Genomic DNA, 72,089 nt, shown 5'->3' on the forward strand with positions numbered 1-72,089 from the left:
GTACCGCTTTCACGACACACGGAAGTTCTATCAGAAACTCAACGGATCTCGCAAAGGCTTCGTGCCGCGGGCCGAAATGTGCAGAGATAAAGATGGAGGTATCTTGACTGATGACCGTGCGGTGATTGAAAGGTGGAAGCAGCACTACGATGAACACCTGAATGGCGTGCAGGCGGAAGACCATGATAGCGGAGGAAGTGACCACATTGGTGCAGCAAGCGACGAAGATGTGCCACCCCCATCGATAAGGGAAGTTAAAGAAGCCATCCAGCGGCTGAAGAACAGCAAAGCAGCGGGAAAGGATGGCATTGGAGCGGAACTTATTAAAATGGGCCCGGACAAGTTGGCCGGCTGTCTGCATCAATTGATTGTCAAGATTTGGGATACGGAACGACTACCGGAGGAGTGGAAAGACGGGGTTATCTGCCCTATCTACAAGAAAGGTGATAAGCTGGATTGTGAGAACTACCGAGCCATCACTATCCTGAATGCCGCCTACAAAGTGCTGTCCCAAGTCCTCTTTCATCGACTATCGCCAATAGCCAATAGATTTGTGGGAAGTTACCAGGCCGGCTTCATGGAGGGTCGGTCTACAACAGACCAAATCTTCACCCTGCGGCAGATCCTCCAGAAGTGCCGCGAATTCCGAGTCCCCACGCACCACCTGTTCATCGATTTCAAAGCCGCATATGATAGCGTAAACCGACAAGAGCTATGGAAAATTTTGGACGAAAACGGCTTTCCGGGTAAGCTTACTAGACTTATCATGGCTACGATGGATGGGATCCAGTGCTGTGTGAGAATCTCGGGTGGATTGTCGGACCCATTCGAATCTCGCAGGGGACTTCGACAAGGAGATGGTCTTTCCTGCCTGCTATTCAACATTGCGCTTGAAGGTGTTATAAGGCGAGCGGCGATCGAAATGCGGGGCACGATTTTCAATAAATCCAGTCAATTTATCTGCTTTGCTGACGACGTGGATGCTGTCGGCAGAACATTTGAGGCGGTGGAAGATCAGTACACCAGACTGAAACGCGAAGCAGAGAAGATTGGATTGCAGATAAATACGTCTAAAACGAAGTATATGCTGGCGGGCGGGACCGAGCGCGACAGGGCTCGCTTGGGCAGCACCGTGGTAATCGACGGGGATGAGTTCGAGGTAGTCGACGAGTTCGTATACCTTGGCTCGCTGGCAACAGAGGACAACAATACCAGCCGTGAGATTAAAAGACGTATTATCAGCGGAAGTCGGGCCTACTACGGACTCCACAAACACTTGCGGTCGAACAATCTGAGCCCCCGTACAAAGTGCACATTGTACAAAACGCTAATTAGACCGGTTGTCCTCTACGGGCACGAAACGTGGACATTGCTAGAAGAGGACCTACGAGCACTCGGAGTTTTCGAACGGCGGGTGCTAAGAACCATCTTTGGCGGAGTGCAAGAGAACGGTGTATGGAGGCGAAGAATGAACCACGAGCTCGCGCGTCTCTACGGCGAACCAAGTATTCAGAAAGTGGTTAAAGCTGGACGGATACGTTGGGCAGGACATGTTGCTAGAATGCCGGACAACTATCCTGCAAAAATGGTCTTCGCATCAAATCCGGTAGGAACAAGACGAAGAGGGGCACAGCGAGCGAGGTGGCAAGACCAGGTGGAGCGAGATCTGGCGAGCACTGGGTGCCCGCGGAACTGGAGATCAGTTGCCATGGACCGAAACAGATGGAGAAATTATACTGCGAAGGCCTTGTCATAAGACGTTAGGCCAATTAAGTAAGTAAGTAAGAACTCATACATCACGCATAGCACACTAGATTATCGCATGTGACGAACACAATCTGACACGTATGAAAAACAACAACAGCAACAACAATGTTTCTCATAAATTGGAAGTTCGCCTCCACTTTCGCTTGCATAGTCTTGTAAACTCAAGTCACTTATGTTAATCCGTAGGCAGCAGCTATTGAACCTGTAAAATGTGGAAAAGATGAATTTTTAGCCCGTTCAACACGCTCCATACCTCCAGGGTGACATGAGACTGCGTCGCAAGTTGCCTTGTGCTTGTCTTGAGATCATTTCCCGAAATCCAAAAACGTTTATGGTGAATCGCTGACGCCACTGCTTCGTTGAAAACAACGTTCCTTTTCGGCAGTGCCGGTGCGTTGTCGTAAACGTCCCTGAATTAAAATCATTGTGTAACAACACGAACACTTCTCGATTTGGTCGGAATCGTGAACTTTTTTAGTAACTCTTTTCATAGTGTTTTTTTCAATATGGCGTCTTCAGAAGAATTTCTGTATATCAATAGACGCAACAACTGGTGGTTATTATTAGTTCGGAACTCAAACACAGGTGGCGCTGCAAAATTTAACTTTCTAATTTGATTATATAGAGCTATAGTATATTCTAGAAAGTTTTAGATAATCTTATTATGAAGCTTTTTGGTGAAAGAATTATTACTCTAAGTATCACAGTTTTTGAGATATTAGGCGTCTTTCATAACGGACTCCCAGAAATCGGAGTTTTCACTGTAGCTTCAAAGCTATGTGATTTAGGGAAAAATAATGTTCTGTAAACATTTGTATCTATTAAAATCACACACTTTTGCAGAAGAAGGTGAACACGTATCTTCTATACAGAGTGAGTTAATGAACGACTTAGGTAAAAATTAGCCATATTTCGTACTGCTATACAATAAAAAGAAGGAAAAACTGGCGACCGAGGTATAGGTATAATTAAAGTGAAAGTACATTCAAAACTGATCTTAAAACATGCTAAGTCATTTGTCTCTTTAATTATCTTCATTTTTAATTTGCATTTCCAAAAAGTGTTACTCAGTCTTTTAGAGACATATATATCATACTATTTACTATATTCCATCGCCCTGTTAACAGCAAGGTACGAAGCTAATCTAACAAACCAGTCGTCGTATGTACTAATCTCGGCTGTGTGGTACTGCTAGAGTTTAATAGGATCCTTACACTAGCCCTATAATTGTCCTGTACTCTAATAACCGGTAATGTCTTAAAGACTGTCGATATTTAATTTTCTATTTATTAGTTTGCTTTTCTTACTAGTCTCTTGCGATACAAGTAGAGCATAGCTTTGGGTATAACCGTCAAATGGGACTGTTGGGGCCGGAATTTTAAGCCAAAATTTCTATTTCAATTAAACTCTTTTTACGAATCACGAATGTTTAACTGCTAGGCCCCATGATTCATGAAATCATACGATTTGAGGAGAAACCGAAAGTGGTTAACATTATTGTGTTAGAGCGACAAACACTGTACTGAACATCTCATGTGTTCGTTAAAAACCTAAACGCTTATTTGAATGTTGCATTAGTATTGGTAATATATGTCAAATAGCAGAGCTTGCAAACATAAATACAGTTGATCCGCAGCCAACCACACCGACATCCCGAAATATGATTTGTTTTCATTATCAAGATATTCCGATTTGCAGGTTGCAGCTGAATAATGCATAGGATCAATAGGACGGTGAATTAATCCGTTTGCATTGAAGCGCCAGTTTTTGATTCCTGATCAGCTATTTGTTTGTGTACTTCACTCTAAGCTTATCGATTCCGTAAAATCTGAAAGCTCTTTGATGTGGCGAAACTTTGAGACCGTGGTACTGTTTCTTCGGAAATTGCTAGTGCAACGAAATATGTGCGCAACCAACTATCTATTAACTAATTCCAGGATACACGTTTTATGAACACGTAATGATCTATATGATCAGTGACATATATTTTCCATTGGGAAGTATGTTTTGCTGAGCGTTTGTTAATATATAGCGGATCGATAAATGGACTGACAAGCTTTAGGAAATTATAACAGCACTGGAAGCACTGATTACGTGGCGAAAGCGTGCTCTTCCACTACAGATGCATTTTTAAGGTACAAAACAATGCATGCATCGAACGCAGCCATTTATCCAGCCATCTTTGAGCCATTTTCGGTTTCTCCTTAAGGTCCATACTTAGTTTGCTTCAGTGGCGACGGTCCGTTATCGGTCCTGCGTTGAATGAATTATGGTCCTCCAGTACTCAATCCTGGGCTACCATTCTCTAAGCCCGTCATCCTCGATAGCGCACATCTATCAGTTGTAAAGTCTGCTTCGAAAACTACGGCGTCTCCTTGGTTCACTGCTTAAAATAATTTTGACTACTCTTTCATCAGGCATTCTAGCCACGTGACCAGCCCACCGTAGACTGCCACACTGTAGGGGAGTGTCGTCGTGGTTGGGCCACGTTTTGGCGTTCGCCCATAACTTTCGTTTCAAAAGGAATTTTGGAAATCTAAATACATCGTTGCAAAGGTCTAAGAATAAGGTATATTTCCGGAAAGTTTTGAGCTGATTGCTTGAAAAATAAAAAAGTTATAGGAATTTACGTGGAGACAAAAAATGTTGTCATGGTCGGGCCATGTTGTACAGGTTGGGCCACCGCAGAAAATCTAAGACATACGTATTGAAATTCTATATAGAGACATGAAAAGAATGGGAACAACGACTCATATAGGCTCATATAACCTATTTTTAATTGCATTTTTGCGAATTTTTGGCGATCTTGTAAAATCAATATTAATACAATTGCCTTTTCCGAAGTATACAACTACAATAAAAAAAAACAATAAAAATCTAGGTTTTTATCGTACTAATTTTGCTTTATTTCATCACACTTTACGTGACTGACATTCTCTAGCGATTATTGCGCTTCTGCGCTTAAAATTATGGTGGCCCAACCATGACTACTCAAGTGGCCCGACCTTTACAAATAGCACTTTTCTAGTATTTCCCCTTAGCCTTCCCAAACATCTTACTGGAGGGGATTTTTCTATAGTCTTCGTGTGCAGCACAACACACTTTATACATTTTCAAAATTTATCTCGATAATTACATTTCATGAATCATTTCTAGAAGAAAAGTTCATTGCGCCTGGAAAACTTTTTTTGTAAGATTTAGTCACTGAATTCAGTACGAGTGTTTTGAACACACGATTGAAACTCACAATATTGTGAAAAGTTAGCTATCACAGTAAGAAGTTTTACAATGGTTGTAGCATAGATATCATGAGTTACTAAAACTGTTAAATCGTGATGGCCCGACCATAACAGTGGCCCGACGATAACGACAATACCCTACTACCTTCATTATAACAGCATATTTGTATACTTGATACAACTCCTGGTTCATGCATCTACGCTGCACTCCATTTTCCATTTTGCAAAATTTTACGCAAAAAAAACCCCAAGCACTCGTCGATCAGCTTCCTTTAACGTCCATGATTCATGTCCGTAAAGGGCCACTGAGAGGATTAGTGTTCTCTAGAGCGCCATTTTTATGCGAATTTGCAAGCAACGGGACTTCAGCCACACGCCAAACGTAATACGTAGAAAGTCCAACTCGCAGCTGCAATTAGTCGTTTTATTTTGCGACTTACATCGATGTCACATGTCACGAGCATACCAAGATATATGAATTCATCTACTACTTCATACCGTTCCCCATTCAGTTCCTCTACGGCACCAACACCATTTGGACTTTCACGTTCCCTGCTAGCCATGTACTTCATTTTGGCGGTGTTAATGGTAAGTTCTAATTTCCCAATTAAGTGGCTTAAATGCTTCTTTCCCTGCTCTACTGTTGATTTCGGTGATATCGACGTCATCAGCAAAATCAAGAAGCATGTGAGGTCTCATTCGCTATTCTGACTCATAATTTTTGCTCATCCAGCGTCACACAAATCAACGTAACTAGTTCTGTAGGAAAACCATGTCCTAGCGTTAAGTGCTACTGCTCATTTCGTTTGACTGAATCGTATGCCGCCTTAAAATCCACAAAAAGATGATGAGTCTGCAAGTTGTACTCCCGGAAGTCGTTAGTTACTAGACGCAGGGTAAATATCTGATACATCGTAGAGCGATCCTCGCCGACGCAAAACTCCGCTAACGATCTCAGTCTGCCACACAGGATAGGAAGAGTACCTTATAGGCAAAATTGAGCAACGTAATGCCTCGACCTCGATAGTTTTTACTATCGAGTCGATATCCGTTCTTAAAATTATGAGAAATTAGGCCAATCAACCACTCCTCTGATATTTATTTTCCACCCATATCCTGACAATGAGGCGGCGAATGGTTTCGCACTGCTGCTCGCTCCCCGCTTTTAGAAGTTCAGCCAGAATACCATCCTTTACAGCAACTTTACCGTTTTTCAGCTCACTGATTGCCTTCTTAACCTTCTCCTGTATTGGTGGCTCCACAGCTTGGCCGTCGCTCACAATTCTTATCCTGTATCTGCTGATCTTCGTGTTTACTTATCTATTCAACAGCGTCTTGAAATACTCTTCCACAAGGCTGCTACCGACGTTTTGTCAGTAAGCAGGTTGCCAGCACTATCAATGCACATCGCAGGCATGGCAATATTCTTGCACCTGACCGTTTTGTAGAAACTCCGTGTGTCGTTGCTAGCGAACCTCTCCTCTGGACCGGCGGCACGTGCTCTTGGTACTGACGTTTTTTAGACGGTGGGTTCTGTTTTCCGCAGCTCCACCAAGACGAACCAAAAAGATTCGCATAGAGTCTCTGGGATTCCTCGCATTGGAACCGGGTGAAGGAATTCTGCTGAGGATTCGCACAGAATGCCTTTTTTATAGAAGTAGGATTCTTATAGGAGAATCTAAGAATTTAATCCCAGGGATAGCGATAACTCGGTACGGGAATCGCCTGCACTATGAAATAAGAATCCTCTGGATTCTAAAAGCAGGAATGCTGGTCGTTCGATTCTTTTCTCTGTTCTGACGTGTAGACGCAGTAAGCTACTCATATATATTGAACAGTTGAGATCCTATCCTATATAAAGTCAGCTTATTTGATACTTGAAATTTGGAATGTAATTAACCCTATAACGTAAAATCTGCAGAAATATAAATGGGTGATAGATGAGGAAAATACTGCATTGGTGCACTCATTAGAATGTGGAAAGTGCTCTTCCGGGTTCGCTGAAGGACGGTCAGTTATGAATCAAATATTCACGCTGCACTAGATCCTCCAAAAAGTCACATGAATACAGAATTCAACGCACAATTATTTCATTGATTTCAAAGTTGCGTATGATACCATCGACCGTAAAATCATGGCCTTTCTAACCTCGCAGGGGACTTTATCAACGTGATGGTCCCTCATGTGGGCTGTTCAACGCTCAAAGTAGCGAAGCAATCTTCGTTCGGTCGAAAAAAATGCGTGCAAACTAAAGTACCGTGAACCGCTAATATGACACACATGACAAGTGAGTTTGTTTTGTTTCGATCGTGCATCGGGCCGCTATACCGCCCGTTTTCCCCGTACTCGACACTCGACAGTGACTGAGTCGAATCGAGTTGCACGACATGACTTACAAGATAGAGCCCATAATTATTCGATTTACTGTCCTTGTAACGCTGAAGTCTTTTGAGTAGATGCCGTTTTTGACGTAGGACTACGTCTTTGTTTAGTATACTGGATGGGGGAAGCACTTTGTGAAAACGAAAATAGAAGTGTAACGTTGGAATGAAAGATTTCAAATGCTAATTACTACTAAACTACTAAACGAAACTGAACAATTCATATATCATTAGAAAGATAAAACGATCAGCAGTTTTACGGAGGGGGCGAGAGAGCAATTTTATGGACGGCGTAAGAGGGGGGGCTTCTATACAAATGAAACACTAATTTCCTCATAATTCGAGAACTAATCAAGCAAATGGAACCAAATTTGGCATATGGGGGTTAAGGAGGTATGAATTTATTTTATGCTGGTTTGAGACCCCCCCCCTGTGGTAGAAAGATAGGGACTCTCATATAAATAAAACATAAATTTTTGCGTGTGTTATATTTTCTGCTATGTAACAAACGGTAAGCTGTGCAAGTAAACAAGTAAAACCTTCTCGGAACAAAAGACAGTGAATCGACGCCGTTAACTCACGAGCCTGTTGCCAATCATGTTAAAAGAGAAGGAAATTCGAATGGCACGTAATATTTACGATGAACGTGCTTTGGCTTTAATGTTATTTGTAACCAATGGCCCTTTTAAAGGCCACAAGCGAGTAAAAGTAAGATTATTGAATCATGTCAAGCTACGCTTAATCATATTTAATACAATAATCTCTGGGCTGGTCATTCATTACTATTTCAACCTTTATGATGCACACAACTGATTTTTAAAAGAAATCTCTATGTTTCAATGCTTGCAGGCGTTGTACTTATGAACCCTCGTCCACGTATTTTCAAAGCCACCATTGCATTCAATGAAGAATTGAATCTGAATATTTCGCTCTTCTCTTTTAAACATTCACTTAAACAATGCCACTCACAGATTCTCATAAACATACATATGCCAGAAATGCAGTTTACATTAGTCTTTGATCTAATGATCTGATATAGTCCTGCGTCAGCCATTCGTACAACTCTTAATGCTGTATACCTTTTAGTTTTTGTGTTAATGTACTGCCATGAGAATATTGCAGATTGGGTCCCCTAATCTCAAAGGCCCGGTGGGCCCTTTGGTTTTCATCCGCCCCTGGCAGACACTGAGTATTAATTACTAATTCCGATATATTTTATCTTATTATGCGTCACTCAAACTGATAATTCTGGCTTTAGTTTGCAAAAGATTATTAACCCTTATGCATGGCTTACGCGACTATTTTAAAACTAAATTCAGAATTGTTTGACACTTTTTTGTAACTACAAGAACATTGATTCCCTGGAAAAGGTTAAAAAATGTATTAAAACGCATAATTAAATGAATATGATCGAATGAATTTCGTTAAAGTTTTTGTTGACCGTCGAGTAAAAATCGGAAATGCCTGCGGCGGCGGGAACAAGAATCATTAGTTGAGCAATTGCGACTGTGGCGTGATTTCGAGTGGGAAAATGTTAATTTGTTCCTTGTTTTTGTGTTTCCACAGCTTCCAGCATGGCGGCTCTGGTGGTCTTTAGCACGTTGGTTCTGTGCGTGGGCCTGACATTGTCCTCACCGCACTCCTCTCCCTACTCACTGCAGGTTAGTTTCCTCTACCTAGTCCGATTCATCCCCGTCGAATCGGCATTGAATTTCACCTTTGGTATTCGAATTCCACTGTTTTATTTTTACTCGTACACAGGCGGCTGTTGATGCCCTGCACCGTCGCGAAGCCCAACTGGCGCTGCAAGATGAGGCCAATGGAGAGCTGATGGACGATGAAGGTTACTGGCTGGAACGTACGTAATTTGAATAATACCTAAAGGCAAGAATGAAAATTTAATAAAGAAAATTGCTGTTACAGCATCCGACGAACAACCGGCGTACAGACCAAATCGTCAGCGGCTGAATAAAATTTTAGCCAATTATTTGCGACGGGACGATGATCTGGAGGAGGAACCGTACGACCCGTACGATCTGGAAGCCCGTAAACGGACAGTTTTCCGCGAACGGAACCGTAAGTGGCTTTCATGCTATTTGAATTCAATTATCCCGTTAAAAACGATGCTATCCACTTAAAATCTCCAATTTGCACGCACCAGCCATGAATAGAGAACCTTTTCTGACCCTTTCCACTAAAAGAGGTTATCCTCTAATGGTGAACAATGCGAACCATTTGTGAAGCCATGCGAGAATTCGCTTTCCTTCTTCAACATTCCCGTTTCATTTGCGTCATCCATCATCTACTCGTTGTCGTCGCACAATTGGAATGGAAACCAATGAACACTTCTCGTTCCAATATTGTTTTTCTTTCAGCCTATAGCCACCCGGCAACGTATCCGACCTTTTTCCGAGAGCGTGAATTAGCAAAAGCCCTCCGAACACGTCCCGATATGTCATCGGATTTCCTGAAGGAGATTGACCGTCAAGCAAATGTCGAACGCGAGGAAAAGTATCTGGATGAGCTGCGCGAGCTGTGGGACAAATATCAGCAGCAGGAAAGCGAAATCGAGCAGGAGCTGTTCGACGAGGACCGTGCGGCTGCCGCAGTCGCAGCCGCCGCCGCTGCCGCAGCCTCCGACGATGAAGGTCCATCCTACTTCGACAAGCGACAGGGCTATCCAATCGGTTCGCAATCGGATGCTGCAGCAGCCATGTATTACGGACCTCCGATGCAGGAGAAGAAGCGAACCATGCCGATGCTACCGTGGCTTCCTGCGTCACGCAGGAAGCGCTTCCCAGTAGCGAAGCGATCGCCGAAACCGGACTCCGGCATCGCCGGAACCGACGAGAAAGTAGCCAAGGATTTGCAGGCGTTGTTCGAACAGCCGGAGGAGAAGAAGAAGCGATCGAGTGAACCTGCGGTTCACGAACCGGTGAAGGCAGAGGATAAGGTGAATGATTCGAAAGCGCACGACGCGAAGCAGGAAGCTAGCAAGGAACATGATCACGATGAGCACAGTTCGGAGGAAAGTCATGAACACGAGCATGACCATGATCACGAACATGATCATGAGCATGAGCATGATCATGAGCATGAATCGAGTGAGGAGTTCGAAGGGGAGGATGATGATAAGAGAAAACGTTCCGTTAAGAAGAAGCGTTCGAATCTCGAGGTTGTGAAGGAGGACCAAATCATTCCGGGCGACATCGGTGAGTATAAGGCGAAGAAGTCGATTCAGTGGAATAAGTACTTTGGAATGGATCGAAGGAAAAAAAGTATCAGCGGAGGAGCGTATCCATTGAGTTTCTACAAGTCTTATGATGAGGATCGTAAGAAGAAAAACATTAACCAGGAGAAGTTGGATAACATGGATAGGAAGTTGAAAACGATCGAGGATTTGATTCTGGATCAGACGGTTAAATATACGGGGGATCATGAAGGTAATATGGTTTTGAGTACTACATGGGATTCGGGAATTAAAATGTGGTTATATAATTTTAGGTGGACTTACTGAGCCAGAGGACTTGCAGAAGATGAAAGACAAAGTGGTTTCACGTCTGGCTACCGCGTACAGTATTGAAAAGATGCGTCACACACTGGAGAAGTTGAAAGATTCGGTTGGTGATGAGGTAGATCCGCTGAAAGATGTCGAGATCGATGCTGACAAGCGGGACGATAAGAAGGAAAAAGCCAAGCGAGTAGCGGTAAAGAAAGAGAAGGCCGAATACGATCACAGCCAGTAAGTTGTAAATGTGGCGTGAACGTTTCGAAAACCAACGTCTGCTATGATCTTGTTTCTTTTTCTCCAGGCATTCAATGGAACCAAGTGAGAAGGTCTCTCACGATGAGGTGGAGAACGACCTGGATGAGTTGGACGATGACAAGAAGAAGAAAAAGAAGAAGCGAGTAACCAAGAGATTTCAGGAGGTATTCCGAAATGATGTGCCCGAATTCGAGGAAGAACTAGGTGCCGGACATTATGCTCCAGCAAGCGAAGGTTATGGTCGCAGTTTGGCCGTCGGTAATTTACTAAATTTCGGAGTGTTGGAATGAATAAATTAATACTGTTTTCTCTTTCAGAGTCAAATGAATGTCCACTGCTAGATGCTTTAGAACGTAGATGTAGGGGAGTTGATGTGCTGAGTGGTGATATCTATCAAGAACTTCTACCGGCTTGTGGGGCCCATCAGCTGTGTTATCTATGCGTAAGCTCGTTCAGTAAAATTAGTACGTAAATCCCATTAAAATTATTTTGTTTAATTTGTTTTCGCAGGGATCATCCCAGACGGTTTGTGACTTCCAGTATCTGGCCGAAGCGGACATGATCTGCGAAGGGCAGACCAACTGCCAGTCCACGGCCCGGTCGGCATTGATGATCCTGCGAGGATTCCCCGGTCCACAGCTGGGACCACGCGAGTGTGCCAAAAATCCTTGCCTCTACCGGGCAATGATCGAAGTAGGCGTTAGCGGTTTGTAAGCGAAGACACAAACCAACTCGCGTCTCGGCGCATGCCATGGAGTGGAAAAAATCCATTGAAAGAGTCTTTCAGTCTCTTCGCATCTAACAATTTGTTGTTATCTTTGATGATCTCACGGTTTATCAGCGTCTGTGTTGAATAATTGTAAATGAGCAACCGATAGCCGGAGTTTGGATGACGTACGTCTAGATTCATGTCGTTTTCAATACACGCATATCGAGCAAAATCTAATCCCTTACATGTATGTCTCCAATGAATCCACCTACCAGCCAAATAGTGACGACGGAATTTTAGGATCTTACGGGAATGGAATTAGCATATTAAAAGTGAAGTTTTCATACCAGGGCAAAACAATGACGTTTATGTTGAATTAGAAATTTAATTTATCATTCCAAAGGAATCACTGTTGATGTTGAGATTATTTTCCTTTTGAAAAAAAAAATCGCATAAATTTTTATATTTTAGCATGCTGTATTTTGCAATGAAATATTATTCATATATAAAAAATACATTCGATAAAATCAGTAAACCTACTGCTGCATATATTGTACAACATTTCAATCATTTAGTAAAAAAAATACGTGTAGTTAATCGCTGTGCTGAAATTATGACAGCGTCATTGCAGTATTGTGCACAAAACTAAAATTTATCGTTTTCACGATTCATCAAGCAACTATTTTAGATTGATCAAACTAATATACAAAAGAGGAAAAATCTGACAATAAATTGAACAAAAAAACCGGACAACGTCGAACAAAGCCCACAACCAGAGACGGGAGAGGGAATAAAACAACCTAAACACGAAATGAGTGCAGCTAATTTGAAATAAACAAACAAAGAATACCTGTTTTTACACTTCAGTTTCAACGAAAAGTAATTGAAAGTAAACAAAAACTTACAACTGAATATATAATGTACGTGTAGAATCCTGCAATCCGAAGCATACATAATAAAAAAAATATAAACATTGTGACAACACTTTGTGGCGCAACTTGAACAAAAGAAGTAATATATGTAAAACAAAACATACGACTAGTAAAGAATCCATCAACACTTGGGTTATTAGGTATTACCAGTACAGATAAAATGAAACGAATCTATATCTATATTATATACAAAACCAAAAAAACACAACACACAATTTAATGATACTAAAATAAATGAAACCTAACGTACTATAATACAATAAATTCAGTATTTGTTGAAACAAAACCAACCACCTCTAGCTGGAAATTGTTTCACAACGATTCATTTTATTCACGCCGAAAGTCCGCTCAACAAAACTCACGACGACTCACGACTTTGGCAACTGGCATCGAATACCTATACCATACGTATAGGTATCGGATCGGATGACGAATTACCTGCGTTCATTGGCTTTGCCGCAGCACCCGTCCTCGATCGGTATCCGATGTTCGCTTGCTCAAAACCAAACTGATAACGGGCAGTGATAAGATAAAAAAAAATTGTTGTGGATGTTTTTCGATGTGCCTGAATGACATCGGTTCGTAGTAAGAACGAAAAAAAGAGGTTCTGTTTCATTCATAGATGCTGATTCTGATGATTTCGATGACTCTGATGATGATTTTGATGAACTGGTGATTCTGAGATGATTATGGTGATGATTTGATGATCACAATGATAATTTTGATGATTCCGGTAATGATTTTGATGAGTCTAATGACGATTTGATGATTTTGATGACTCTAATGGCAATTTTGATAATGATAATTTGAATTATTCCGATAATAATTTGATGATTCTGAGACGACTTTGATAATTCTCAAGTGATTTCGATAATTTTGAAGTGATTTCGATGATTCCGATAATATTTTTGATGATGCTGGTGATGATTTTGATGACGATTTTGATTACTCTGACAATATTTTTGTTGATTCTGAAGATGATTTTGATGATTCTGACAACGATTTTGACAATTTTTATGACTTTTTGTTGATTCAGAGGATGATTTTGATGATTCCGATGGTGATTTTGATGATTCCGATAATTATTTTGATGACTCTCATGATAATTTTTGAGATTCTGATGATGATTTTGATGATAAATTTGATGCTTGGAATGATAATTTTGATATTTCTCATGAGGTTTTTGATGATTCTGATGACAATTTTGATAATTCTGAGATAATTTTGATGATTCTGAGGGGATATTGATGGTTCTGATGATGGTTTATTGATTCCGATGATGATTTTGATGACTATAAGACAATTTTGATGATTCTGAGATGTTATTGTTGATTTTGAAGCGATTTTGATGATTCTGATAATATTTTTGATGGTCATCTGATTATTTTGACTGAAGTTTTTGGAGCGTCTTAGTAGAATACGAAACCAGGAGTTAAATTATTTGGATGATTCTGAGGCGATATTGATGATTTTGATCATCAAAATGATGATTCTGATGGTGATTCTTATGACGATTTGGCGATTCAAAATCAAACTAATCATCTATTTTGATGATTTCGGTAAAGATTTTGGTGATTCTGATTTTGATGAATCTGAGGTACTTTTGATGATTCTCAGAGGATTTTGATAATTCTGAAGACGGGTCTCCTGAACATAATATTTTTGATGACTCTAATGATTCTGACAACATTTTTGATGATGATTTGACGACTCGAATGATGATTTTGATAATGATTTAGATGATTCTGCAATGATTTTGATAATTCTGAGGAGATTTTGATAATTCGTATGCTAGTTCTGATGCTAGTTTTGATGATTTTCATAATTCTGGCGATGATTTTATGATTCTGATGAAAACTATGACGACTAAGATTGGATGATTCTAACGACGATATATATGATAATTTTAATCGTTCTGATTATGATTTTGATGCTCTTGGTGGTGTTTCTAAGATGATTTTCGATGATTTTGATGATTACGATGATGGTTTTAATGATTCCGATAATGATTTTGATAATTCTGATAATGACTTGATGATTCTAAAGATGATTTAGCGATTGAAATGATGATTTCGATGATTATTTTGATGACTCTCATGATGATTGATGATTTATGATGATGATTTTGATGATTCGATGATGATTTTGATAATTCTAAGACGATTTTGATAATTCTGAGGTGCTTTTGATGATTTTGAGACAATTTTGATAATACTGATGACGATTGATTCTGAAAATATTTTTGACGATTTTGATGATTCTGACAATGATTTTAACGATTTTTATAACAATTTGTTAATTCAAATGATGATTTTGATGATTCCAATAAGGATTTTGATGATTCCGATATTGATTTTGATGAATTTTATGACAATTTGTTGATTCAGATAATGATTTTGATGATTCCGATAATGATTTTGATGATTCCCGTAATGATTTTGATGGCTCTCATGATAATTTTTGAGATTCTGATGATGATTTTGATGATACATTTGATGATTAAAATGATGATTTTGATATTTCCTTTGAGGTTTTTGATGATTCTGATGCCGATTTGGATAATTTAAAAATTTTGATGATTCTGAGGTGATATTGTTGATTTTAAAGCGATTTTGATGATTCTGATAATGATTTTGATGGTTTCGATAATTCGATTATGATTTAGAAGACTCTCATGATGATTTAGGAGATTCCGACGATGATTTTGATGTAGATTTGACGATTGAAATGATGATTTTGATAATTCCGATGAGGGTTTTGATTATTCTGATGCCGATTTTGATCATTGATATAATTTTAATGATTCTGAGGTGATATGGATGATTCTGATAATTATTTTGAAGATTCTGATAATATTTTTAATGGTCATCAGATTATTTTGATGATTCTGACAGGGCTGATGATTGGATCGTCAAAATGATGATTCTGATGGTGATTTTCATGACGATTTGGCGATACAAAATCAATTTTGATGGTAATGATTTTTATAATTCTGATGCTGATTCTAATGATTTCGATTATTATGACGATGATTTTGATGATCATTATGATAATATGATGCTTTAAATGATGAGTTTGTTGATCCCAATGATGCTTTTTCCATTGATTCTAAAACGATTTTGATTAATCTGAGGTACTTTTGATGATTTTCAAAGAATTTTGATAATTCCTAAGACGGTTTCCCTGATTCTGACAATATTTTTGATGACTAAGATGATTCTGACAACATTTTTGATGATGATTTGACGACTCGGATGATGATTTTGATAATGATTTAGATGATTCTGCGATGATTTTGATAATTCTGAGGAGTTTTTGATAATTCGTATGCTAGTTCTGATGCTAGTTTTGAATATTTTCATGATTCTGACGATGGATTTATGATTCTGATGAAGATTATGACGACTAAGTTTGGATGATTCTAACGACGATGTATATGATAATTTTTATTGTTCTGATCATGATTTTGATGTTCTTGATGGTCTTCTGATGGTGTTTCTAAGACGATTTCGATGATTGATGATTTGATGATTGCGATGTAGGTTTTAATGATTCCGATAATGATTTTGAATATTTTGATCATAACTTGATGATTCTGATGATGATTTAGCGATTGAAATGATGATTTTGATAATTCAGAGGATGATTTTGATGAGTCTGACGACGATTTTAATGATTTTAAGTCGATTTTGATTATTCTGAGGTTTTGATGATCATTTTAATGATTCTGATAACGATTTGATAATTGAAGCTCTGTTGATGAATTTGATGCTCTTGATGATGATTTTGATGATTCCGATGGTTATTTTGATGATTCAGATGACGATTTTACTGTTTCTAATATGGCTCTGGCTCTGGCTCTGGCTCTGGCACTGGCTCCGGCTCTGGCTCTGGCTCTGGCTCTGGCTCTGACTCTGGCTCTGGCTCTGGCTCTGGCTCTGGCTCTGGCTCTGGCTCTGGCTCTGGCTCTGGCTCTGTTCTGCAATCCCATATAATCCTATTTCCGATTTTCACATTTTCCACGTCAAATCTTTTTCCATCCTTTTACACATCACCCTCAATCATGCTTGCCGCAAGCACTTGACACCGCGCAGTCAGTATTGCTTTGATAACACCATTAGCCGCACAGTGGTTCGGTCGAATGGTCAATCACACGCTGATCCCACAAAATGTCCCACACTAATCCCAACCTCCACCGGCAGGAGCACGATAACCCAACGTTCGATTTGAGCTGGGATTACGGATATGACTCCGAGTTACGCATTGCACCAACAAGCAACGTTGTACCCGTAGGCACGCACTCTAAACGCTCCATCACCAGAGCCGAAGTCGCAATTATCATTACTAACAGTTCAATTGTTTCTCGATTTCAGTGCACACGGGAGAAAATCGAATCATCACAGCACAACCTCAACAACAAGATAACGGCCGTAAGTAGTACACGTAGCTTACTTCTAATCAAACCTTCATAAACTAATCAAATAGCAGTCAATTCCGACACCCCCATCAGGTCTGTCAACAGTCCCTTCCTGACACCGTTCAACCCCAGATCCGGCCTTGACTTCCTGTACGGACTCGCTTCGGTTTTCATAGAACAAACCTATGAACTCAACGAATGTAAGTACCAACCACCAATCCCTAATAAACAACTTTCTTAAGAATTTATTCCACCGTAGTCCTATCGGCGGTTTCTTCGGACAACCGCTACACCATTCGGGGTCCATCGAATGAAGCCCTGTACGGCGTGTCGGAAGCCTCCGACCCCGGCGATCGCTGTTGGGGTTCGCTGAGACCGTTTCAACTGTCGCTGGTCGACCGGAGCCATCAGGAGGTGGTACTGTTGAAGAAAAATCTTGGCTGCGGGATATTTTGCTGCTTTTGCAAGAATCAGTTTCTCGAGCTGTGGGCTACCCCGGGAATTCTGCTCGGTTGCATTCAGCAAGACTACAGTCTGACGTCGCGGGAAATCATCCTGATGAACGGGGACTTGAATACGATGTTTAGGATACCGATTTCGTTGGGCAATGCGATACATATGCCCAAGGAAGCGCACTTTCTCGTGATGGATAGGGACCTGCGTACCCAGAAGGGTACCATTACCAGGGCGTGGAATGTTGGCAGCTCGGCGTACACTAACAATGTCTATTTTGCCGAACCGGAGCTTGATGTTCGACTGAAAGTATTATTTGTGGGGGCCGCCTTTTTACTAGTAAGTAGGAATACAATTACTCTAATGGTGTATATTCTTTAAGAATTTAATTTAACTTTGTTTTAGGAATATATTTATTTCCAATCTAATTGCTGCTGATATTGAGGGACATAAACAGTGTTGTATGAAACGGACTTTACTCGGAATACGCTTTTTCAAATCAGTTATTAGTTCGGAATCTTAACTTTTTATTTAATAATCAGATCAGGTTGTCTTTAATGAAGTTCAAACAATATATATTTTATAACTTGTGCAACTAAAATTTATTTTTAAAACTGAAATTTCAGATTCTTTACATAACCTAGAGTAAAACAGAATCTTTCTATGTTGAGTATAACCATAAGCATTCGTCCGTGTGATTTCAATGAAAATTTCATAACAATTCATATCTCCGGAAATGGTTATCTCTGTCGTATCTTAGGCAACAGTAAAAATTGATGAATTGATGATTGAAGTGATGATTCAGCCAGAGGAAGTATTTCATTGACTTACCATCAGCTAGAAGCCAATTACTTGATAGTTTTCCCAAAGACGATCTTAAGAATATGTTTGTCAATCCAGGCCTGATTTTATAGGCCCTATCTACAAATGAGAGATTCACTTCGTGACTCCTCTTTTACGCTTATCACAACGATATAATTGCACTTGAATGCATCTTTTCGCACGGTATGGTTGCTAGCGTTATAAGCTAGTTAATGGTTTTCAATTGCATTGAAATGCTCTTAGGTTGCGATAACAGGCGTGAAATACGAGACCCGTTGAGAATCTCAGAAAAAGAGATAAAAAGCAAAGCCCTATATTGGGTTATTCTGATTCTGAACCAAAAATTCAGGGCAACGTAGCTGAAAGTAACACTCACTTAAAAAACTGCGTAACGATTCCCCTGCGAGGCATTGCATATTCACACAACATTCATTCATGTTAAACAAATCTGAAGTCTTGTAAGTAAATGGCGATGAAAGTAATGTTTTTTTTATCTTGTTACGTTAAAGTAAAACTTACTTAATTTTTCTGGTGCGATGTCCGCTCGGATCCAACCTACATTACAATGTTACGCCAATATACCACATACTCGGTTCATCGCTGTTCGTCTCCAGTATCTTGAATGTTCCGTTCTTCCTAAGTAGGTCTTCCTCCACTTCAGGTCTCACTATCCATAGGAGCCGAACGTTGTTTTCTCTGGAGCCTCTTCCTACCCTATATTTGGTTTTTGACGCATTGTTTTGATTTGATAGCCGCCGTTTTTAGTTTGACGTAGATTGCCTCCGCCGTCCCAAAGTTTCTAGTAAAATGATGTCGAGGTCGTTTTCGAAGGCTAGGATTTGGCTACTCTTGCTGAAGATCTCGTTCCTCTCGTCCCGATGCCCGTTCGCTGGATCACACTTTCAATAGCGATGTTGAATAACATACATGACAGTCCGTCCCCTTGCCAAAATACTTTGCGCGATTCGAAGGGACTCGGGAGTGCTCCCGAAACACGCACATAGCACCAATGTTGAAAAATTCATAGCAGCAAAAAACTCAATGAGATTTCAAGCACAAGAAATTTCAACTTTGATCAGAAGCGCCGTACTCACGTATGAATTTCCCTCGCGTGAACGAACCAGAGAGCGAAAGAGAATTAACCGCCAGACATCAGCTGCGAAAAAAGCTAGAAAAAAGCTACACATTCATGAATGAAGATGGCAAACAAATTGGCAGAATTTACATTTTTCCTTTGCGGGAATCGACATTTTCTAAACTAGAAAGTAAAAAGCCTAATAAGATTGCATCTCGGTTAGACTGACAGCATTCAGTTTGAAGCGCAGGTTAAAACTGTCTACTGTTTTACCTGACTCACTGCGAATATGCGTATTATTGAAATAAAACGTAACCATACGCTTTATTCGTTTATAACGCATATGCAGTTAATATCGATAACAAACGATTTTTTGTAAGTTGTGCTTTTGTTATTGCATTTAATTTGTAAAAAGTTGCATAAATAACAATTCAGTTTCACAATACAATTATTGCGTACTACTGACACATGAAATATAACGTTTAAGTACGTTATTTTTAGTGATCAAAATTAACGATATTTTCGATACAAGGGCGATATTTTTCGAAACCTTTCGAACCAACACGATCCCGCGAATACAACGCATTTCGCAGTGAGTCAGGTAACACAGTAGCATTACGGTTTACGGGACGATCTATCAAACTGCCCGTATCGTTCATAAATTTCGGGTTCGAGTTAGCACGAACCCAGGTTAATTTATGAATTCGCTATAACACTCCTGCTCAACGGTAGGCCCTCGGTTTCCCACGAGTCCAATCAATTCAACAAATCGGGTGTGCTTAACCGCACCAAAAGGTTTCGTAAATATATCCGCCCTCATCTTCGGTAGGGCAGTACTTAAGACACACAGCATCGCGTTCAACCAAATCACGGATAAAGCACTCTTTAGTCTCAATGTGCTTCGACCTCTTGCTCACTCTTTCGAATTACACAAAATTCAAACAGCCCTGGTTGTCTTCGTGCACCAAAGTCGCACCAGTCTGCTTCTCGCCGATGTCCTGAAGTAGACGCCTTGTCCACAGTACCTCTTGACACGCCTCGCCAAGCGCGGATATCCGGTAGTAGACTTCCTGGTTTTGGGATCACCGGCCCAATCAGAATCCGCAAACACTTCTAGCTTGCAGGTCGTCTCACCGCCAAGCTTCAACTGCCAATCAATTGTCCCTTTGAGATAACGGACCACTCATTTTGCCGCTGTCCAATCGGATTGCTTCGGGTTTTCAAAGTATCTTCCCAGGATCGAGCTACTTACCGCAATGTCGGGGCGAGCACAAGTGGCGATGTACATGAGGGCCCCACAATGCTGCGGTACTACGTATTGTCCGCAAAGGCTTCTCCTTTATCGTTTACTTTCAGATTCCCTTGATCCATTTGAGTACGCGCTACCTTTGCATTCTCCAATCCCAGAGTTTGAATCAGCTTGCGTATATACTGCTGAACATTCAGGTTAAACACTCCATTAGCTTCTCTGTGGATCTCCAAACCCAAAAAATAGTTTGGATCACCAAGCCAGTTCACCTCAAAATGCTTATTCAACTCTTCGTAAACGAGTAACCTCCTCCTCAACTGCGCATCCGACTAATAAATCGTCAACGTACGCAAGTAAGTATACCTTTCGTCCATTTCGTGTCGCAATAAACAAACAGGGGTCTGCAAAGCTTGCAGAGAATCCCATTGTTTTCAGCACGCTGGACAACTTCTTGTTCCAGCAGCGGGCGGATTGCTTGAGCCCATAGATGCTTCTTCGTAGTCGACACACTTTTTTTTCTTGTCCACGAGTCACATAGCCAAGTGGCTGCCGCATGTAGAATTCTTCTTGAATGTCGCCGTACAAATATGCTGTCTTGATGTCAAAATGTTTCAAACACAGTCTATCTCGTCCTGCAATCACCAACAGTGATCCAACTTGGGCTTCCTTCCGTGCCACTTTTCGAAAGGAGTGGTATCAACCGATCTCGACGGTAGCCGATTCTGCAGGTAGGCAGCTGTAAGCACTGCTTCACCCCAGTACCTATGGTCCAATTTCGAATCTAGAAGCATGGTTGTCGCCATCTCTTGGATATATCTATTACGCTTGGCGTCACCATTCTGCTGAGGTGTGTAAGCTGTACCCGAGCAAAGTTCCATAACATAAAAATAGCAAAATTTGTTATCCTGTGATCAAGTTTTGATAACAGGATTTAGTAAAAACTTGTATGAATTAAGTGACAACATAACAAAAATGATAACCAAAATCGTTCGGCATGGTATCAAGTTTATACTATACTCAGTTATCGGTGATAGCAAATGAAGTCCAAATTTTGTTATTGGATTTCTTCACTATTGAGAACATGTGTTGTTATCATGATGTTACCTAAATAACAAAAAAATCTTCTTTACCATAGTCTACTATATCGACATTTTGTCTCAGCTAACTGCCAAAAAACTAAAAATAATTGTTGGGAGTTGCAATGGGGGTCTAGAAAAAACTTCCCGATGCGTTTACACTTATTCTACCGGCCGGAATTGAACTCACGCCTTAGAGCACCCTATGCAACTACCTTACCTGTGCACCACAACTGCTCTTGTGTGTAACTGGGTTAAAAGCGTATGTGCTTTGGCCAATTCGCTAATATGGCAGTGACGTTATGGCACTGCACGATCACTTTTACACTCGCAGTGCTGCCCATATGGAAGTGTGAAATTGTTTAACAGTTTTCTGTCTTTTCTATTCTCTCCCTCTACCCCCTGCGTCGCAGTAAATGGCTTCGCTGTCAAAGTGTCAACCGTAGATTGAAGTCTGCTATAAATAGAAGCAAGCTTTGAGTATGTCGACGAATATTGTACAATCGTGGTGTTTTTTTTTTCGAGTTTAGTTACGCGTCAGTTTCAATTTTCATTCTAATTCGAAGCTCATTATTAGTAAACTGGATTCAAAGAATAGAAACTTTATTACAAAACAGACTGACAGAACTCTGCTGGATTCCCGGTCATGCTGTCAAGGTTATGAAACAGCTACAGCACCCGTGCGCTAATTGCACGTCCTCTACTCGCATCGTCTTTTTATTGCACGTTCGCTAGTTGCACGATAGTGCAACTAAAAAACAGTTATCTGTCAAACGGCACGTGGTTTCGTAGGTGGTTGCTATAAACAAAAATGCAGCTATGCCGAACAAAAGCTCTCTTCTGCATTACGTAGATATATTAAAAGCAAATTAATTCAAATTCTGCTAAACTTTGGAATGAATTGGACACGTTTTTAAAGATTTAACTGTTTTTCTCAAAATCTAGCGCACGTGTGAGTGCATGTGAAGAATTCTTTACGGTGATAACGTATCACGTTTTACAATAAATATTGGCAGCCATACGAGACTAACGCAAAGCTTTTTACTTAACAAAGACTCACCACCATTATGCGATTGTTGCGAAACCACAATTAACGTACGACATCTTCTCCTCGACTGCAAAAAATATATAAACGCCAAACGAAAATGTAATATTGACGAAGTAACACTACAAAGACTCCGAAACGAAAGTTATAGTGAAAAAAAGTGATAAAGTACTTAAAAGAATGTAACTTGTACAATCAATCATGAAACAGTAAGAAAATAAACGCTAAAGCCACAAACACAATGCATACGGATTTTACTACGTTGCGGCAATTTGACAGTTTTTTCATGGGTTTTCTGTCAAATTTCCGCAACGTAGTAAAATCCGTATGCATTGTGTTTGGGCCTTAACTCTGCGATTACTGCGGTTTTTTCACCAATTTTTAAATTCGAGCGGTTTTTCTACGACTTTTAGATTTTAAATAATATAAAAAAGCGAACACATTTTCATTCGAGCAAGTTTAATTAGTAATAAATTATAAAGAATTTTTTTAAAAAATTGATAACTTTGACAATTATTTAATGGCGAGCATGTTAGTATAAGCTCAAAGGAATTTTACGTTTTATTCTGCTATGCAACAAATTCATGAAAGTAAATATTTTGTATACGAATCATCGTGTAAACATTTCTGTAAATCGTGTAAACATTTCTTATTTGATCTCGCATAATAACTTTGAGCTAAAACAATCTGCCAAACTAATTGACAACGCCAAAAGGTGACGGTGGACATCAGAAGGTTAATATGTGTTTTAGTCAAATCAGTACAAGAACTTTACGACGGGAATTAGAAAAAGACCCTATATCGCCTCCACTTTGGTATATATATGTTCTTATATGGCGTGAAATATAACTTTTTCGTTCAGATATGATTTCGTATATCTCAGTTGCAATCGAGATATACAAACCAAATGGTTTACTGGGTACACAGCTGCACTACGAATACAAACGCGTACCACCGGCGAAACACGTCGAAACACGTATGAATTTCGAACCACAAATTGTAACTTGAAATAACACTTATTCCGCGAAACTTCTAACTGGACCACATAACCTGTGAGAACAGAAGTATGTTACGAAGTGGAATCACGTAATCCGGAGGAATAAGCAACGAAATTCAAAGGGATATTTGGACCGAAATATTAAACGCGCGGCGTCGTTGCGAAAACGTTTGATCAGTTTTGTTTAACTGTAATGATGACAATGTACATATATGTGATAAGGTGCAGTATTATCCACACGGTAGAATCGAGGGGTACACCGTTGTATAAACTAACAATAATCTCATAGCGAATTCCATAACCTGGCTTCAGTTTTAATCGACCTGGTGTCAAAGCGTTCATAAAAAATTATGAATTAATTGGATTGGAAAATGCGGATCCTGCTTAAACTGACAGCAATCATTTTGAATGTGTAGATTAAAACTGTCCAGCATTACGGTGTACCGTTCATGAATTTTGGGCTCGAGCTACCACGAACCTGCAGGTTAATTTATAAATTCACTATTTTAAATGGCGACAGCTTGCATCGTTTCAGGTTCCACGACGATGCTCTAACAGTTTGTTTCGAAATACAGCCTGAATTCGTTAATTGGGCCACGACTGCACTCCAGCTGATTCGCTAATTGGGCCGACAGTTGCATTTTCCGACAGTTGTTAGACATTTCTAAACTCGAAAATTCCATACAATTTTGACGTTCAAGTTGTCACATAGCCCAATTAGCGAACACCCAATTAACGAACCGCCCAATTAACGAACCACCAATTAACGCTGACAAAAGCAAGGCACTGTTAGTTACAAGCAGACGTCGAAGAACTGACAGGTCAATGTCATCGATACCCGCCATCATGATGGACGGCAAGAATATTCAGTGGTCAGAAAAGGTTAGTAATCTGGGATTTATATTCCAAAGCGATCTTCAATGGGACGGCCTAATAACACAGCAGTGCGGAAAGATCTACGCTGGTTTGCGGACGTTATATGTGTGTATGTCTGCGGCACCGGTTGAAACTAAACTAAAAATGTTTAAATCGCTAATCCTACCGCATTTTCTTTTCGGAGATGTCTTTCACGTTCGCCTCAGTACAGCATGCTTCGATCGCCTTCGAGTAGCTCTAAATTGCTGTGTGCGCTTTGTCTTTGGGCTAAGCCGGTATGATCACGTGACTCACCTCCAAAAAAACTTGTTGGGATGCCCGCTGCAAGTCTTCTACTCGTATCGTTCTTGCATTTTCCTGAGGAAGCTGACAGCAACACAAACTCCAGCCACACTGTACCGAAAATTGATACATGCCCGCGGTCGACATTTGCAAAATTTAGTTATACCGGCAAATAACACCATGAATTACGCCAACTCATTGTTCGTCCGGGGTGTAATAAATTGGAACTGTTTACCATCTATAGTAAAGCGTGCAAATTCCGAAGTAGTTTTTAAGAGAGGCTGCATCGAATTTTGGAATCGTAATTAGTGTAATAGTTTTAGTTTAAGAAATTGTGTAGAAATGTAAGACTTTATTATACTTAACGACAAATCGGAAGTAGCATTTTTAAAAGGGTAAACCTTACGCTAAACGCTACTAGACAATAAAAGACAAACAAACAAACAAACAATTAACGAAACTTTGCTGTACCTAGTGGCTAAAAGAAGGTCGAATTTTTTACTGGGTAACGACCGTAGCGACTGACAGCATTGAGTTCGGTTTCGAAAGGGCCAACTGTCAGCTTCGGATCCGGATGACAGTTTAGCAAAAAATCATCACACTTTCCGATGGTCGGCTAATGATCTGCTGGTCTCGACCGTAATTTTCTCGTGCAAATGTGTGATTAGTGACTGGTTAGGGGAAATTTTCACCGTTTAACCATGGTAATGTCGTGTCCGTACCTTAGGTTAACTTTTCTAGTCTACAGTGTGTTTCTACTGGCGTCGAAACTATGCGTGGCAAATGAGGTGTTCGGTTGTGGAGGTTTCATCAAAAACGCAAACTCCGACCTCGACTTCAGCAAGGTGGAAGTCGGACTGTGAGTATTGCATGATTATTAATTTAATTAACAAGTTGAAATTGATTGTTACACTTCCGGTTCCGGTTTAGGTATAACACTCAGGGCAGTTTGAAAATCAAAACGGACTGTTCGCCCTCGAATGGGTATTATTTTATTCCTTTGTACGACAAAGGGGAGTACGTGCTGAAGGTTATTCCCCCTCCCGGGTGGAGTTTCGAGCCGGAACAGGTACCGATCAAGTTTGACGGGACAAGTGACATCTGTAGTCAGGGTAAGGATGTGAACTTTCTGTTCAAAGGTTTCGGTATTACCGGTACGGTGTCAATTTACCGGCAGACGGTGGGTGCCAAAGGAGTACAGGTTGAGCTGAGGTCTGAGAGTAATGCCAAAATTGGGCAGACCGTCACCGATGGGAATGGTATTTTTTCGTTTACTCCCATCAAATCCGGGAAGTACGTGATTAAGGTGAAACACGATAAGTGGCACTTTGTTGTGCCGGAGTATAATGTGACGGTGACTACCGGGAATACGGAGATTCCACCGAATTCTCTGGTTGTGGCTGGGTTTGAGGTGGAAGGCAGTGTCTTCAGTGATGGGCAACCGTTCGGGAATGTTGGATTTTTGCTGTACGCTGAGAAGGGGATGATTTCGATGGTGAAATGTCCGACGGAAAAAATTCCACCAATCAGTGGAACGGACCCGCGATATGGCGGAGCTCCTCGTTGCTATGTGGAGCCCAACAAAGCAAGCGGGAAGTTTGTTTTTCCAAGTGTGTCAGTTGGAAAGTATCGCATTGTACCGCATTTCGATAGCAAAGATATTCAGTTTCATATACGGCCGGAGGCCGTAGAATTTGAGGTGGGCCGAGACAGTGTACGGTTGGCTGAGAGCTTTGAAGTGACTGGTTTTAGTGTGAGCGGAAAGGTGCTGCTGGCCAGCGGTGGTTCGGGAGTTGCTAATGCGAAGGTTAAGTTGAATGGAAGGGAAGTTGCGGCTACGAATGCGAATGGAAAATATCTGCTGGATAATATTCAAGCTGGAACGTATACGATTCAGGTGGCGGCCGATGATTTGCAGTTCAAGGATCATATTGTTAAAATAGCACTGAGCAAACCGGCTCTGCCGGATGTTATTGTAGCAGGATTTAAGGTAAGTCATTCAAAAATGTGCGTTTTAAAAACAAAGTTTTAACTTTTTCAAACATTTTAGGTTTGCGGTCAAGTTGTTTCCAAGCAGTCCCATCGAGTTGCCATCTCCAAAAAAGGCTCAACCTTCCAGGTGGAAATACCAACGAAGGAAAACGCAAACGGTGAGTGGTGCACATACTTGGAAAGCGGTCAATACACTGTACAGGTTATAACTAGCGAACAGGAACATGCTGCGGGGATTCAGTTCTTCCCGTTGACTCAGTCCTTTAAGGTCGAAACATCTCCGTTGAGTGGAATCATATTTTCCCAGCTCAGAGCTACCGTAGGAGGTGACATTCGATGTCTGCCGGATGCCGGTAGTAATTGTCCTGAAGATTTGGTAATCACTTTGACTGCGTTGGATTCCAGCGGCAATCCATCGGGTCAGTCGTTTGTAACAGAGCAAAAAGCCGGTTTGTATACGTTCAATAATGTCTTGCCGGGCAGCTACGAGGTATCTGTACCGAAGTCCAAGTTATGTTGGCAAAATGATAAAATTAAAATCAATGTTAAGTCTGCAAAGGAATCTGTTCCAAGTTTCGTTCAAAATGGTTACGTCGTTTCGATTGTTTCTAGTCACAGTACAAAAATGTCTTATAAGCAGCAAGGTGTGGAAGGAGCAAAACCATTCGAACTTGCTTTAAATCCCGGACTAAATGCGTTCTGCGTACAGAAAGCCGGCACCTATGAAATCGATCTCAGCGGTTGTCACAAATACGGCACCGGCGTCGCTAAAGTATTCAACACTAACGAAGTTTCACCACTAACAATAACTGCACAGAAACATCGCAACACCATCAAAATACTGGCGGAAGAGAAGTACGCCTATAAGGCCAAAGTATCCATCGATAATTCCATCCAAACGGTCGAATTCACACCGACCGGTGAACTCTCGGATAACCGACACGTCTACAAATACGATTTCTTCCTGGAATCGGGTGAAAACATTCACCTAACCCCGCAGAGCGACATCATGCTGTTCAGTCCGGTTTGGCTTGAAGCCGCCGGCGGAGCCGATTGCACCGAAGTTCCCACCAAAATCGTCGCCAACAAGGGCCTTCTGATCAACGGTCGTACCAATCCGCCGATTCCGGATGCGAAAATTACGCTGCTATTTCCGAAAAACGCTGAACTAACACCGCTGGTTGCCACGACCAACGACAAAGGGGAGTTCAAATTTGGTCCCATCGATGCCGGCCTGGCAGTGGAACTGTCGGCCGAGAAAGAATCCTACGTCTTTTCGCCGTTCGATAGAACTACCAACAGCTTCAGCGGTCATAAGCTGTGCGAAATCATCGTCACCGTAAAGGACGATGCCGGCCAACGGTTGTCCGGTGTGCTGTTGTCGCTTTCCGGGGCGGAAAGTTATCGCAAAAACTTGGTAACCGGTAGGTTCATATCAAAAGGGAGTAATTCAATCATATTTATACATTTATTGTTTGATTCCCCACAGGTGAGGATGGTACAATTAAGTTCCACTCGCTTTCACCGAGTGAGTACTACCTGCGAGCGATGATGAAGGAGTACGACTTTAAACCCAACTCCAAGCTGATCGAGGTGAAGGAAGGAGCCACCGTCGTGCAAGAGTTGCTCGGAACTCGAACAGCTTTTTCGATTTTCGGCTCGATTACTTCACTGAATGGGGAACCCTTCGCAAACGTTTTCGTTGAAGCGATGACGGACGATCGCTGCGGAAATCACCTAGAGGAAGCCACCAGTGAGTTCAATGGTCTGTACCGAATTCGAGGCCTCCAACCGGGCTGCCAGTATCGTGTTCGAGTGCGCACCAACGGACCAAACTCTAACGTTGACCGTTCGATTCCGAAAGAGAAACTCATCAGCATCGAAAAGGGTGACATTCGTGACGTCAATATGATCGCCATCAGCCCACTAACCTTCGTGGACGTAACCGTACGGGTACTGGCGTCGGAAAACGACTACTACAAAACCCTCAAAATATTCCTATACAAAAAGGGTAGCGATTCGCCCGTTCACTCGCAACGAATCGAATCCCCACTGAATCCAAAAAGTAAAATCAACCCCGGCATCATGGTGTTCTTCCCTCGCATCCCATTCGATGGGAAAACATACTACATCGAACTGACCACCACCCTATCGGATAAGAACTACAAATACACCCTCCCCGCGGTGCAGTTCGCCGCGAACACCAGCAGCTATTTTACCGAGCTGCATTTCCGGCCGGAACTGCGTACGGCGGAAAGTGATCTCAACCAGAATTCCCTGTCGGCCATTGTGCTGATCTTTATCGTTGGGTTTATCTTCTTCAAGCAGGATCTTGCCCTGGAACTGCTGGGGATGGTATGGAACAAGCTGGGTTCCGCGGTCGGTGAAATCGTAAGCCGATCGAAACCGAAGGAGCAGAAGTACGAACCGGCCGCTTTCGACGAGAAGGAAATTGATAAGCTTGCCTCCAGTATCAATGCGATTAAGAAGAAGAAGGTTAAGAAAGCTAATTGAGTGTTGGGGGTAATGGGTTGAAGAGGGTTGTAGTGGAAGTGGTAGTAAGTGAACAATAAAAAGTAGGTTGTTTCCTATGAACAAATGGTAATCACAGTGAGATTAAATCTTGGTTTTTCAATATGGTAGATTTTCGGAAAGAAACATCTTATCGACTTAGACTCTATTGGCTGTGGATTCGCATTTAACCTAACTCACGGCTGAACGTTTATTTTTGTTAACACTTCATGGCATGCTGCAATCCCTGTATATTTTCTTTGAATTATAAATATTATAACCTTAACTGTCATCAACTTTTGGACGGAGGACCGTCGAGCTCGAATCCGTTTCCGGGAATTATTCTGTTGAAGTACAAGTACAGGCCGACGAAAAATAGCATCAACAGTAGAATACTCGCACTAAAGTAGACAGCCAATCCGAAGTACAGCGCCAGGGTTTTATCTGGAAACAAACAAGAAAAGATACACAAAAATGAAAAATATTTTTTATCAAGTCAATAAATAAGGAGTGATAAGGAGGAGGAAAGAAGTGATAGGTTTCCACCCGCTCTAAAGGAAGCGTGCGGCATTGTTTAATACCGCTGTCTTGAAATGGTTACCCCGCAGAACAAAACGAATGTACCTTTGATTTTGCCCCACTGTTGTACCTCAGCACCCGATCCACAGAACAACATAAAGTATACTCAAATTGCTGCTTGCCGAAAACGTGCTCCGACTCAACAATACCAGGCCGATCTCCAAAAGATAAAAGATGGGATCTCGAAAGGGAAAAACATCGCATTCCGATAACGTCAACCACGCAATCAGTTCTCAGTGTCGATCTCTCACGATCTTTACAGCACCGATCGATTAAACGTGCCCATCGAGGCAATCAAGTTAAATCGGCTCTACAACCTTAACTTTCAGTGCCTGAGAAAAGTGCGATCTGCGATTAACCGAGCCCATCGAGACGATCTAGTCAAATCGGCATCGGTTTCGGTACACAACAGTGCAACTAGGCGACAAATCGCCCGCCTAAGTCCATTACTGTAATTAGCAAGGTTGGTACCGATCACCTAGTTGTGCTTGCCAAAGTATAAAATTGATATTTCACGAAACAGATTGAGCGACACTAATTTGCACAAGATGAGCTGTGGGTTTGGGGAGACGAACACTGCAATGAAGTGGTGAGCCAACGAGACAATAGAGATCCGGTAATAAATGATCAATCGCATGATGCGTTGTCGGCCATCAATCCTAAAACAGTCGCAGCTAAGAGAAATAGTTTTAAGTTGCTATGGGTGGGACAATAACGGTTTAGTTAAGGATTAGCCGTTCTTTCTCCTCATGTGAAATTGATACATTTCTTTTGCATACTGGGTGGCTTCGTGAGTAAATGTCGAACTTCTGCGCTGAATCGCGAACCTGTTAGTTAGCCGTCAAGGACGAGCCAAAATCTGCACTGGGCTGCAATCTATAGAAGTTGTTCAGCGTACCCGTTATTTAATTATAACGGATACACTAACGTACGAGTAACATCACGTGCAACGCCTTGTAAGTAACAAATATCTGTATAGTTTCGTCGTCCCGGTTAGTAAACGAGTTAGAATAAACTTCTCGGTCGATGGTTTGACTACAATAAACCAAAACGGAAGACGAGGTACAATTTGTGTCTAAAAATAACTCAACCCGCCAGTGAAGGTGGAGCTGAAAGTACGTCGCACGCCTAATAAGGGGTTATAAAGTCTTCTTTTATCCAGTTCGCTGTGGTTCAAAGACCTGGCGAAGGATAAATATGTGCAAATCTATCACCGCTGTTCACTAACTCCTATCCCTACATGCACGTGGTGCCGGCTGGAGTACGCAAACAGGGTAGGGGACAGAGTGGATTCCGCCCACTCTAAGATGGCAGGCTAACAACCCACTGTACCCGAAAATACTATGTTACAGACAATGAAAAAAGAAATCAATCTGGATTATTGGCAATAACTTTTAGTATGCAAACACGGACACAAATCGGAACATGGAATATACTGGACCTTGTCTAGCAAGACAAGCTGGCTCAACTTGCAAAGGAAGCTGGTCGCCTGAAGCTTAAAGGCCGAGGTCCACTGACAGGGTACTGACAAAAACAGGACATCACCCGGGAAAGTCCTGCTCTATTCTGGCATATGAGGTGAAAATGCTGTTCAAGCAAAAAGAGTTGGATTCCTACTGAGCCCAAGGGCATTTGCGGCCCTGATGTAGTGAGAACCGGTTAACAAAAAAATAATCGTTGCCAGATTCAGAACACGGATTAAAAACCTTATAGAACTCCACTGCTGTGCGCCAACAGATGCTGCCGATCTGCAGGAGAGAGCTTCTACAGTCAGCTGAACAGCTGAACAGTGATTGTGAAAATCCCGAAGGGGGACATCCAAATTCACTTAGGCGACCTCAACGCGAAGATTGTTACAAACAACGCGGACCTTGAACGCATCATAGGATGGCATAGCCTAGGAGAGAAGAGCAAAATCGGAGAGCTGTTTATAGAATTTTGTGGAAAAAACAACATGGTCGACGATATGCCGACCAAAAGAGGGCTGTTAAACGAGCTCAATAGGCGAAACAAGAGAGTCTGGACTAACTTAGGCACAAAGCTCCCTATCAATGTGGAGAACGTGCTGCTAAAGTCACAAGTACTAAACTCCCTAGCCGAACAAGGAGAAATTCTCGCCGTCAATGCTGATAACCATGTGTTGAACGATGTTTGTTGCCACCTTAGTGGTGCCAGGATGAGTACAAAGACGCGCTGAAGGACAGAGCTGGTCAGCTACTTACTGACGTACAGAACAGCTTAAGCGTTAGACTGAACATTTTGAATAACTCTTCCGAGTTTCAAACTTCAGAGACCAACAATGCCAGCAGTTTATAGCACCAACAGTTCGTACCACGAATTATTCACGTCATCTCGGAGGCGCCGTCGTTGGATGAAATTGACGCAGTGATCAATAGTATGAAATGCAATAGAGCGCCAGGGATAGACTATCTCAGCCGAGATGCTCAAAGCTGCACTATCTTTGTCAGCCACATGCATCAGCTTTTTAGAAATATATGGGAAACCGAAACTTTTCAGTTGGACTGGATGCATATTTTGTTGGTCAAAGTCCTTAAAAAAGGAGACCTAACTGAATGCGGTAACTGGCGTGCAATCACGTTGCTCTGTATTGCTCTCAAAGTACTCTGTAAGGTAATTCTCAACCGGATCTAGGAGAAGGTCGAAGCTACTCTCCGACGACAGCAAGCTGGATTTCATGCTTACAGATCATGTGTAGACCATATCACAACGCTCCGTATTATATTGGAGCAGTTCAAAGAAATCCAGAACTCTCTTCTGCTGTTTATCATCGTTATGGATAAGATATTAGTCGATAGCCACAGAAATTCGTGAATGTAGGTGGAAGTAAATCGGACATACCTTGCAGAAAGAAGCGAACGAAATCTGCAGAAAAGTACTCGACTGGAACCGCAAGGACAGCGTAGAAGGGGCACACCCAGAGGCTCATGGCCACGCAGCTTAGGCAACGATATTCAGTTTGTAGACGAAAAATCAACCATCGCATAGTGGGCAGAATCGACCGAAAAACGGAACTTTTTGTTGCCGCTGTTTTTAAGAGGTAAAAAGTGACTTTTCTTATGTAAAACATCACGAGAAATCGATTGGTGAACGCGCGGAAATGACGGGAAGTAGCCCATTCTGCCCCATTCACCTCTATTTTCTAATAGTTTTGAAAAAATCATGTACAAACTCTCTAATTTGAGATTCTATCGTAAGAAAAGAAGAAAAATGTTAGGAAAAAGGTATATGAACAATTTTATGTTAATGCAACATAATCTAGAAGTTTGTTTTGCCCCATTTTACTCAAAACTACACGGTAAAAAATCGTCACGTCTAATTCAAGTGCTTTCACACTTGATTCAGTCTGACACTATAAATTAAAGTGATTTACGTTTGATTTTCAGGTGATTCTCAATTTGTAATGAAAACATCTTTGATTGAAAACCATTCAATAGAAATCACCATCAAATTATAATGCATTTCAATAGAATTATCACCACTGTCTTTACCCATTGAATTCGAAATTGTTTGCATTTTACAAATGTCAAAAATGTGCATGTCAGTAAAAAATTGTTTTAAACTCGCGGCAGCAGTGAAATTCTGCATTTCAAGTGATAAGAATATTATCGAATAAAACCACTTATGTGCTCTTCAGGGTGAGTATAGAAGGAATTATAACTGAATAAAATTTATAAATTAGCATTTGGTTTTAGAGTCACGGAGCCGATTCCAAGTACCGGACAACAACAATCAGTCTGCCAATCCGGTCAACCACAATGAAGTTGCCCACAGGCCACCGTTATTCACCACTCGGAAACGTCCTTGCGGAGAGTGCAGTGCAACAGGTGCTTCCACATTATACATTACATGGTATTTATGTAAGGCATTCCATTGCCCATATAATTAAAAAATTATAATAAATAACACAACTGTCTGTTCAGTTTCAAACCACAGTACATGAACAACAATGCATAAAAATATTTCGATTGAAGTGATTTTCTGTTGATTTCATCATGTTTTGTATTAATTCATTTCAAGAGATCTGCATTTCGCATTGAACTGTTTGGCAAGTAGTGCGAATTCAATGGTAAATCACTTTTCTTCAACGTGATCTTTTTTTACCGTGTATTGGAAAATAGGGGTGAATGGGGCAAAATATTGATTTTTTTGTGATTTTTTACATGAGAAAAGTCACTTTTTACCCCTTAAAACAGCGGCAACAAGAAGTACCGTATTTTTCGGTCGATTCTGCCCACTGTGCAATAGATGGAAGACGTAGTTGGTTCTATCTATGAAATGAAAAGAGTCAGCTCGATTACTGTAACTACCTCGATATTACGCTGATCAACGCTGCCCAGATTTCCCATTCCAGATTTTGTTTGTCCTATATCCCCAATAGCAAGGGAATTCGTAGAAATGTCGGGACTACAACGTGTCCACGCTTCATATTTTCGTAGATTTCCGGGGACGATACAGTCGAGCGCAAATAGCTTGGGTATATAATGCACGAGAACGGTTCTCCGGACAAGCAAGTCGCTTCGATCAAGGAGCATACGCCGCCGCACAAAAATGACGTTGTGCAAAACGCCAATCAGACCGGAAGTCCTTTCCAACCTGTTTTGGTTCGCGAATCCCCTGGCGTAATTTCCTATACTATTTTACAGCGAACTAAATTTTTGGCGAACCTCCATTTGGGTAACGCTGCTCTACGGACTTGCACTTGTAGCTTTGCTTATGAAAGACATACATGCACTTACATACCATGTTTGAACGAAACCTGTTGCGGACTATCGCCTGTATGCTACATACCGATCGGACCCGGATCCGATTATAAATTTCGCTTCGATCAGAACTCACAATCGTCATGCAAAATAAACCGGAAGAATTCGGTTTTCGAAAAAAATATCGTTCGGTAAATTGATTGAACTCTTATATGAACAATTTCTAATCAGGAACGTATGCAGCTTCACTTAGAATAACAACTGGTACTCAGTCTTTTTCACTTTTTCTGACAACTTAAAGCTCATTAAAATACAGGGTGTTAGGTAACTTAGTGCAGATATTTCAGGGGCTGATTGAGGATCATATTTAACGAAAAAATCCTTCTACGCATATGGCCAAATCTCAACTTTTTTAGTTTTCGGTTCTGATTATCTTAAATTAGCTCTGCCACAAAACCTATGCTAGCCAGCTCAATTCTGTTCTTTCATTCGAAAGCTGAGAAAATTTTGTACTGAAAACCTCCTACTTCATGATATTTAGTACCTTTTTAAAAGCAAAAAGCTTTGAAATAAGTGTTTCTCAAAGGATTTTTATCGAGTTTCTCCTAAAAATGTGTGATAAAACTGATTGCTGTTATTCATCAGTTTAAAACTCTAGTACCGTTCTACAATTCGCTCTTTGACGCAATACATCTATGCACGAGCATGCAGTTCAGATTACACTAATTCGTAAAAGTCTCAAGCTCTTGTTGAAGACAAATTGCATCGTCCTTGGAACGTATCTTCAAGTACATCTTCAAATCGTCGGCGAAGGATAAACGAGGACCTCTGAGTACATAGTTGACATCATTGAAGTACAATAGGAAGATTAACGGTCCTAAATGACTACCTTGTGGGATTCCAGATGAGACCGGAAACGCATTTGATTCAAAACCTGCAACAGTCGCAATCAGTTGGCGACCTACGAGGTACGAACTGAACCAATGCAACATACTGCCGCTGATACCGAGTCTCTCCAATTTAGCAATCGCAATAGCATGATTGATTTTGTCAAACGCCGCAGACAAATCAATATAAATGACATCCGTTTGAGCACGATCCGCTAGACTTTCGGCAACATATGTTGTGAGACAAAGGAGGTTTGTAGTGGTTGATCTGCCTGCGATGAATCCATGTTGGTCGTCACTCAAGTAATGTTTACAGTGCGACAGTAGCGGAGTCATGACTACAAGCTCAAATAACTTGGAAATGGCACACAATGACGAAATTTCTCGGTAGTTGTTGACATCTTTCCGATCCCCTTTTTATGCACAGGGAACAGTTGGGCGGTTTTCCATGCAATTGTTGCAGTTTTCAGATACCAATTAACACCCAAAACCATACATTTAAAATGAATTTGCAACGAAAATAAAAGAGATAGACGTTTTACAACAAAGCACGAATTGTAGAATGGTACTAGAGCTTTAAATTGGTGACTAACAGCAATCAGTTTTATCACACATTTTTTGAAGAAAGCCGATAAAAATGCCTTGAGAAGCACTTATTTCAAATCTTTTTGCTTAAAAAAGTTACTAAATCTCATGAAGTAGGAGGTTTAGGACCAACGTTCAGTACAAAATCTTCTCAGCTTTCAAATGGATGTAACAGAATTGAGCTTGCTAGCATAGTTTTTGAACCAGAGCTAATTTTAGGCAAACAGAACCGAAAACTAAAAATATTCAATAACTCTGTAATGATTGAGATTAGACCTTATGCGTAGAAGGATTTTTTCGTCAAATATGATCCTCTATCATCCCCTGAAATATCTGCACTAAGCTACCTAACACCCTATATATACAGTTTCAAAATCTGTGCGATTTTTTAACGAGCAGTTTTAAAGATTTATTGATTGATATTGGTCGACGATTTTATGACGTCGTGAAGTGGCTGTAAGAACCTACTAATGTTGGACCAATATCCAACAAGAATGACAAAAGTAGGTCAAAAAAGGTTATATTAACCGCTTTTCGAAAAGGGGCGTGAATGGGATCCGCATAGAGGCACTTGACTGAAGTCCACAAGAACAATACAGAAGATGCAAATCAAGAACCGAAAACATTGCCGGCGACAGGTAATTTATCGACAACCGAACTGGTGCTGGACTGCTTGCTTGTTCTGAATGTTACGCCTGACCGAAAAATGAAGAAAATTAGATAAGGTTTCTGTTTTACCTGCTGAGAAACTATGCATATTTATAATCAACTTTCGTTCGTTGGAAAAAAACTGCAGTATTTTTATCAAAATCTACTTTCTTGAGTTATAAAATTAATTTTATTCTCAATAATAGATATAAACAAGCGATGGAAACTAAAGAACAACTTTTTTCTAAAAAATCATTTATTCATTGATTCTGAACTTATACCTAAACAATAGATAAATTAACGAACTAAATCTAATTATTTTCGCGCATTGCTTGCGACGTGTGAAACACACATTTACAGCAGGATGGCAGCCGGAATGATTCCTTGTAGGCCTGTTTGGTTTTCTGATCAATGGCCAGCAGCGTGCGGTAGGAGTACAGTTGCTTACAGGTCGTCTTAAAAAACGAGGTAAGATGATTAAGTTTACTACACGGCCTATCCAGATTACGGCACACTTCTATGCGAACACCCTGTAAATAGTTCGGTGTGTTGACAATCATCACCAACTTTTCGGCCACGTTGTATCCACTTTGGGGATGAACTAGTTTTTGCTCACTGACACAGAGGAAGTCATCGTCGGATGTTTCGAACTTTTTGTGTAACTCATCACCACTGTCAATCACCATGTCGTTACCAAACACTTCGGCATACCGTTCCTTGTGGCGAGACACTATTTCTTCGACTAGCTTCTGAGGATAATTTGCTACATCCGTACAAACCGGAAACTCCGGTGGACACTGTGTTCTGTCAATTCTGGGTAAGATGTGGTCTGGAAACACAAAATCCAACGGCTGCGAATCTCGTGGTTTTGATGGCGGTCGAAACCTGAACGCCGAATCGGCATACACTGCTAGAAGGAGTAAACCACTCCACCATCGTAGTAAAATCCATGGGATCTTCCAAATCATGTTTTGCTTGATTAAGCCACTGTAACTCGATAAAACACTTCCTTCAACGGTGGCGTGTCTGACCGTTTGCTATCAGAAAAGAATCAATTGCAAACTTCAAATATTTGCTACAAGCGAGAACAGCTCGTCTTTCGTTCGCCATAGGACTCATACTAACAAGTGGGTTCAGTACTCTCTGAAATGTACTGCACTTGACGATGGATCCCTTTATGGAAAATTTACCTACAAAAGAATGCTAACGCTCAGCAATGTATTGCTACCACGCCTTTGAAAACTAAAACATACAGATTTAGGCAAAGTAACGGCAAACAAATAATTTCAACAGGCAGTCAATGTGATGAACAGGTAAACCAAAAGCAGTCTAGTATGCTTTGATACAGTCTGGGTAACGCCTAACGATACCATTAGAATTTGAGTGCACCAAAATCAAACCGGTAAGGGACCATGCATAAATTGCATAACGCGGAAATTTGCGAGTTTTGAATACCCCGCGCCACTGAGTAACGCTATTTTGTATAGTGGGCTGTCGGCACTATACAAGTGGCTGAGCGCACTTTAGGTACGTACCGTCGGAATAATCGGGTAGGACCGTGACACCGGCGCCTTGCATGGGAATTTATTTCTTCTTACTCATTTCTCTTTAAACAAAATAGTTGCGGTTTAACTTAATCGGCCACTATTTCTGCGATTAGTGCTAATAACTACGCAGATATTTTTATCACCTGTTTTTATCACTGATGCAAGGGTTATAATTTCGTTTCAAAATTAAAATAGAGCAACATTTAATTCTAGTATAGTTTAAAGAAATGTTAAACCGACATTTATACATCAATTAAAAGTTTTTGCAAAAAAATTAATATTTTTTTTTAATCAAATCAGTTCAAGGCACATTTGAGATTTGACTCCTATTATTCAGGACGCTTATTCTCGACTTTGGTTCTTCATCTTTCACTTTTGTTTTTCCGTCTTTAATTTTTCGTCGTTCAATTGTTTTTAATTTTTGTTTTCTTTTTTCTTGTTACGTGACTGTGTCGCCTTCTGGTCTCACCTTCTTGCCGCCTTTTTGTTCTCTGTTCGTCTGTTACTCGTTGTTCGCTTTTGTTAACATCTGCTTTTCTGGCAGATTAACATCGTCTTTTTGTCTTCTTTCAGCTATTTACTGCTATCATTCATCGTCTTTTGTGACGTTTTTGGTTGCTCTTGAATGTGTGTTTTTATTGTCATTTATAGTAATTTCTTGTCGCTGTTATGCATCTGTTTTGACGTAGGACTACGTCTTACGGCAAGTTTTAAGATAGGATGTCATTCCAAAAAATCGAAAAATGCGAGCGTCACGAAAAATGAAAGGTTTTGATCGCTAATAGCTCAGCGGTTTTCCGATCGATTTTCAATTTTCTTACACCAATCGATCGGAAAATCCTCTAAGAATTGACCCAAATGAAGAAAAGTATGGATTCTTGATGTTGAACTATTGAAAAATTGAAAATAATGAACCTATGTTTTACCAGAATTCTCGCTTCGTGATTGGTTGGAAGATTCTTTACGATGATCTAAACCTATACCAATTTGATATCTGTGCTTGGGAAGTAAGCCAAAACAAGTGATAAAGTTTCCTCATTTCAACAAGATTTCTTAACAATGCGATTAAACCTAGACCATTTTGATGTCCTTGCTTGGGAAGTACGCCAGAAAGAGTGACAAAGCCCCCTCGTGCCAACAGATTTCTTGCAAACGCGATCAAACCTAGTCCAATTTGATGTCTGTGTTAGGGAAGTGTGCCAGAAAAAATGACACAAGTTCGTTGTCTCAACAAATCGCAAATTCTTTACTGCGAGACGATTAAACCTAGGCGAATTTGATATCTGTGTTGGAAAAATATGCTACAGCTGTAGTGTTCGGTTATAATATGACTTTGTATGAATACGCATGCTTGTCGTTTCATTAGTGTGGTGAAAAGACGTGCTGTTGATAAAATAGGATTGAATTGGTAATAAAAACAATCTTTAATTTCAGTAAGGTAGCAGGAAAGCAATAGTTTGTGTCCTTGAATTTGTTAAATTGTTTTCAAATGCACATAGAAATAACTCTGAAATCTTTTGAGAATCGAACGTATGCAATGTTACTACTTTGATAAATGTTACATACAACATAGTATGGATATATGTTGCATATAGCAATCGAATGATTACCTTCATGAATACATGCTACCAGGCTTCGGTGGTGCTCTTCAAAATATCTCAATTCTCGGCGTTTTATTGTCAAAGCACAGAAGCCGAATAGATTTGCTCTCTCTCAGTCGGATGTTACCTTCTCCGATGCGACGAGTTTTGTTTTGCTTTTGCAGTGTTTGCTGCTTTGCTCTGCCGGCGAGTGAGCATCAGTTTGGTTTCATCTTTCTTTTTCTGCCGGAGCGCTATCGAATGCATGCTCTCAAGGTCACGGAGCAAATCGTTCCAGTCCATATAATTGCCTATCGCATATTCTCTTTGTGACACGGAGGGAATAGTCTCGTGTCTCCATTGTGCGAAGAAAATATTAGCTCTGCTTGTCAATGTGCTCCTTCTGCGCAAGATGAGTGGTCGTAAGAGAAAACAGTATGTAGGCATTGTTCGGAGGGAGAGGAAACGGTTGAACAGAAAGCGAAAGCAACTTGATCGTTGTGAGAAGCAGATTGCTCTGCCTCTGTATGCAAAAGATGGGTAAAATGAAGCCTGCATGCTACTATCACTACAAAGAGACTTACGTAGTCCTGCGTCACCTATATATGCGGTTGTGTCTTGTACACAACCCCTCTGATTTTTTAGTCTATCCGTCGTTTTTATTTCCTTTCTTAACATTTTTGTCACTTGATCGTTTTTGACGCAGGGCTACGTCTTTCAGGAAGCTAGCTGGTATAGGGGGTAATTCCAAAAAATCTTTCTCGAACAGTGGTCAGGTTTTGAACGCTAAAAGCTTAGTAGTTTCCCGATCGATTTTCAATATTCTTACACCAATCGATTGGAAAGTCTTGTAAGAATTGGCCCAAATGAAGAAAAGTTTGGATTCTTGATGTTGAACTATTGAAAAATTGAAAATAATGAACTTATGTTTTACTAGAATTCTCGCTTCGTGATTGGTTGTTGGAAATGACGTCATCAAAGTGGAAATGCGTTTTCACGCATCGGCTTATAACTCAGTCAATTTTCAATAGATTTCCAAGATATTTACACCAACTGATCGGAAAATCGATTTGAAAAATATAGAAAACTATTGATTTTCAATACGCGTCTTTGAAAAATTGAATTATTTTCATATTTTTGCCTTCCCTCGTCAGTGCTTCCCTAGCACGGATGACAGAAATATATACGATATGAGCTATAGGTTAAGCTTCCTTATGATCGTATTTAATTTACGCCCTATAGAATTTGATAGAAAATTGTTGAGCTTCAGCTGTTGCTGCTTCGCCGGATAAGGCAACGAAGACATCCAAATTCACCAAGCGAGACGCCAACAAACCGAAGGATCCATCGACTCATCCGCCAGTGAACGATATGGTTTTGGCTGCCTGCTATGCCTTTTACTGCGCATCGTTATTCGGTCAGCGGCTTTCGTTGGCGACACATCGGCAAGCAGCTAGCTTGCAGCCAGGGATGGTTCGATCACTTTGTCTCAATTTTGATTCATTTGACAGTAGCGTTCTAACCGAGCAAAATTTGACAAATTGATGTATGGGAAATTTGTAGATAGTAACTAGATCTACAATTTTACTGAATAAAGTGTTGCTGTATTTTTTGTAGTTACGGTGCTACAATGCTAGTACCTCATTAGTAACTAAATGAACCTTCATTTAGTTACTAAAGAGGTACTAGCATTGTAGCGCCGTAACTACAAAAGTTACAGCAACACTTTATTCTGCAAAATTGTAAATAATAACGAGTTCTACAAATGTCTCATACTTAACTTTGTCAAATTATGCTCGGCTGAAACGGTAGTGTCAAATGAATTAACATTGAGTCAAAGTGATCGAACCATCCCTGCTTGCAGCACATCGGACAGGCAGTTTTCGAGTCACATCCGTGGCATAATTTTAATGGTTGTATTTGAAACATTGTTTGCTTTACGATGCACATCATCGTCAGTTGGTGTGTTCATCGGCTGCTGAAAGGAAAGTATGCTGAGCGTGTTGGAGCTGGAGCACTCGTCTCGCTGCCGTGATGGAATATCTGGCTACTGAAGTTCTGGAATTGGCAGGAAATATGATGCTCGCGACAACAAAACGACCAGAATTATGACATGTCACTTGCAGTTAGCCACCAGGCCTGGATTGGTATTTCATCGTGACTCATGCCCATCAACGGACGGCTTCGTCGATCGCATAACTGCTGAGGCTTTCTGGCTAGTCCGTTGCAACAAGCCGTGTTTGGTTAGCGGTTATCGATACTTCAATTTACCGAAAAGAAAAATTCGTTAGGTGCGTTAGTTCAAGTTTATTGCAAGCTAGCTACAATCGGTCCTTTTAAGGATCACACAATGATTGAAGATTTTATTACATTTTCTTGTCCAGTTAATACCATAATAACACAGGCAACGAGGGAAAAATTGAACTTTTCGCCGTTGCGGACGACCAGCAAATGGCGGGAATAAGTTTACTGGTCACGGACGACATTTTCAGCCACTTCCAAAACGTCTGCAACTTGTAAATGCTTTATTATCAGTGTTTTTCTATTGTGAATTGCAGAAAAATTTTGCGCAAATTTTTCAGCTTTTTGAAAACTCGCGCGTACCGTCTTCCGACGAGGAATAGCACTATTCAACGTAGAAACAGAAATTTATTTACTGTTTGGTTTAGTGTGACTTCGATTCGTTTTAATAAAATAGATTCAATTAATTCATGGATATAACTCCAAAATCGGTAGAGGATTGAACGTATACAATGTTACTACTTTGATAAACGTTGCGTATGTAGGTTGTATACATGAAGAATCGTATTATTACATACATGGATACATCCTACTATCGCTACAAAGAGACATACTTAGTCCTACGTCACCTATGCGGTCGTGTCTTGTGCACAATCCCTCAGATTTTTCTGCGTCTTTTCATCATATTTTCGGCCGTTTTCGTCTATTATTTTCATCACCTTTGCACCTTGTCATCATTTTTTTGCCGCCTTTTCGTCGTCTTTTTTACACATTTTTGACACTTGAAAACTGGACATAAAAAGAGAATAAAAATAAAACAGGAAAACAATAATGAAAATGACGGAGAACGAGACAAACACGAGAAAATTGGACAGGAAAAAAGGGAAAACAGAAGACAAAACGACAAAAACTAGAGAAAAGAAGGAAAAATGGTAATGAAAACGAGACCCAAGTAACAATTTGGGTTTTATTACACTCTTATCATGGCATTTAATATCAAAATTGGTCATAAAAACCACCGTAAGGGTACAATAAAACTCACATTGTTGCTTGGGGAAAAACGAAAACTAAAAAGTGGAATAGAAAAGGAAAAGAGTAAATACTAGGGAAGAAAAATGGAGAAAAGAGAACGGACAAAACGGAAGGGAAAGAAGGAGAACGAAAAAAAACTTGACAGAAAATGTAAGGTAACGGAATATGGAATATAAAAGAATAACCCAACAAACATTTTATTTGAAGAACAGTTTATTCAACCATTACACAGCTAATTTACAGTAAACAACCGCTTGATATGCTATTCCACAGCAAAAATGTTTGTTGGGAAGTTGAGACAAAAAATTGGAAATGGTCAGAAAAGGAACCATTCGGAAAATGAGACCGCACACAAAAAAAGACGAACCAAAGAAGTAGGTAAAACGAAAGGAAACCTGAAAAGCAAATAGAAATAAGGGAGCCAACAACAGAAAAAAGAAGAGAAATCAAGGAAAAATGCGGTACCGCAAACATGAACAACGAGAAGGAAAGAGATAAACAGAATTGGAAAAAGACGAAAACTGGAAATCCAAAAGGGGTAAACGAGTGAAAAAAGAAAAACAGTATTGAAAACGAGAAAAATAGACAGGAAGCCAAAAATACAACGGAACAATTAAACTGGAAACACCGAACAGAAGCAAACGATCGCAAAAGAGGAAAAACGGAAGCAAAAAGAAGTAAAGTGTGAGCGAAAACCAAGAAAACAGTGCATACAAGTACAATACAACTGAAATTGCACTTCAAATTAGTCTTGGTATTGGACTTTGAGTTGGAGTTGAAATTGGATTTAAATTTGACATGAAATTGGAAATTCGATATTGGCATAAAATGGAAATCTTATTGGAAATAAGATTATGCTTAAATTAAACTTTAAAATTGAACTTGAAATTTGATTTGAAAATAGGCGGACAATTGGACATCACATTGGACCATTGAGGTACTTGAAAAAGCACTTGAAATTGGACTTGACATCGGTGGTAAAATAGAAATTAAACTACATTCGGAATTGAACTTAGAATGGGACAAAAAAGGAAAAATGAGACAGAATGAGCGACGAAAATTGTTTGAACAGTTTAGAAAACGAGGAAAAACGCGAAAGATGAAATAGTAAAAACTGGCACGAAAAAAAGAAAAGCATAAGAAAAAGTGTGACAGAATAAGAAAATGGGATATTAAAAGAGAAAACACGTAAAAAGTTACGAAAACGTAAAAAGTAACGAAAACGAGAGAAAAAAGGGGAAAACGAGGCAAAAAACTAGGAGACTGAACCGATAAAGATGAAGAACAGGCAACAGAAAAGAAAGAAAACACACAAAACCAGAAAGAAAATGATGATAAACTGCAAAAAGAAAACAAGAAAAAATGGGACAATAAAGGAGAAAAAAGGAAGCGAAAGGATGGAGAAACGAGAACAGCAAAAGTGAAAAAACTGAAAAGAACATAAGGAGAAAAAACGAAAACAGAAGACAAAAGAGATAAAACGGAAAAGAAAATCGGAACGTGACAGAAAAGAAGGAAAAAACTGGACACGATGAGAGCAAGAACGGAACAAACGAACGGATTCATGCCACGACGATCAACCACGACAAATCTCCTTTTATTTACTACTTATGCCACGGATACCATGTCGAACAGTTTCCAAACGGATGCTATTTACACCGACCTTTCTGCTGCTTTTGATAAGTTAAATCATGAAATTGCGATTGCCAAACTTGACAGGATGGGACTGGGCGGCACCCTACTGCTCTGGCTGAAGTCCTATTTGGCTGATCGCCACATGCTGTTAAAATCGGAGAATCATTATCCAGCGAGTTTATTACTACGTCCGGTATTCCACAAGGCAGTCATCTAGATCCGCTCATCTTCGTGCTATACTTCAACGATGTAAACTCTTCGCTACGAGGACCCAGGCTTTCTTTTACTGATGATCTTAAGATCTATAACAAAGTTCAAAAAGTAGAAGACGCAATGTTTCGGCAACAGCAACTGGAGAACTTTTCCAAGTGGTGTAACGAAAATAGAATGGTGCTCAACATTAGCAAATGTTCAGTTGTGTCGTTCTCCAGGAACAAACGGCCAATCATTTTTTATCATCTAGGCGGTGAACTGATTAAAAGAGAGTCCTGCATCAAGGATCTGGGAGTCCTTCTTGACTCACAGCTGACCTACAAGCAGCACATCAGCTACATCGTTGCTAAAGTATCCCGTAGTCTTGGCCTAATATTGAGAACTGCGAAAAGCTTCACCGATATACATTGCTTGAAGAATTTGTACTGCGCGCTTGTTCGTTCGACGCTGGAATATTGTTCGGCGGTCTGGAATCCCAATTATCTCAACGGCGTTGATCGGTTAGAGAAAATACAACGTAAATTCATTCGGTTCGCCCTCCGTCGCCTGCCTTGGAACAACCCACTCCAACTACCAAGGTACGAAGCGCACCTGATGCTGATTGGACTGGATACCCTAGCAACCAGGAGAAATCTGTGCCGAGCAATCCTTGTAGCTGAGCTCCTAATGGCGAGGGCCGATTGTCCATGGCTTCTAAACCATATCAATCCACGGGCTCAACCACGACCTCTTCGTAGCAGAATGTTCCTCCAAGTACCGTTTCGAAGGATAAATTATGCAGCAAACGGAGCCATCGTCGGGCTACAATGAGTTTTCAACCAAGTGTCAGCTGGGTTCGACTTTTACCTAAACCGTAGGGCTATTCGTAGGAACTTTTTAAATATTTTACGTACTAGTTAGACCAAATTATCATTAGGACAACTATATGTCTGTTGGTATAAACAATAAATGTAAATGTAAATGAAAAAAGGAGCTCAAAAGTATTTAAAAAGCGAAAATAGCAACAACAAAATAGTCGAAACGGGACCAGGGACGTTTGATGTACTGGTTGGTGACATAAATTTCAAGACATTTGATACTTTTACTCACGACCAGTCGTGCGACTTGTTACTGCAATACGCGAACCAAGAAAAAATGCCATAAAAGCGATGACATTTTTATTCTCTGCGACGTTAACACTTCGATGTTCTGCAGGCTCTTGTCCACCATTCTAGCGACAACACAAAATATGCAGTAAGTAGTAGGGGGAAGTCGTCTATGCTCGGACACCTAAAGTTTTTCAGATAAAACTCAAAAAATACCGGGTTTATTACATCTATTTTCACTTTAATGTAGAGAAAAACAATATTATAAGCAAAAAATACAAGGTAATAAGATTTGCGCTGCAAGGTTTATTTTGAAAGTAGACTGTATTTTGTATACAAATTAGCTCAATTCGAAAGCTGTCTTCTATGCTCGGACATAAAAAATAAAAGATCCATTAAAACCTGCATCAATAGAAGAAAAAGATCCTAGAACAATTTAAAACTCCGGCACAAATCTTGTAAGTCCAGTCCTGTACAGGTTTGGTTTGTGTAGGTTTGCTGTACAAAAGTGAAATAAAGTTCTATTCACATAATTTTTTGGTTGAGTGTGCTGGTAATGCGGAATGCACGTGAAAATGTACACGGCAACTCCATTTACAAGGCAGGTTGATAGGTTGACATCAAACTGATATTTTGCTGCAATTTTTTTCTGATTTTTTCTACCTTTTGAATTGCCTAACTAATTTTATTACACATAGGAATCAAAGATATAGCAATTCTAGACGAAGTAAGCAAATTTCGCTGATTACTTTACTGTCCGGTCATAGAGGACAAGTTGGTGTCCGGCCATATAGGACACGGCACAGTTTTAAAAATTAAGTTTTTTCATCAAAATCTTGTATTATTATGTCAAATTTAAACTGTTTCAGAAAACAACTTTATCAAGCCAACGTTCAGAAATATAACATCTTTTATTTATAACAAATATTTTCACTTTTATGAAATTTACTCGATTCTCTTTGTTTTATTGGTTGAACCGTTCGACAGTTCTCATTTGTTTACCTTTTGAAACAAAGATGTCATAGTTGGGACACCATGAAATCTTGCAGTTTACTAATGTTACATGCTTTCCGAATATTTTTATAAAGCTTTGTTTTTGAGAAATCCTCGTGTCCGACCATAGAGGCTGTCCGGCCATAGGCGACCTCCCCCTAAGTATAGTTTGCTCAGCAAACTTTGCTGAGCATAATCCTCTCGTGAGAGAAACAATGTCAACCTGTTAAGCCCCTGAACGGAACATGGCAAAAAAGGGGCAGGAAAAGAGGGGAAATAAACCTGAAACGGAGAAAAACCGAAAAAAAAGACCAAAAATGTAATAGAGGAACTTTATATCTCAGGTAAAGGGCGAAAAACGGAACAGAAAAAGAAACAGGGAAAGAGGAAACCACAATAAAATATAAAACGGGAAATACGACAGTGAAACGAGGTCAAAAGGAGTATAAAAGTAGAAAAATGGGATAAAAAATAAGAAAAGAAAAACTGGAAAAATGGACTAAAGATAAATATAAAATGAAAAAGAAAAAGACGAAAAACAGGAAATGAAATGGAAAACCCGGAGAGGAAAGTAAAAGGTAATCAAAAGCAGAATAAAAAGACAGAAAATACGGAAAAATGCGGCATGGAAAAGGGGAAAATGGCACAGACGAAGACGAAAAAACGTCGAGCAAGTCGACTCGACTCAGTCACTGTCGAGCGTCGAGCTCGGCCAAAACGAAACAAGCTCAGCCGTCACTTGATGACAGTTGAGTCACTAGCTTTTTAGCAGTCGACTCAGTAGAGTAACTCGACAAGATCAAGTCGCGAGTAACTTATGTAATACCAGAAGTCGGCCAGTCGAGCAAAGCGACACTCGACGTGACTCAACGATAATACAGCCCTATTTTCTTGTCTGTATTAACATTTGCAGAATGACAGAGCTATATTGTATAAAAGAGTATTGCCGTGAACTATGAATTGATTATACGGAATAAATCTTATTTGAATAAAATATTCCGACATGGATGCATTGCAAAACCAACAGGGAACGAAAACACGGGGACGTCTCGTACCAACCGTTTCTAATTAACTGTAACTTTGCTTTCGTTGAGATTATCTTTGCTAATATAGGTTAAATGATACTCCGGACCCTCGGGGATGAACTTTTGGTCTTTATAACTACTTTAGCAACTACCAAAAATATTCAATAAAAGTTCAAATTATTTCCTGAAAAAGGCGGTATTGAGAAAAATTTGGCAAAACTAAAAAACCTTCACTCATCTGCGTTGCAATCCAGATCCCCTCTACTATTGGTGAAAAGATATTGTCCGAATCGATAGACCCCTGCCCTTGGCCGACAATACACTTAGGATATTCGGCGTGTTGGCTTTAAACGGTTGCAGAACAGCGATACGCATTTTTGCGTCGAAACTCCGCTTATAGGTCAGTTGTAAGTCACTCTAGTTGATTTTTCTATGAAATTTATTACAATAATTGATTCAATTTAATCAATTTATGCGCATTCTTGTTGAACTAAATATTGATTGTTAGAGAACAGCCAAAATTATTACACCAGAGAAGCAATGGTACAAACTTAAAACACATTTTCCTCACCTGTGCTATTCAACAGATTTGCCGTGTCGTGTATTAATATTAATAACTATTATACTTACGTTGATTGAAACCACTGGTAAGAACTGGCACCAAAGCAGTTAAATCTCTTCTCCGTTCCGTGAAAAAGTGCATTCTGCTCTCGAAACAGCACAGACTAACAAGCAGAAACAGAACCACAAACGTATGCCGACCTTTCATCGTGACCGCTTCCGAGTAAGTAATTTCGTCAGTCGAATCGTGTTTATTTTTACTGCGCTGCTTAGCTTACTTACAAGTCAATAAATTAATTAAATTAGACAATTATGTACACGCATCACGCATCCACTCATTCCCTCACGCTAGACTGCATTCGCCGGCTGGCTCAGTTTCCAGCCTCCGCCACTCTTTCGGTCTGAGCCCACGAACGCCGCAAGATTTGCTTCCCCAGTGGCAGTGGCTGGGAGGTAATTGGTCGCCAGTCGTTCCGCTGATTCCTGCGTGACTTTTCAGCCATCGAAATTTCATTCACAGATTCATCTTCCACCTCTACGGATGCCGACGACTCTTCCGGTTCTTCTACTTCTTCCTCTGCTGCTGTGTTCGGTGCTTCCGTCGTACTGGTAGTGGCCGGAAGTGGTCTCCTACGGCGGGTGTAATGAGACGGTTTCCTTTTCGGAACGGCACATTCGGCGTAGATTCGGCCACAGTCCTGATAATAGCGGGCCCGTTCGTCGCTGGGATCACGATAGTTGTGGAAAATATCACGACTGTGTAAAGAGAGTAAAATTTTACCAGTCAACAAACAGCTTGTTCATCGCTTGAAATGTATGCAAATCACTTACCCCATCGCTCTGGTTGCGAACAGCAAAATGGGGTTGCTGCGTGCGTGGAAGTCAAATTCGCAAACAAACCGCTTTCGGCAAGCTCTCGCTTTTACACCTAGAAATAGGAATCCCATTTCGGTCAACTGATCCGTCCAGTAAATTCTAAAAAGAAAAAGAAGTAGTTAATAAATGTCACAATTTTAAAATTGTTTAAATACTCGTTGTCTAGCGGCTCCTCATCGTTTTGGTTGTCCAAATCACGTCTACCCCGACGGGAACCGTATTTTGCCGCTGGCGGTCCACCGGAGGAGGATGAAGATATTGAGGATATTGAAGGTATAATCGATGGCGAAGAGGCCGCCGATGGGGGAAGATACGATCCACTGATGGGGTACGGTTCCGGACCGGGATAGCTGGAAACGATATCCGGACCCGTCGCGTGGTATCCGGTGATTCCACTGTAATCACTCAAATACGGCGGTGGCACATCAGAAACGATCGAGTGCCCACACAAACCACCGGGCCAGAGTTTGTGCCCAAAGAAGTAGATTCCAACTAAAAAAAGACCCACCACAACCACTTTGGCCTTGATGAGCAGGATGTAGGAGAGTGATGAGATCATGGGAGATACTGAAAAACTTGACGTTATAATCAAAATGATTCAACACTTATTATAGATGATCCTCACTGGCTTGGAACAGAAATTTGTAAAACCGTTTCCGACGCGCCCGGCCCTCGGCAACATCTTTCGGAAGTTCTTCGGTTGTCGATTCTTCACACACTACCACCACCGCACTGAGAGCAAGCACCAGTAAAAATTTTATCCAATCCGGCATCCTTTCTCTGTTTCAGCTAAACTACTTGGTCAGCTCCTTTCGGTTGTAACGGTACTCGGCACACTAAAGTGGTAAATTCGCCTAGGATATCTTTTTATACATCATTTGGTTGTCGGTCTGGTCACTTGCATTAACCAATCCCTTTCGAGAAGGTGTTAATTCGTTGGTGATAACGAACAGTGTCGCGCCTTCGCGTTGTGCCCGGCATTTTACCGTAACGGTTGCTGCTTATATGATTATTACAGAGTCAGTCAAGTGGCTCTTCCTTGGTCCGTTCATATCAAAAGTCTATTTTCTTTAAACTTTCTATTATTACACCTGCAACGGACGGCGCGAGTGATAGGAACTTCCAACCCAAGTAGCACACGTTGTCACAATTGAGTCGCAGCGGCTGATATGCGACAAATTTAAATGTAAAACTTCGGTTACAGTAACCGAAAATATAACAGTTGTGTAACCGAAATAGCGCAACTTATGTAACTAAATCTGGTTGCATTAACAGTTACTCAATAACCAATATGTAACATGTATAGTTACAAAATGGTTACTATTGAAGTTACACATAAACTGTAAATTGACTTTCAATTGGTGGCAAATTAGTTATCTTGTAACTTTTATTGCATAGCGAAAATGTAGATGGTTTATTATTTCAATCTATGGCTGTCAACGTCAAGCAGTAAATTCAACTGTTGAATATAGAAGAGTGTATAAATTATTATTTCAACACAAATTTTAATGCAGTTTCAAATTTATGGTGAAATGCATGATTCTAGCTTTGAAAAATTCACGCGCTCTTATTTAATATAGCTTTTCGTTACTTACTTCTTTGAAAAATTGATGTTTTGTAAATCAAATATAAAAATTTAAATTTAAATTTTTTGATTTTTTAAATTTATTCTTAGCAATAATGAATTAGTGGAGCATTCACCTAGAAACCATTAAAAATCAAGTTGTTTTCGCTATCACTTCTATCACAGTAAAATTCATAGCCATTTTGCCTTTGGTTCTAACTACTACACCATCGTCCTTGAAGTTTTGTACCGTTTTCGGCATATTGCATGAAATGATTTTAAGCAGCCATTGTTCATTGTTCACATTGTTGATATTGGGAAAAGGTATTTTTTAGTGATTGTTGTGAAAAGAAAGTGTTAATTTAATATCAAAGAATAGTTTCAGTTTGAATAAAACAGTTACCACCAGTGTTAATCATAGAAGGTTACATTTCAGTTACATTCTAGTTGTACGTAACCTTAGCCTTCGACCTGGTTACGGTATCGGTTATACGGTAACCAATATTAAATCTGTTGTAGTCACTTATTTCTTATGTCGTCATTTCTAAGTTACACTGTAACCTATTTTCATTGCCGGTTTCGTTTCGATGTAACTTGATCGTTTTGACGTTTGAGAATAATCATCATTTGTTTACTTAATACCAATGTCTGGGCGGAGAAGATTCCAAGTACCATCAATTAAGTAAATAAACGCATTTACAAGAGCATTTCACAACCCGTGTACCAATTGTTTATCTTTACCATTAGCAATATTCTTCAGGTCTAGTTTTTCCTTAATCCGTTGTGTTTACAAGGAACAGTGAACAAATTGTTGCGAAAATGTTACTAGCCGACTTTTTTTGACTTCGTAACTGCTTGTAACGAAAAATTAACTGTTTTGCGACCAGCAAGTTGATGACAGTTTGGAAAAAGGTTTCATTTGTGTCACTTGATAACTATTTGGTAACTCGTAACTGAAAGGTGACTGTTTTGCGACGACCAAGTTGTTGACAGTTCGAAAAAAAAAGGTTTCAATTTGGTCATTTGGTAACTACCTGGTAACTTTTTGAGATTTTTGTCACTAGAAAACTAAAAAGTAACTATTTTTAATTTTATGTAACCTAACTCGTTACAAGTATCCTAAATGTAACTGCTGTGCAATCTTTTTGTATTTTTTTATTTTTATGATTAGTTACAAGTGCTACTTGGGAAAATGACTTGGCAATTTTTCTGAACAAAAGCAAAGTCATCCTCCGTCTATTCCGCTTCCGGAATACGTTGTAACACCGATGAAACCTGCAAGTCGTATGCGAAATGCGAATTTTTGTTGGAATGGAATTATTAGTGGAATTTATTTGTGAAAATATTTTCAAATTTTGTTTCATTTAACTTTCGTATTCTATTAAGATGTTCAGAAAAACAAACATTAGTTCTGGAAGATAGCTTAGTTTTTCATACTTATTTCTATAAATAGCGTTTTTTTCCTCGAAAAATCACAATACAACTACAAGACGACTACGCGTTTGATCGAAACTTTCGTAAAGTTCTTAATAATTTATCTTTTATAAAATATTAGAGTCAGCTTAGCCCGATGTACAACTTTAATGTTAATTAGTCGATTCCAAACTTCCTTGGATAATGTTGGAGAAAGAAATAAGTTTTATAAAATAATTTCGAGACTAGATAATCACGGCAAAAGTTGCTTTTGGAGCAATCCCACCCATCACAGTGGTCTAAAAAGCGAAATACGTGATCGTTTGATATAGCGCCGAAACATGAAGTTTTTCGCATATAGTACCTTTAGGAACATTTCTTGGTATAACAAGCCCCTTCTTGTGAGAAACATCTTTGGGTGATTAATTCCATTAAAGGTGAGATACGAAATTTATTTTGTCGTATATTCGAGATACAGGTTTGGTACTTTCGGCAAATTTGTAGTAAATATCAATACAAAAAACTTTGTTAAAGACACCATACTTGTATCTCTTCATAGAAATTGTCTATGAAGCGTTATTCGAAAACAAACCCTTCAAAACACTTTTTAATCCCTGACTTATTCTGGTCAACTTTTACGTGTTCATAATGTTCTATAAAGTTGTTTATCTTGCTAAAATCAACGTTTTTGTAGAACATTATTATACGCGATTTTCTGCAGTTTCGGAGATTTCGAGCTTTTTTGATGAAAAATAGTATTTTTTTTAAGGTTAAATATTTCCCAAGGTGGCAAATGGTGGCAAATCAAACAACCCGTACTTAAAAGTACAACATAACGATGTGTTGCTTATTTTATTTTTGGTTTGAGTAAAGTTAATTGTTAATTGCTTGTCAATTCGTGTTTTCGAATTAAATAGTTATTTAGTCATTCCGAGAAAATTCGGCCTTCTGAGACTGTTGCTGAAATTCGGCCCTTTGGGTTTCGGCCATTCGTGATTCGACCATTTGTGTTTCGGCCATTCAGTACCAGCCCATTAAGAGTGTAATCTTTTGAAAATACACCAATCCAAAGTATAGAACAAAATAGACTTAAGTTACTCATTTGAAAGCTTCTCCCTTATTAATTTCGTCAAATAATTTTGAGTCTACATTCATTTTCAACTCGAAACTAGGCGCAAAATTTGCTGAAAACTCAACGTGTTAGAAAGAGATTGTCAACGTAAACAAAATGGCATTTATTGCATCCGAAGTACATTTTAATTGTTCTATAAACATGACTGAGATGGATTTTTAAAACAACTATAACTATTGGGGATACAAACAGATACAGCCAAGTGATACTTGCTTTTAAAGGTTTTTTGTTGTACTTTTAAGTAGAAGTTGTTTGATCTGCCACCGTTTGCCACCTTGGGAAATATTTAAGCTCAAAGTAGTACTATTTTTCATCAAAAATGCTTAAAATCTCCGAAACTGCAGAAAATCGCGAATAATAATGTTCTACAAAAACGTTGATTTTAGCAAGATAAACAACTTTCTAGAACACTATGAACACGTAAAGGATGATCAGAATAAGTCAGGGCTTAAAAACTGGTTTGAAGGATTCGTCCACGAATAACGCTTCATAGACAATTTCCATGAAGAGATACAAGTATGGTGACTTTGACAAAGTTTTTTGCATTGATATTTACTACAACTTTGCCGAATATACCAAACCTGTATCTCGAATATACGACAAAATAAATTTCGTATCTCACTTTTAAGGGAATTAATCATCCAAAGATTTCTCTCACAAGAAGGGGCTTGTTATACCAAGAAATGTTCCTAAAGGTACTATATGCGAAAAACTTCACGTTTCGGCGCTGAGAATTGAGAAGAGAATTTCATTGAAAAAATAACGGATCAATAGAAATATATTGCCCTTTGCATTGAAAGTTGGATTTTGAGCACACTTGTTCAGTCACACATTTTGTAGGTGAGAAAAGTTGCCAAAATTTCGTGGTAAAAACCCATGAATCTTGGTTGATTCCTATTTGAATTCTAATGCTTACGTAGAGTTGTTATCGACGCTACGAATAATATAAAAATAGTTTCTAAATACATAATTCCGCGCATAATTCATAATTTGAACAAATATGCAGCATATATGAAATAAATGAAAAATTAAATACTATTTGCTTTCCCTACAACTGGTACTGGCGCCACTGCTAAATCAAATGTCAGCTCAGATGGGAGAGTTGTAATGATGGGAAATGCCGATCAAAATCTATAACGATTATTGATAAAGTTTTCTTATCGTTAATAATTAATAACGATAATATGACAGTATAAGCAAAAATACGTAAGAAATAGAACAAAAATGTTAAAATAATAACAAGCCAAGAAGAAGATTTCATTTTAAACCCTCCAATTTTCGATACTTTTCCGTGACGATAAAGTTTGATGGTATTATCGATATAAGATTACTAGCGATATTATCAGTAGCACACTTTTCATCACAGTTTTGAAGGTTGCACTTTATAACTGTGCAGTCCAATTGAGTGCGAAGAGCGCAATACCTTTGATATATCTTTTATCAACTCCTACCTGACAGACAGACAGACAGACAGACAGACGGACAGACAGACAGACAGACAGACAGACAGACAGACAGACAGACAGACAGACAGACAGACAGACAGACAGACAGACAGACAGACAGACAGACAGACAGACAGACAGACAGACAGACAGACAGACAGACAGACAGACAGACAGACAGACAGACAGACAGACAGACAGACAGACAGACAGACAGACAGACAGACAGACAGACAGACAGACAGACAGACAGACAGACAGACAGACAGACAGACAGACAGACAGACAGACAGACAGACAGACAGACAGACAGACAGACAGACAGACAGACAGACAGACAGACAGACAGACAGACAGACAGACAGACAGACAGACAGACAGACAGACAGACAGACAGACAGACAGACAGACAGACAGACAGACAGACAGACAGACAGACAGACAGACAGACAGACAGACAGACAGACAGACAGACAGACAGACAGACAGACAGACAGACAGACAGACAGACAGACAGACAGACAGACAGACAGACAGACAGACAGACAGACAGACAGACAGACAGACAGACAGACAGACAGACAGACAGACAGACAGACAGACAGACAGACAGACAGACAGACAGACAGACAGACAGACAGACAGACAGACAGACAGACAGACAGACAGACAGACAGACAGACAGACAGACAGACAGACAGACAGACAGACAGACAGACAGACAGACAGACAGACAGACAGACAGACAGACAGACAGACAGACAGACAGACAGACAGACAGACAGACAGACAGACAGACAGACAGACAGACAGACAGACAGACAGACAGACAGACAGACAGACAGACAGACAGACAGACAGACAGACAGACAGACAGACAGACAGACAGACAGACAGACAGACAGACAGACAGACAGACAGACAGACAGACAGACAGACAGACAGACAGACAGACAGACAGACAGACAGACAGACAGACAGACAGACAGACAGACAGACAGACAGACAGACAGACAGACAGACAGACAGACAGACAGACAGACAGACAGACAGACAGACAGACAGACAGACAGACAGACAGACAGACAGACAGACAGACAGACAGACAGACAGACAGACAGACAGACAGACAGACAGACAGACAGACAGACAGACAGACAGACAGACAGACAGACAGACAGACAGACAGACAGACAGACAGACAGACAGACAGACAGACAGACAGACAGACAGACAGACAGACAGACAGACAGACAGACAGACAGACAGACAGACAGACAGACAGACAGACAGACAGACAGACAGACAGACAGACAGACAGACAGACAGACAGACAGACAGACAGACAGACAGACAGACAGACAGACAGACAGACAGACAGACAGACAGACAGACAGACAGACAGACAGACAGACAGACAGACAGACAGACAGACAGACAGACAGACAGACAGACAGACAGACAGACAGACAGACAGACAGACAGACAGACAGACAGACAGACAGACAGACAGACAGACAGACAGACAGACAGACAGACAGACAGACAGACAGACAGACAGACAGACAGACAGACAGACAGACAGACAGACAGACAGACAGACAGACAGACAGACAGACAGACAGACAGACAGACAGACAGACAGACAGACAGACAGACAGACAGACAGACAGACAGACAGACAGACAGACAGACAGACAGACAGACAGACAGACAGACAGACAGACAGACAGACAGACAGACAGACAGACAGACAGACAGACAGACAGACAGACAGACAGACAGACAGACAGACAGACAGACAGACAGACAGACAGACAGACAGACAGACAGACAGACAGACAGACAGACAGACAGACAGACAGACAGACAGACAGACAGACAGACAGACAGACAGACAGACAGACAGACAGACAGACAGACAGACAGACAGACAGACAGACAGACAGACAGACAGACAGACAGACAGACAGACAGACAGACAGACAGACAGACAGACAGACAGACAGACAGACAGACAGACAGACAGACAGACAGACAGACAGACAGACAGACAGACAGACAGACAGACAGACAGACAGACAGACAGACAGACAGACAGACAGACAGACAGACAGACAGACAGACAGACAGACAGACAGACAGACAGACAGACAGACAGACAGACAGACAGACAGACAGACAGACAGACAGACAGACAGACAGACAGACAGACAGACAGACAGACAGACAGACAGACAGACAGACAGACAGACAGACAGACAGACAGACAGACAGACAGACAGACAGACAGACAGACAGACAGACAGACAGACAGACAGACAGACAGACAGACAGACAGACAGACAGACAGACAGACAGACAGACAGACAGACAGACAGACAGACAGACAGACAGACAGACAGACAGACAGACAGACAGACAGACAGACAGACAGACAGACAGACAGACAGACAGACAGACAGACAGACAGACAGACAGACAGACAGACAGACAGACAGACAGACAGACAGACAGACAGACAGACAGACAGACAGACAGACAGACAGACAGACAGACAGACAGACAGACAGACAGACAGACAGACAGACAGACAGACAGACAGACAGACAGACAGACAGACAGACAGACAGACAGACAGACAGACAGACAGACAGACAGACAGACAGACAGACAGACAGACAGACAGACAGACAGACAGACAGACAGACAGACAGACAGACAGACAGACAGACAGACAGACAGACAGACAGACAGACAGACAGACAGACAGACAGACAGACAGACAGACAGACAGACAGACAGACAGACAGACAGACAGACAGACAGACAGACAGACAGACAGACAGACAGACAGACAGACAGACAGACAGACAGACAGACAGACAGACAGACAGACAGACAGACAGACAGACAGACAGACAGACAGACAGACAGACAGACAGACAGACAGACAGACAGACAGACAGACAGACAGACAGACAGACAGACAGACAGACAGACAGACAGACAGACAGACAGACAGACAGACAGACAGACAGACAGACAGACAGACAGACAGACAGACAGACAGACAGACAGACAGACAGACAGACAGACAGACAGACAGACAGACAGACAGACAGACAGACAGACAGACAGACAGACAGACAGACAGACAGACAGACAGACAGACAGACAGACAGACAGACAGACAGACAGACAGACAGACAGACAGACAGACAGACAGACAGACAGACAGACAGACAGACAGACAGACAGACAGACAGACAGACAGACAGACAGACAGACAGACAGACAGACAGACAGACAGACAGACAGACAGACAGACAGACAGACAGACAGACAGACAGACAGACAGACAGACAGACAGACAGACAGACAGACAGACAGACAGACAGACAGACAGACAGACAGACAGACAGACAGACAGACAGACAGACAGACAGACAGACAGACAGACAGACAGACAGACAGACAGACAGACAGACAGACAGACAGACAGACAGACAGACAGACAGACAGACAGACAGACAGACAGACAGACAGACAGACAGACAGACAGACAGACAGACAGACAGACAGACAGACAGACAGACAGACAGACAGACAGACAGACAGACAGACAGACAGACAGACAGACAGACAGACAGACAGACAGACAGACAGACAGACAGACAGACAGACAGACAGACAGACAGACAGACAGACAGACAGACAGACAGACAGACAGACAGACAGACAGACAGACAGACAGACAGACAGACAGACAGACAGACAGACAGACAGACAGACAGACAGACAGACAGACAGACAGACAGACAGACAGACAGACAGACAGACAGACAGACAGACAGACAGACAGACAGACAGACAGACAGACAGACAGACAGACAGACAGTAACTGTGAAGGGCCGGATAGATCCAGATCGTGTCGGAAATGCGGCGAGAATGGCCATTTTGCAAGCGAATGTGTTAAGCCACCGAGGTGTATACTCTACAAAAATTCAGAGAGAAATGACCACACGACGGGAGGCTTCCAATGCCCAGCGTATAAAAAGGCGAAGGCGGATCAGCAGTGATGGAGATGACCCAGATTAATCTCAATCATTGCAACATAGCACTACAACGGAGTCGTACCGAATTCCTCTTGGTAACGGTAACTGGGCAGCTGATAAAGCAGCAAAGACTGCAATACACGTAATGGGCAAGTTCCCCGTTGAGGAGGTGGTTTCCAGTTCGTACAAACATAAATTGGAGGGTCTGCGAAGGGTATATCCATAGCGATCACCAGACGATTAAACATAGTATCGACCGGCAAAATCGGAAGTGGTGAAAGAGGAAGACGACGGCCTTTGACAGAGATCTTTTCGTCGAGGCACTCCGGGTGGACGGTGGAAAATCGATCTTGAATGAGAACGAGTTGACGGATATATTGATCAGGGCATGTGATGCTACCATGCCCAGAAAACAGGAACCGAGAAAAGAGCGGCGACCGGCTTATTGGTGGAATGCAGCAATTAGCAACCATCGTGCTAGTTGTCTCAGAGCCAGAAGACGCGTCCAAAGAGCCAGAACTGTAGCAGATCGGGAAGAGCGTAGCGCGCCGTTTAGAGTAGCCAGAACTGCATTGAAACGGGAGATAATACAAAGTAAACGCAACTACCTCAAGGAGCTGTGCCGAGAAGCTGACGCTAACCCCTGGGGTGACGCGTACCGAATCGTTATGGCGATAGTAAAAGATCCTGTGACAATCAGGGAGTTGTGTCCGAATAAGCTGAAGGCTATCGTGGGGGACTTTTTCCGATGCATGCCCTACGATGTGGCCAACAACACCGTACGGTCCAGAAGAGAGGGCTAACGCTGATGGTCTGCAGTCTCCAGCGCTGAAGTCTCCATCGATGAAATAGTGGCAGTGGCAAGACAGCTAAAAATAAAGAAGGCCTCTGGTCCTGATGGGATTCCTAACTTGGCTCTTAAGGCAGCAGCACAAGCGTTCCCGGATTTGTTCAGGACCGTGCTGCAGAAATGCTTAGAAGATGGTAGATTCCCGGACAGATGGAAGATCCAGAAGCTAGTGCTGTTGCCGAGGCCAGGAATTCCTGCGGAGGATACAGCATCATATAGGCTGATATGTCTACTGGATACATGCAGAAAATTCCTGGAGAGGATTATCCTAAACAGGCTGACGAGGTACACGGAATGTGAACACGTTCCGTCGAACATGCAGTTCTGGTTCCGGAAAGGGAAGTCTACTGTAGATGCTATCGGAACATTAGTCAAGCGTGCTACGATTTCGTCCATACAGAAGCGAAAAGGAAATCGTTTTTATGCCGTTGTAACGATCGACGTGGAAAACACCTTCAACGGTACAGGCTGGAGGGGCATTGCCGAGTCGCTGCATAGAATGCAGGTCGCGTAATATCTGTGCAGAAATCTGAACGATTGCTTCCGCAATCGGGTGCTTATCTACGAGACCGCCAAGGGGCGTAAATGCCTGCGCAGAATTGGTACTTTATGATTGCGGTTGCGTAGATCTGACAGATAATCTGTCAAATTATGTGCGAGAACTATCAGATTTAAACAATCGACACCATAAAGAATCAATTGTGCGCGGGCCTTAAGATGATGAACATTACGTTGGCTGTTCCGCAAGGCTCCATCATCGGACCCACGAAAGTTCAATTCAATGGACAAAGTAGTTTAAGTTCCCACTAGCAAAAAAAATCCTCGAACCTGTTTGATGCTTAGTTTAGGCTGTTTCTGCTTCCGACAAGTCTCCTGAGCCATTCTCTCTTTGGCACTCATAATTGCACGTATTGATGTCGTAGAATGTTGCTTGTACAAATCTCTTATTTTCCTGTTCACTGTAGGGTCAGCAGGGCCAGGTTTTCTACCACGTTTTGGGGGAATCTTTAAGAGTGCATTTCAGAGTAAAGATCTACAAAAATAAGTTACTTGACAACATGCATAACAGAGGGTGCTAGTGTGCAAGCAACATGTGTTGAACGATGTGTTTCAATGGATTTTCTTCTAAGAGTCATGTCAGTTCGTTGTGACCAAAGAATTTTGTCATTATTTGAGAGTCCAAACTACGTCACAACAAAACAGTCCTGATGACAAATCGGAAGCAAATAGTTCATATTATGCAACACCACTGTATATCGACTCTTGCTTTCTAAAGATTACATAAAACCCTGCACACCGCACCGGTGCGGTTACCGGATCAAACATTAAAAACTGTCGCAGTGCCACCACAATTAGCGCCTTCCCCTTTCCGACTGCAACGTGTGAAAAGGTTCCATACATTTCGGTACCCTATCGGTTTGCTGATCTTCCGAATCGGAACCGGCAGCGTAAGCTATTTGTCACTTGTCCGCTGCACAACGGAAACCCCAAAACCATGCCGTCGCCATTTTCTAACCTCAATTCGGGACTCCTAGTTTTCGTTTTGTTCTGCTGCAGTAATTCGGTTTTAGCGCAATGGATAATTCCGAACGGCCTGAAATACAGCTATGGAATTGGTGAGTCCAACAAACGCGTTTTAATTTGAAATAAATTTTAAAATTTTTGTTATTTTACAGTTGCTCCCGTCCAATGGACGGTAGGTGCGTACATCTGGTACATCGGCATGCTAGGATTGGTGCTGGGAGCACTGTTGCTTTTGTTCTTCATCAAGGGTTGGAAAGGTCTGCCGCCCGGTTATGGATATTTCGATCGAAGTTACCAGTGAGTTGAGGCGAAAAACTGTAACTGTTTTGATCGTTTCATTTTGATGGTAAATTAAATCGCATTTTTCAGCTACCAGCGAGCATTTGGCGATAGTGGAATTTTCGATAAAATGGATCAATCGCACGGAAACCTGGCCGACCATAGACTATTTTGGGCCGATCGGATTCAAGAGATTGCCGAGAAATTTACCGGGAACCGTTAACGAATTGGAAGTCAGATAAAGTTATACCTAAGCTGCATAAAAGACTGACTGACTGATGATTGTACTTGTGGAAAAACAATACAATAAATTTTGTTTCTATGAAAAATTTTACTCAGAGATGTTTGATTTTCATTATATTTTCAAACTTTAAAAAAATTGTTATATAAATTATTAAATAAAACCAAGATGTCTAGTGATGAAAACCATTTAATAAATGTAACTTTATTCTAAAACTTGAATGTAAAATTTTTACATTTAATTTATCACAGTACTGTCTGCAAAATATACCTTCAAAGCACAGTTTTATTCTTAAAATTTAGAACCAAAAGCTTGGATTAAATCATCCAAATTTATGTCGCGATGTTGAATCCAGGAATCGTCAAAACTTCGATAGTAGTTCGGCTCCGGATCCACAATCCAATTCCTGTACACAAACAGCGCAAACAACCCGGCAAGAATGTAACCGAGTTGTATGAATCCCCAGCCCCACCAGATTGAACTCCACCAGATGGGAACTAAAATAGAAAAGGCCAATTCTTAAAACAAAAATCCTGTGAATTTCTATTTAATTTCTGTATTTACAATATCCATCCCCCGTCACATACTCTGTTTTCGCCACATGATGGTGCGTTGTAGCTTCACTTCCGATGGCAATGGAAGTCAAAACTACGACCGCCAGCCAAGGTAGTTTTTTGAAAAAATAATCCATCTGAATGATACCGCTTCCAGCAGTGCCAAGCTCAAACTATGTTTGGAATCTCCATTTCTCCACAATCACAACGCCACTATTATGAACTTTCTTCGAACTTCCTATTACATAGACGTGAAAATTAACTTAATTTACTGAAAATGAAGTTACATAATTGTCCCAACGTATGCCCCGCTACAATTAGCACCTCCGCCGGTGGACGGTGGTTCACATCGACGTTCCGGAGGAACGTCCGAAATCAGTTCCCATTCAACCTTGCGGACGTGGTGATACCAAATTTAGGAGATGAGACTAGCTTTAGTTATTTTACTTCTATGGTGCATAGTGGAAGGTGACAGTAACGAGTTGGCAGCGATCGGTAACGATGCTGTGGGACCATCAAACCGGGCGCTAGGACGTTCCGGAACCAGCTTCGAAGGACGCGGTGATTGGTACAATGAAGTCGGTAAGTGACGGGCAACTTTCGCAAGTGTCGCGACGATTGTAATTTGGTCTTATTCACAGGTTTTCCGCAGCAGTTTTTCGGAAGCCGCTTGTTGATGTTCAAAATATGGCTGTTCTATATGCTGGCTTTTCTGAAGATATTCCTAGTTTGGGGCATTTGGGGTGGACAGCAAAAGGAAGAGGAAGTGGATCTATCAACACTATACACTGGAGGGTACGGTTACGGACACGGACATGATTACTACGGCTATCCTTCCTCATGGCATTATGGATAATTTGAGCATTTTGTTTCTGTAGACAGCTCTGTGATATGAATGTTTTTTTTTAAGATGAATAAAAAAATCTAACCTATTGATTAGTATAAACTTTTCCTGACAATAGATCGTTTGCTCATAATTTGAAGTTGTTAAATTCGTCTGATACATCCTCGGCCGGGAATGTTAAACTCTTCTGACTTCCTAAAACATTCTGCGACGTCTCCTATCATGCATCAAAACTCTCTCGATGACCGGATATCCTGCGTCTGCACTTGCAATGACGTAATCCAAGACGAGTTTCTCCTCGTCGTCTTAAAGCGCTGCCTGAAAGTCCTTTTGTTCACAAGCATATCTTTTCACCTAGCATAGAATTCACCTTATCTTCTAGCATAGTTTTTGGATATATTAATTTTTTGACGATTTCATGGATCGAGACTCCCTCTTGTACTACAGTTTCTGCTTGCTTCAACATTTCTAAGCATTTTCTAAGTAAACTTTTAAGCAATTATGTACCATCAATAGTCAATCTTGCCCTGATTTAAATCTGGACAGTGTAATTATTTATTAAACTACACTTCATCTGAACACTTTATCTTATCCTACTAAGTTTAAAAAATTGGTTTCCTGGTAATAATAAGTTGACAAAGCTTTAAGGCCTAAAAGCACTGCTTGCTAGTAATCGAAAAAATACTCGCAAGAAAGATACTGTTTGACACTAACTTTACGTTATGGTTTATTTAAGTTATTTCGCATAGCCTACTATTGTAGCTTCTACGTCATGAACGTCAAATGATGATGATGATGGTAATGATAAGATACGTAAATTCAAGCTTCAAGTTTCGCAATAATTAGATAATAAATATATTTACATATTCTACATTCTATTTACACATTATTTTTTTGAACATATTTATACATTAGCTAGGATTTTTCTGATTTTTCAGGTTTGTTCTTCATTTCCTCTATCGCAGCTTCCTCTCCGCTACTCGAAAACTGTACTTCATCTTCCTGCAACGGCATCCTACACCTACCGTACATCCTCTCACAGTCTTCCCTGCTTTTCGGAGCAGCGCCCTGGTATTTTTCAAACATTCCAAACTTATATTTCCTAAACAAATTTTTCGCTTTCGAATTCCTCTGAAGTTCGAACTCTAACTCGCAAACAACTCGTTTCCTACAATCTTCATCGTACACTTCCAGTGCATCGAACACGAATTCCACAAATTTACGTTTGTCTTCTCGACCCTTAGCGTTGAGGTCCCGTTTTCTGCGACCCCAACTGCCAAAAAGATACGAAGGATGGTGATGATGACCATAACTCCATGACGCCGTGCCATCCCAACTGCCGACGGGTGGCTCCTCGCTTTTCGCCTTGGACCAATAATATCCATCGCCAAAGGCGTACATTGCCGCAAATGCTATAGCAATCTTAAGTTTTATCATTACGACCGTCGCCAGATCGCTAAACCATGGCCACCCTGAGAAATATTATTAAAAATTATTAGTTATGTTATTCAAACCCACTTAAGTTTTCTATGTCACTCACAGTAATACACATCATTGTACCAGTACGAATCGAATGACTGAAACTGTCTTCCTTGAAGCTCCTCCACTGGATACTCCGTTTTGTCAGGAACCTCCACAGTTTTTCCGATCCTTAAAACTGCCAAAATTAAGGACACGATGAAAAGCACCCTTCCGGCGGTAGCCATTTCTTAGAATGCTCCGACACTAAACGTTCAAACAACTAGCCAGTGCAGCGCAGTGGCTTAAAGTAAAGTGTCAACTCACTAGCTGCCATTTCTCTCGGCTGGTGATCTGAGACAGGTGCTAATTCGAACTTCAAATAAACAATCCGTTTTCCCGGTTGCGGCTTGTTGTTGGTTTACACTTCCGCACCAATTGGTGATGGCCGATCCATCCACAGCCAGTTGGAAATGTAACGGAAACAGCTGGTTTCATAACTGATCAATTAACAAGTCGTCGTCTCCGGTGCATTGTGTAACTTGTTACACTTTCGATTGTTATTCAACGGATGTATTTTTGAGGAAGTGTCACCTTTATGGCTGCCGTTCCGATGATTGGTCCCATTAGCAGCTGGAGTGCGTAATACCTTGAAATTTGGGTTTCGTAAATTGTTTTGTAATACGCTGATTAATAGTCGGTCGACTTATTTTTATATTTTTATATTTTATTGAAATCAATGTGTCATTTTTAGGAAATCTATCGGCTTACACGGATTTGATTTGTGGTAACATGGTTTCCATGTAACGAACCCTTAACCCGCAAACTTCCTGAATGATTATTATAAATGTTTTATTGGTATTCTGAGATTATTTTGTTGACCGTGTTGATTTATTTATAAAATACCAAGATAGTTGCAGCATTTCAACTTATCGTCCATCTCGCAGTTATCCTACCTGATTTTTTCATCCACTAAAGTATTGTTCCGATTATATCAGCCCCTCCGTGAATTTTAGGGTGATATAATTGGAAAACTGATATAACCGGAAAAATTTTTTTTTTGCCCAAAGTATGCAAAGTTCACTAATAAATTATGTTCTTTTTTTTGCATTATTAGGGAGGTCATGTATCTACATATTAGGGCGATTTAAAAATAAATTTAAATGCGTACCAAAAATACGATATCTTTACAAAAGTTGTAGAACATACTAAAATAAGTAACTTTGTTGAATATAGTATAGATAGTTTACTCAACCAACCACACTCTCTTATTGTTGTCGAAATATAATGATTTGTATGTATAAAGCACTTAAAAAGTACTTTTTAAAATAACTGTAACTTTTAAGAGTACAATCAGATACAGACAACTGATACTTGCAGGTTTTTTATTGTACTTTAATGTGTGAGTTATTTGATCTGCCACCAATTACCACTTTGGGAAATATTAGAGCTCAAAGAAATACTATTTTTCATCGAAAAAGCTTAATATCTCGGAAAATTTAGAAAATAACGTATAATGATGTTCCACTAAAACGTGGATTTTAGTAAGGCAAATAACTTTCTAGAACACTATGAACACGTAAATATTGGCTAGAATAAGTTAGGGACAAAAAAAACTGTTTTTGAGGGATTATCTACAAATAATGCTTCATAGCCACTTTATATGAAGAGATACAGCTATGATGTCTTTGATAAAGTTGTTTGTATTGACATTTATTACATCTTTGCAGAACACATCAAACCTGTATCTTGAATATGTGAGAAAATAAATTTCATATTTCACTTTGAAGGGTATTAATCACATAATAGTTCCTATCAAGTGAAAGGTTTTTCTATACCAAGAAATATTGCGCAAGACACCATATGCGAAAAATCTCACGTTTCGGCGTAATCTCACGCCATTACATATTTCGTTGTTTGGACCACTGTGCAGCCTGGCCCATAAAAGGTTAAAACGCCTGAAACACCTCAAAGGAATCATTAAATAACATAAAAGCAACACACAAAAAATTTATTTTTGAGGCTGATATAATCAGAAAAAAGTCGATATAATCGGGGGCTGATATAATCGGAACTATACTGTATACCGGCAGACACTAACTCGAGCACGTGTGCCATGGTTGTAGAGCTCACCTTAAGAACTTCTCGCATAAAATCGTCCAACCATAGCCACAGTTGATCTCTCTCAACTTATTATTATCACACTCGTTCTCTTTGACTCTGGCTTTATCTCATCTTCTCCATATCCGTTTGTATCAGTGACCATGTTCTCTCTCGCCCTAACGCTCATCTAACCGGTCCAAGTGTTGCCATCCTACATTCACTAATGAAGTATAGCGCTAAACTCCCATACCGTGAGTAGTGCCGCATCAAACCGCTGCGTTCAGAAGCTCAGAAGCTCTGGACGGACGTTACGTTGCCGTTTGAAAGACTTTAACCTGTGTCCCCTCTCAGAGCATTTGATGATCAATCGTTTCCAATCGTCAGTTTCAATTCTTCACTTTCAAGCATTAATCAAGAGTATGTACATTCAACAAAGCGCAGCAATAGATTACATCTCAGTTAAAATGGTCAAATCTAACCCTTCCTCATCCACGTAGATAATGCATCAGCTATTCAGCAATATCCTGGAAAACTTTTCCGATGGAGTGGATGTTGTAAATATTGATAAAAAAATGCCTAAGAAAGGAAGCCTAGCTGGATGCGGGAACTACCGTGGCATCACGTTGCTCTGTATGACTCTTAAAGCATCACAATCCCCCGCATCATATTTCAGCACGCCAACTAATTCCAGCACCAATACTGCTTTCTTCTGGTGTTTGTTGACTTGGAAAAAGCGTTTAACTAACCACGAAGTAGGATATGTTGCTGCTTCGTCGTAATTGCCTATTCCCGTCCAATCCAACACAAATTGTTAAAAATATCGGCATTTTTATGACACAATGCAAAACTATTCCCTAATATTTTAGTTTGTTGTCTATCATACTCGATCAATCAAAGTGAGCTGAGATCTATTTAAATGCTTTTTATCATTAAAGAAGTCCTACCAGCCAAATTTCCAACGTTTTTTCGTGCGACGAAGGAGAAAATGTCGACTAATCGTTTCAATTTCCGTCATTCATAACTGAAAATAACTCACGCAAGGCATTGTTGTTATTCTACAGCCAGGAAAACTTGCCTGACCTGCAGAAATTTTTCATGCCGTCCTGCACAAATACATGCGCGTTAGCTTCGTAAACATTGTTGTGATTTTCAGTTCGGACGATGAAAAATTTTGATGGACGGATTTTAAAACGGTACGACGAATTTAAGAAATAAAATAAGTTGCGTAGTTTCAATAAATAATATGCTTTGATAATAGCATTTCAGTGATTTCAAAGTTCACGGATCGGAAGGCAATTGGGTTTTAGTCAAATCAGCACAAGAACTTTTGGAGTAGGTATTCATTAAATCCATCCAAGAATGATGAAAATTAGAATGGCTTTACTTACTACGACGGGAATTAGAAATAAACCCTACGAAGCGTTATCCTACACACCTTGAGGAGATCTGCTGGGAAGCACTTTGCTAGAATTCGTAAGAATGCCATGGCATGGTCTTAGAACTGACTGTCCGACGCCCCCGTACAACGCGGGAAGCTGCCAACTCACTCTGACTCTTTTCCTCTGTCCCGTTACACGCTACCGGCAACTATCTAAGTAATACATTACGCATTACAGGTAAATCCTCTAATTGGGTATAAATACCAGGATGCCACATCCTCCCCATGTGAAAAATGCACAATTCATTATATTTGCAGTCGACTGCAGTCGTCAAATTATTCTTTGAAGTTTTTGGAGCATCTTAGTAGAATACGAAACCTGGAATTAAAGAACTGAGGAAGCCGGAAAGTCGTAGGCGAAATACGTATCTGTCAAGAATAAACATACATAGTATAATTAAATTGGATAAGTTTTTCTTTTTTTTTATGTTATTTAATTCTACATTATTCTTGCTTATTAAAATTCATTATCTCTCATAAATAGTCTGTAAAGAAAATCGCTATCCGTTTTGTAAACTGACGACCTAAAATATAAAATACTTCTTCTTCTTCAGCAGCATAGAGCCGGGGTGGCTCGTGCTGTTTCAAGCAGTCGTCTCCATTCAACTCGGTCTTGGGCCACTTGTCGCCAATTTGCTAGTCGTCTCAGAAGCCGAAAATGCCTTTCGACCTGGTCGAGTCATCGTGCACGTTGGGCCTCCCTGTTCCTGGTGCCGGTGGGGTTGTTGAAGAGGACTATTTTCGTCGCACTGTCTTCCGGCATCCTTACGACGTGTCCGGCCCACCGTAGCCTGCTAACTTTCGCTAGATGAACGATGGGAGTCTCCCCAAGCAGTGCCTGTAGCTCGTGATTCACACGCGCGTGATTCGAGACGCGCGTTTGTTTCCTTTGAGCCTCTTCCTTTCATGTATTTGATCTTCGACGCATTTATTTTTAGCCCAATTCTCGTAGACTCCGCTTTCAGTCTGGCGTAGATTGCCTCCGCCGTCGCAAAGTTCCTGGCTATGATATCGAAGTCATCTCAAAGCCTAGAAGTTGGCTACCCTTGGTAAAATCGTGCCTCTCGTTTCGATACCTGCTCGTCGGATCACGCCCTCAAGAGCGATGTTGAACAGCATGCAGGATAAACCGTCACCTTGTCTCAACCCTCGCCGCGTCTCGAAGGGACTCGAGAGTGTCCCAGAGATGCGTTCGAAACACATCACTCAATCCAATGTAGCTCTGATCAGTCACGTCAGTTTGTCCGGAAAACCGTGTTCGTGCATTATCTGCCATAGCTTGTCACGATCGACTGTATCGTATGCTGCTTTGAAATCAATGAAGATGTGATGCGCGAGCAGGGCTTTTCTGCAAGATCTGTCGGGTAGTGAAAATTTGGTTGGCAGTTGCGCGAGCCCCCATGAAACCCGCCTGATAATTCCCTACGAAACCTTGTGCTATCGGTGACAATCGGCGTAACAGGATCTGGGAGAGTACCTTGTAGGCGGCGTTTACCAGCGTAATACCGCGATAGTTGCAGCAGTCTAACCGATCACCCTTTTTGTAGATGGGACAAACCACTCCTTCCATCCATTCCTCCGGTAGCTTTTCCTCCTCCCAAATCCTCGAAATATCCCAGTGTAGAGCCTTTGCTAGCGTTTCTCCGCCTTCCTTCCCAGCGGTCCTTCCCAGCGGTCCTTCCCAGCGGCTTTATTGGTCTTCAGCAGCCCGATTTGAATCTTTAATTTCGCTTACTTTGGGATCAATTCAATAAAAGCAGGCGTGATATTGTTTTCTCGTGCGTAATTTTGGCTTTTCGGATCAATTAATATGCGGTTTAGTGAGCCATTTGATTTGCGCCGCATAATATATTGCATTTTTCCTATCCCATATTTTCCCACGAAATTCATCCCGAAAGTTCGATTTGGCAATAGATCGCCAATGTGATATCTTGCTTGTTCACCATCGCACGATTGACTGACCGGCGCTCAAATTTAACGTGGGAAGCTGCCAACGCTGCCGGTAACTAGCTAAGTAATGTTTAAACAGCACACATTACAGGCAAATCCTCTAATATAATATAAATTCCAGGATATCACAATGGCAATGCAACTTAACCAATGACATGCAGACTGTTGACAATAACCTGTCCTGGCGATACGTTAAAACTCCTCCATTTCATCTCTTTGCTCTGCCGCACTGGCAGACATGGATCAATAAATATTCAAATGTTTGAAATCAAGACATTATACAGTTCCGCTTGGTTGGTAAATGGCTGGATAACGCGTAAATTAAACCTCATAGTGGTTCTCAGCAGACATGTGAAAGCACGCGCCGCTCCGCACGCCGTGCTAAAACATTCTCCTTCGTTCATACATCACACGCACCCGGTTTCAGTGCACTTCGCCGACTCTCGTACGAACAAATATGACTCCGCACATCGGTGCCGATTTTTTTTTGTTAGGTTCGGTTTTATATGTGTTGAGTGGGCACCGAGCGGCACCGGGCGAAACACCGACAGCCGAGCACCCCACTCATATTCTGCTTTTTTTCTTTCTTTCGTGCTGCGCTGCGCATTTATCTACCTATCCGAAAACATTCTGTACATTTCGTTTAGCGAATAATATGGACATGAAAGTTAAAACGATTAAAGATTAAATTAACGAGTTTTTAAACCATACTTTATTTGAATATTATATTCACATCTCGCAATTGAAACCCCGTTTTCGATTGAAATGCGTAATTTAACCAAATCAAGATTTATAAAAGAAAGTAGGATAGCTTTTAACCCGCATGGGACATGCAGGTTCACACATTAAATATTCCGGAACAAAACACAATCTGATGCTTTGTATAAACGAATTAACAATTAGTTAGAAAAACTGTCCTTGAATCGAAAAATTAACTTGTTTCAAATGTTTTCCTATAGGTATCATAATAAGCGTTACATCGTTACGTTACGTTCATAAGTTTTTACCGTATCGCTCCAAGCAGTTATATAGGTTATTTAGTTCGCGAGCGAAACGGCGTGCCAGTACACCAGCCGGCACTTGCTAGAGCACCGCAAAAACACGGCAAAAGCACGGCAAGAGAACGGTGCCCGAACCGAAGGCAAGGCACTTCGATCGGGTTTTCGCGTTGTCGGCGAACGTGCCAGTATGTAGCAACGCCAGTGCGTTCTATTATCGAATGCACCCATTGCCGTGCGTATGTGGACGGGTGGCAACCGTGTCGCACCGGGCGGTGTTTATAACAAGTCTGGTTCTCAGCCTCTTATCCAGCAACTCCTATCCCTATATCTCCTCGTGAACCAGCCAGGACACGAGCCACCTTAGTGAAGATCGAGTAACCAAAGCTTTTACGCGCAGCTTGAGCGTGAATACGACAACTGCCCAAAACATGACATCAA

The 72,089-nt window shown here is 40.8% G+C and overlaps 6 protein-coding genes across 6 annotated transcripts; 3 read left to right on the plus strand and 3 right to left on the minus strand.

Annotated features, from left to right (window-relative positions):
* Positions 1 to 7,277: 7,277 nt before the first annotated feature.
* Positions 7,278 to 11,902, plus strand: LOC128736722 (sarcoplasmic reticulum histidine-rich calcium-binding protein). The gene is made up of 9 exons (XM_053831208.1): positions 7,278 to 7,293; positions 8,954 to 9,048; positions 9,149 to 9,245; positions 9,311 to 9,463; positions 9,763 to 10,830; positions 10,892 to 11,129; positions 11,200 to 11,411; positions 11,471 to 11,595; positions 11,664 to 11,902. The coding sequence occupies exons 1-9, from the start codon at positions 7,278 to 7,280 to the stop codon at positions 11,865 to 11,867; spliced, it is 2,208 nt and encodes a 735-aa protein (XP_053687183.1). The 3' UTR covers positions 11,868 to 11,902.
* Positions 11,903 to 16,963: 5,061 nt separating this feature from the next.
* Positions 16,964 to 18,102, plus strand: LOC128737257 (phospholipid scramblase 1). Its single transcript, XM_053831862.1, has 5 exons — positions 16,964 to 17,087; positions 17,168 to 17,224; positions 17,283 to 17,411; positions 17,471 to 18,003; positions 18,070 to 18,102. The coding sequence occupies exons 1-5, from the start codon at positions 16,964 to 16,966 to the stop codon at positions 18,100 to 18,102; spliced, it is 876 nt and encodes a 291-aa protein (XP_053687837.1).
* A 7,591-nt stretch (positions 18,103 to 25,693) lies between these two features.
* On the plus strand, positions 25,694 to 29,688 carry LOC128733675 (nodal modulator 1). Its single transcript, XM_053827427.1, has 4 exons — positions 25,694 to 25,945; positions 26,017 to 27,076; positions 27,137 to 28,502; positions 28,568 to 29,688. The coding sequence occupies exons 1-4, from the start codon at positions 25,788 to 25,790 to the stop codon at positions 29,590 to 29,592; spliced, it is 3,609 nt and encodes a 1,202-aa protein (XP_053683402.1). The 5' UTR covers positions 25,694 to 25,787; the 3' UTR covers positions 29,593 to 29,688.
* A 7,632-nt stretch (positions 29,689 to 37,320) lies between these two features.
* On the minus strand, positions 37,321 to 37,977 carry LOC128736723 (protein spaetzle-like). Its single transcript, XM_053831209.1, has one exon. The coding sequence runs from the start codon at positions 37,975 to 37,977 to the stop codon at positions 37,321 to 37,323; it is 657 nt and encodes a 218-aa protein (XP_053687184.1).
* Positions 37,978 to 49,292: 11,315 nt separating this feature from the next.
* Positions 49,293 to 50,570, minus strand: LOC128736725 (uncharacterized). The gene is made up of 4 exons (XM_053831210.1): positions 50,423 to 50,570; positions 49,953 to 50,364; positions 49,753 to 49,896; positions 49,293 to 49,677 (listed from the first exon to the last, which is right to left on the minus strand). Exons 1-4 carry the CDS (start codon positions 50,568 to 50,570, stop codon positions 49,293 to 49,295), a joined length of 1,089 nt encoding a protein of 362 aa, XP_053687185.1.
* Positions 50,571 to 64,616: 14,046 nt separating this feature from the next.
* LOC128736726 (uncharacterized) lies at positions 64,617 to 65,407 on the minus strand. The gene is made up of 2 exons (XM_053831211.1): positions 65,242 to 65,407; positions 64,617 to 65,173 (listed from the first exon to the last, which is right to left on the minus strand). The coding sequence occupies exons 1-2, from the start codon at positions 65,405 to 65,407 to the stop codon at positions 64,617 to 64,619; spliced, it is 723 nt and encodes a 240-aa protein (XP_053687186.1).
* Between the last annotated feature and the right edge of the window lie 6,682 nt (positions 65,408 to 72,089).

This window comes from Sabethes cyaneus, chromosome 2 (genome assembly GCF_943734655.1).
Source record: "Sabethes cyaneus chromosome 2, idSabCyanKW18_F2, whole genome shotgun sequence".
NCBI lineage: Eukaryota > Metazoa > Arthropoda > Insecta > Diptera > Culicidae > Sabethes > Sabethes cyaneus.

What these genes read in the sequence shown, in the direction of transcription:
- LOC128736722 (XM_053831208.1), top strand. An exon ending in CCTCTCCCTACTCACTGCAG is followed by an intron (nt 9,049 to 9,148) that starts GTTAGTTTCCTC and finishes ACTCGTACACAG; the next exon opens with GCGGCTGTTGATGCCCTGCA. An exon ending in GCCGAATACGATCACAGCCA is followed by an intron (nt 11,130 to 11,199) that starts GTAAGTTGTAAA and finishes CTTTTTCTCCAG; the next exon opens with GCATTCAATGGAACCAAGTG.
- LOC128737257 (XM_053831862.1), top strand. Translation starts at nt 16,964, where the DNA reads ATGTCCCACACTAATCCCAACCTCCACCGGCAGGAGCACGATAACCCA. An exon ending in AACCTATGAACTCAACGAAT is followed by an intron (nt 17,412 to 17,470) that starts GTAAGTACCAAC and finishes ATTCCACCGTAG; the next exon opens with TCCTATCGGCGGTTTCTTCG. An exon ending in TGGGGGCCGCCTTTTTACTA is followed by an intron (nt 18,004 to 18,069) that starts GTAAGTAGGAAT and finishes ACTTTGTTTTAG; the next exon opens with GAATATATTTATTTCCAATC.
- LOC128733675 (XM_053827427.1), top strand. Translation starts at nt 25,788, where the DNA reads ATGGTAATGTCGTGTCCGTACCTTAGGTTAACTTTTCTAGTCTACAGT. An exon ending in AGCAAGGTGGAAGTCGGACT is followed by an intron (nt 25,946 to 26,016) that starts GTGAGTATTGCA and finishes GTTCCGGTTTAG; the next exon opens with GTATAACACTCAGGGCAGTT. An exon ending in TTATTGTAGCAGGATTTAAG is followed by an intron (nt 27,077 to 27,136) that starts GTAAGTCATTCA and finishes CAAACATTTTAG; the next exon opens with GTTTGCGGTCAAGTTGTTTC.
- LOC128736723 (XM_053831209.1), bottom strand. Translation starts at nt 37,977, where the DNA reads ATGATTTGGAAGATCCCATGGATTTTACTACGATGGTGGAGTGGTTTA.
- LOC128736725 (XM_053831210.1), bottom strand. Translation starts at nt 50,570, where the DNA reads ATGCCGGATTGGATAAAATTTTTACTGGTGCTTGCTCTCAGTGCGGTG. An exon ending in CAAATTTCTGTTCCAAGCCA is followed by an intron (nt 50,365 to 50,422) that starts GTGAGGATCATC and finishes CAAGTTTTTCAG; the next exon opens with TATCTCCCATGATCTCATCA. An exon ending in TTCGCAACCAGAGCGATGGG is followed by an intron (nt 49,678 to 49,752) that starts GTAAGTGATTTG and finishes CTCTTTACACAG; the next exon opens with TCGTGATATTTTCCACAACT.
- LOC128736726 (XM_053831211.1), bottom strand. Translation starts at nt 65,407, where the DNA reads ATGGCTACCGCCGGAAGGGTGCTTTTCATCGTGTCCTTAATTTTGGCA. An exon ending in GTACAATGATGTGTATTACT is followed by an intron (nt 65,174 to 65,241) that starts GTGAGTGACATA and finishes AATATTTCTCAG; the next exon opens with GGTGGCCATGGTTTAGCGAT.